This window comes from Cryptomeria japonica, chromosome 11, assembly GCF_030272615.1.
Source record: "Cryptomeria japonica chromosome 11, Sugi_1.0, whole genome shotgun sequence".
In the NCBI taxonomy this organism is placed as follows: domain Eukaryota; kingdom Viridiplantae; phylum Streptophyta; class Pinopsida; order Cupressales; family Cupressaceae; genus Cryptomeria; species Cryptomeria japonica.
Window position 1 is genome coordinate 273425946 of NC_081415.1, and position 72089 is coordinate 273498034.

Consider the following 72089-nt stretch of genomic DNA (forward strand, 5'->3'; position numbering starts at 1 on the left):
AATTACCAAGGAGTAGTTGTACGGAGGAGATTTTAATGCCAACAAATCAATAAAAATTCTGAGTTTTTCCTACATTTCTGGAGTTTTCATCCATGGTATGGTTCTGTATGGATTGGTATCTAGTCCAAATTTTGTGAATAAGTTGAAGGGGTGAGTTAAATTTGTTTTTTCTTTTGTTCAAAACCTTGATTGTATATAGTGCTCCAGATATTCAAGTTTTGTTGTAGGTACCCGGACAGGGTTTACCTTAGGTTTTCATCCTTCCATGGCCAAATCTTGTACTTCCCCAGTCTAAGACTCATAGGATTTGGTGGAAGACAAGTATGGTAATTGTATTCTAGGATTCTAAGAGTATTTTGCAAAGAAAGAAAGGAAGAAGTGTGTCTAGGATGATCTTAGGTAGACATCTCTATGTGGCTACCTAGACCTTGAACAGATAGATCACCTTTGTGTGCAAATGGTGATGATTCCAGGTGTGTAACCGATTTATGGTCTCTCACATGCCCAAGGGGTTTTAGTTAACCGGTTCACTCATTTAAGAATAGTTGCTTCACAAAAGAGGCTTAATTAGACCTTTAGGATAGTCAATATCCTACCATCTTAGACCCTTATTTTGTAGATCCCAATCCTTCCTTTTGGGGATTTGTGTAACTTCCAAAAGGGTGTCTGAATCCATAATTTTTTTTCCTATGTGTTTAGAAGAATCTAGACTTAAGTCCCCATTACCCACTAAATAGGGCTACAAGCCACTAGGCCTAATTGAGTGAGTTTACAAAGGAATGAGCATGAAATCTTACAACCGGTGCTTTGTTTGACTTTGAGTGGTCTTGTATGACCCAAAATCAGTACACAAATTATTTGTATCCCTTGAATGCATAAAGGAATGTGTTGTTGCAAGATACCCCTTTTGAGTAGGTATGGGCCTTGAGAATTTTATGAAGTTATACCTAATGTTGTAGAGCCTTGTCTTGAGAGGACCCCATTCTTGGTTTGGGGGGGTCAGTGTCTTACATTGAGGTGTTTGATAGGTAATAAAAAGGGGTCTGCATCAAGTGGTATCAGAGCTAGTAACGACTTTGGTAAATAGATCGAGGATTGAGAGATGTTAGAAAAACAAGAGGAAGAAGTTCCTAGAGGACCAATCACCAACTTGGAATTGGCAAAGATTGTGAGAGAGAAGGTCACTGCTTTCCAGGCAATGCAAAGGTGAATTGAGAGGTTGAGAGGCAGAGTAGATGGGAAGAAAGATGGAGGCACCAGTAGTGGTGATAAAGGGGATGAGGATGAGATCCCTATGCCAGAGGAAGAGGCAATTCCTCCTGATCAGAGGTGCTTCCTTAATGCCCTCAAATCCATGGAGAGGAGAACCATGGAGCAAGAGATTTATTTGCCAACTTTTGCTAGGAAGATGAAACCAGATGTTGTGATGGATTAAATAGACTCCCTATCAAGTTTCTTTGAGTGTGAAGACATTCCAGGACACCAGAAGGTGAAGATTGCTAAGTTCAAGTTGAAAGGAGCAGCCCTAACTTGGTGGAACTTTGTCCAAGAAGAAAGAGACAAGGACAATTAGCCCAAGATTGTTTCTTGGAAGAGGATGGTTGCCTTAATTAAAGAGGCCTATGTACCCAAATACTATGAAATAAAAACCCATAAGAGGAGACATAATCTCAAGCAGAAAGAGATGGATGTGAACTCATATACAGAGGAGTTCCAAAGGCTATGTATGAAGTCTAAAATAAAAGAGGAAGAGAGTGAGAAAGTTGCCCGGTACCTAAATGGACTAAGGTACAACATTCAAGAATAATTGAACCTTCTTAGCCCAAATATAATTGGTAGATGCCATCAAATTTCTATCAAGGTAGAAGTTAAGATCAAAAGGAGACAAGAACAAAATAATAAAGGAAGAGGAAGACAACAGAGGGGTAGAAGAAATTTCTTCAGAAGCAAAAGAAATGGCTTTGGAAATCAAAATGAAACTAGTCAAGAAAGAACTAAAGGAGAGAGTAGTTCTAATAACAATGGAGGATACAATCAGAGAGGTAACTTCAGAGGAAGAAGACCACCATTTAGAGGGAGATCTCAAGGTAGAGGTCCAATTAGATGTTATAACTACAATCAAGAAGGAGACATGGCTAATAGATGCCTGGAGAAGCCTACTAGTTCCATAGGGGAAAAAAGAAGCAATTTAATTTTAGAAGTGGACTGCCAAAGTGTGTCAAGTGCAAACATTTACCAAAGTGTCAATACCCCTAACAGTTATGGATACCCAGAAAGAGGTGAAGCTTTGATGATCAGAAGAGTAGTGACCACTATGAAGATGTTTGATAGAGAACCCCCACAGAGGAAGTCTCTATTCAAGATCACTTGCAAAGCTGGTGGAAAGGTACATAAGCTCTTAATAGACTCTGGTTCAACTGAGAACTTTGTGTCCCTAAAAATGGTATAAAAGAAAAAGTTGAGGAGACTACCTCACCCTTGCCCCTACAAGGTCTCATGGCTCACACAAGGACAACAAGCTATTGTGGAAGAGCAGGATTGGGTAGAGTTCCAGATTGGAACCTATAGAGATAAGTTGATGTTTGATATTGCAAAGATGGATGCTTGTCATCTCCTATTTGGGAGACTATGGTAGTTTGACTTGAAGGCACAACATGATGGTGCTAGGAACACATATTCCATCACCAAGGATGGTAAAGTGATTGAGTTGCTACCTTTAAAGGAGGATGATGAGGAGACCAAAAAAAAGGAGGCCAAGGTGTTGATATTAGGAGGGAAGCAGTTCATGAAGAACATGGTAGATGAAGACATGGTCTGTTATGCCCTTATCCCTATTCCAATAGTAACCAAGGTGGAGAGGTCTGAGGATAAGAAAGAGGACAGATTGAAATTGATTTACCCTACAGTGCAACAACTAGTAGACAAATACAAGGGTGTCATCTCTGATCGCATGCCAAGGTCACTACCTCCCATGAGGGATATAAACCATTGTATAGACCTTATAACTAGATCCACATTGCCTAATAAAGAAGCATACAAGCTCACACTAGATCAGAATGTTGAGATGGCAAGATAGGTTGAAGAATTCTTGGAATCCAGATTGGTTGGAAAAAGTTTGAGCCCATGTGTGGTCCCTGCAGTCTTGGCACCTAAAAGGGAAGTCACTTGGATGCTTTGTACCAACTCAAGAGCTATCAACAAGATTACTATCAGCTATAGGTTTCCACTGCCTATGATTGAGGGTTTGTTATATTGTTTGGGGGGTGCTAAATATTTTACAAAAATTGATTTGAAGAGTGGCTATCATCAAATTAGGATTAAGCTGGGAGATGACTGGAAGATTGCCTTTAAAAAAAATGAGGGGTTATAGGAGTGGAAAGTCATGCCCTTTGGCTTATCCAATTCCCCTAGTACCTTCATGAGGTTAATGAATGAAGTCTTGAGGGATTTTATGGGGAAATTTGTAATAGTCTACCTAGATGACATCCTAGTTTTTCAGTCAAACCAAAGGAGAACATCTAAAACATATAAACATGGTCCTAAGAAGATTGTATGAAGATCAATTGATGATCAGCTTGGAAAAGTATTTCTTTATGTAGGAAGAGATCATTTACTTGGGATTTGTAATCTCATATGGTGAATTGAAAATGGATCAAGAAAAGGTGAGTGCCATACTGTCTTGGCCTACACCTAGTTTAATGAATGATGTTAGAAGTTTCCATGGCTTAGCTACCTTCTATAGGAAGTTTATAAGGGGCTTTAGCCATATTTGTGCTCCTATGCTTGATACCATAAAAGGAGGACAAAAGTGCAGGTTCAATTGGATAGAAGAAGCATATAAATCTTTTGAAATATTGAAGAGGAAAGTTGCAAAACAGTCGGTCCTTGCCCTACTTGATTTCAACAAAATATTTCAAGTAGAATGTGATGATAGTCATATGACGATTGGAGCAGTACTCAGTCAAGAGGGAAGACCTATTGCTTTCTTCAGCGAGAAGTTGAATGAGGCAAAGAGAAGATATTCATCCTATGACCTAGAGATGTATGCTCTAGTCCAATCATTGAAAAAGTACAGACACTACTTGCTACCAAAAGAATTCATATTTTTAACAGGCAATCAGGCCCTTGACTTCATAAATAGTCAAGAAAAGTTGAATCACTGACACATGAAATGGGTAGAGACCCTACAAGATTTCACTTTCATCCTTAAGCACAAGAAAGGAGTCAAGAATAAGGTGGCAGATGCTTTGAGCAGAAGAGTCCTAACTACAAATTAGATTCAGTTGGAGAGTCTTGGGATGGACTCTTTGAAATCTATGTATGAGGGAGATGAAGATTTTGAAGAGGCCTATAAGGTATGTGCTTTATTTGATGAACAATTTCATGTTGAGTATCCTGAATTTCTAATTCAAAATGAATTGTTGTTTAAGGGTGCACAACTATGTATATCCAAATGCTCTATGAGATTGAATATAATTAAGGAAAAACATTGTGGAGCAATGGTAGTCCATTTTGGTCTTGACAATACACTAGATCTGGTGAAGAGACACTATTTTTGGCCCAAACTACAGACATATGTCAGGAGATTTGTTGAAACATGTGTAATCTACCAAAAGGCAAAGGGAAAGTCCACCAATGCAGGCTTATACCAGCCTTTACCCATACCTTCAAGACCATGGGAAAGCATAAGCATGGATTTTGTTTTAGGATTGCCTAGGACAAGGAAAGGATATGATAGTGTTTTTGTAGTAGTGGATAGGTTTAGTAAGATGGCACATTTCTTACCATGCAAAACCACCTGTGATGCTTCTTATGTAGTAGACTTGTTCTTTAAGGAAATTGTCAGGATACATGGTTTACCTCTCACTATAGTCTCTGATAGGGATGTGAAGTTCATTTGTTACTTTTGGAGGACCCTTTGGAAGAAGCTTGGAACAAACTTATCCTTCTCCTTAGCCTATCATCCCCAAATGGATGGCCAAACTGAAGTTGTAAATAGGTAACTAGGAAATCTATTAAGATGTTTGACAAGACAACATGGAGAAAGGTGGGATAGTATATTGTCTCAGGCAGAATTATCCTACAATGACACAGTGAATTGGAGTACCGGTAAGTCACCTTTCCAAATTGTGTATGGTATTCACCCAAGGGGTGTGATGGAGTTGAGAGAGCTATCTCAAGGAGAAACCATTAGTGCAGATGGAGAAACCATTGCTACTGCCATAAAATAAATCCATGACCAAAATAAGACTCATCTTCAACAATCTATAGAGAAATATAAGGCTCATGCTGACAAAAAGAAGAGGGATGTTTAGTTTAATGTAGGAGACTTGGTGTGGGTTCACTTAAAGAAGGAAAGACTTCCAAAAGGTAGATATACAAAACTAATGCAAAGAAAGATTGGCCCCTGCCAAATCTTAAAGAAATGTGGTTCAAATGCCTATGAACTTCAACTACCATTTGACCTTGGTTTATCACCTATTTTTAATGTTTGTGACTTAACTCTTTATAAATATAGTGTTGATGCAGGCAAAGACACAATTTAGGTTGTTGCTGATGATGATGTTCCCAAATATGAACCACCACAGTTGCATTAAATCCTAGAGACTAAGGTTGCAAAAGAAACCAAGAATAAAGCTTATATGGAGTATTTACTAGCTTTGAAAGGGCAACCTAATTCTCAAGCAGTATGGATGACTGAACAACAGATTAATGCTCATGGTGTAGACTTGCAGACTCTCATCTCAAGTGGACTTGATATTTCTTCTTCCGGGGAGTATGGTGTAGGAGCACCCCATCAAAACCTTCATGATGATAAGATAGACTCTTAGAAGGGTGGCTAAGGCATTAAATATGTCTTTAGGATGTTTTATATAGGTCTTCAATCATGCATTATATGTTTGTAATAAGGAACCCCATCTTGTGAGCCAAACTCCTATTTTGGCACTTCTATGAGCCAATTAGGAATTTTGGATAATAGGGGATAAAATGTGTTAATTTCATGTGTTTTAAGATGTTTTAGGAGGGTGTGAACTAGACCCAAGGCTTAGGAGGCAAAAGATGACATTCTGACAACTTTTGCAAAAGTTGTCAAAAGTTGTCATGAGCAACTTTTATGCACTTTTTGCATTTTTGATATTTCAAATTTTCTGAATGGCTCTAACCTCTTGGATTTAGGTTGAGAGAAGTTGTAGAAAATTATTTGAACCTTGTGGATCAAATTCCCAAGTAGTTGTATGGAGGAGAGTTTGATGCCAACAAATCAATAAAAATCCTATGTTTTTACTACATTTCTAGAGTTTTCATCTATGGTACAGTTCTGTAAGGATTGGTATCCAATCCAAATATTGTGAATAACTTGAAGGGGTGAGTTAAATTTTTTTTGGCTTTGGTTTGGAACCTTTATTGTATATAGTTCTCCAGATATTCAAGTTTTGTTGTAGGTACCCAAAAAACTAGGGTTTACCTTAGGTTTTCATCCTTCCATGGCCATATCTTGTACTTCCCCAGTCTAAGACTCATGGGATTTGGTGGAAGACAAGTATGGTCATTTTATTCTAGGATGCTAAGAGGATTTTGTAGGAAAAGTAAGCAAGAAGTATGTTTGGGGCGATCTTAGGTAGACATCTCTATGTGGCTACCTAGACCTTGAACAAATAGATCACCTTTATGTGCAACTGGCGATGATTCCAGGTGTGTAACCCTAGAATCTCTCATTATTTGAGGCCCCTCACATTCCCAAGGGGTTTTAGTTAATTGGTTCATTCATCTAAGCATAGTTGCTTCACAAAAGAGGCCTAATTAGCCCTTTAGGACAATCAATATCCTACCAGCTTAGACCCTTATTTTGTATACCCCAATCCTTCCTTTTGGGGATTTGTGTAACTTCCAAAAGGGTGTCTGAATCCATAATTTTTTTTCCTATGTGTTTTGAAAAATCTAGACTTAAGTCCCCATTACCCGCTAAATAGGGCTATAAGCCACTAGGTCTAATTGAGTGAGTTTACAAAGGAATGAGCATGAAATATTACAACCGGTGCTTTTTATGACTTTGAGTAGTCTTGTATGACCCAAAACTAGTACACAAATTATTTTTAGCCCTTGAATTCATCAAGGAATGTGTTTTTATAAGATACCCCTTTTGAGTAGGTATGGGTCTTGAGGATTGTATGAAGTTCTACCTAATGTTGTAGAGCCTTGTCTTGAGAGGATCCCATTCTTGGTTTGGGGGGGTCAGTGTCTTACATTGAGATGTTTGATAGGTAACAAGAAGGGCTCTGCATCATGACCTTAGCAATTTTTTATTGCATTAGGGTCCTCACACACGCGAGATTGAATCCTCTATCCTGAATAGAGATCGGAGACTGCTCAACCCTCAGAATCAGCTTCTTTCTTTGCTTCCACACCACACTATCCACACTCTACCCTGGAGAAAGGAGTAGGATAGGGGTGCCCCTTTCTCCACTAGGATAGGGGCATGATGGTTCTCTTTTCCTCCTAGGAGAGGGGTGTGGCACCCCTATCCATGCCCTATTTTGGGGAAGGACCTTCCTAGAGCATGCATTGTGGGTTGTGCATTGGGCGGGAAACTCCCTTGATGTCGGCCTGTGACAAAAATCAAATCCACTAACATGTATTTAAGAGGATTTCATCCTCTTATTTGCATAAGTTGAGGTTGGATAAGATTGGAGTTTTTCAAGTTGCATAAGTGATCGAGCATTCAAGAGCATTCGAGGATTCAAGCATTCCTTTCCACCATTGAGAATTCTCAAGTCTCCCTTACAAGAACTTCTATCACACCCTCCCTTGAGGTGATTTACAATTCAGTCTTTCATTTATAGCTACTTGCAAGTACTTTCTTTCATTACTTGGTTAATTCCAAAACTAGGGTTTGACCTAAAGAAAAACCCCCAATCCCAACCCATTTTCCTCTCTTTTCTGTGTGTAGCTGTAATTTCGGATTTGGGATCCATTAGGAGAGGCAGAAATACCCTTTTCATTTCACAGATTTTTCAAAGGACCGTGTATGTTCCCACCACGGTCCAGGCAAATTTTCCTCAAATTCGTAGGGAGACTTCATCTTGACATATTACTACCAGATCCAGGTGCACAACTTCATCCCATATTCCAATCTTAAGTTATAATCAATTCTTTGTTACTTTTGCACTACATAATTCAATCAATTTCTTTCCATTTCAAATAAGGAAGAGGGGATCAACTTATCATTCCCACTTCATGCAGAATTCAATCTTCATGTTTGAAGGTTGAATCTAGTGAATTCTCATCTCCTCTTCCAATGTAACTAGGTGAAAAATGTTTGAAGGGAAATCCGTAGTGAAACTCTCATCTCTCCTTGGAGGGACAGGGTGATTTTTCTCTTGATCTCTCATTCACATTTCACCACATTACAGTAACCTTAAAGATCAAAGAACATAATACCTCAAGGCCCTTCGAACTTGTGCATACCGATCTATATGGTCCAACCAGAACAAGAGCTTTAGCAGGTGACAAATACTTCATGTTGTTCATTGATGATTTCTCAAGCATGACATGGATCACTTTTCTACATGACAAATCACAAGCTTATGAGAGGTTCAAAATATTTCAGAAGACATTTGAGAGGGAAAGTGGATGTCATTTGAAGTGCCCGAGATCAAACTGGGGTGGTGAGTTCACATCAAATGAGTTTTTAGACTACTGTGAGTGGCATGGAATCAAAAGACAGTATTCAGCCCCAAGAACACCACAACAAAATGGTGTTGTAGAGAGGAAAAACTGGACTATCAAGGAGATGGAAATAACTATGTTGAATGAGGCAAACATACTGGATATGTATTGGAAGGAAGCATTACATATTGTTGTATATACATTGAACCAGGTTCAGTTGAGAACAAATAGCAGAATGAAACCTTATGAATTGTGGTATGACCAGAAGTCATGAGTTAAATATTTCAAAGTGTTTGGAAGTGAATGCTAAATTCAAGAGAGATGAAGATAGTTTAGGTGGTTTTTCTTCTAGGAGTTATGAAGGTATCTTCTTGGGTTACCCTACTCACAACAAAGCCTACACATGCTACAATAAAAGACTGAGAAGAGTCATTGAATGTGTGCATGTAAGAGTTGATGAAGATTTTCATACAGCCAAACAAACACATGTAAATAGGTATGATGATTCATGTGATGAAGATGAAGTTCAGTCAGAAAATGAACTAGGAGAAACACCAAGCAAGACCCCTAATAGATATGTGCAAAAAAAATCACTCAGAAGAGAAGATTATAGGAAATAAAAGTGACATTGTACAGACAAGAAGAAGACTTGCCTGAAATAATGAACAGGTGAATTTATACCTCATGATTGAAACGAAACCCAAAACATTCAATGAGGCTAGCAAAAGTGAGAAATGGATGGATGCAATGGAATAAGAGCTGCAATAGATTAAAAATAAAAAGACTTGGGAATTAGTTCCTATGACATCAAATAAGAATGTCATAGGTACTAAATGGGTCTACCAGAACAAGATGAATGAAGAAGGTAATATTGTCAGGCATAAAGCAAGGTTAGTGTGCAAAGGGATTTCTCAAGTAGAAGGAATTGATTTTGAAGAAACATTTGCACCGATTGCAAGACTTGAGGCTATTGGAATGTTCTTAGCATTCTCTTCCTTCAAAGGATACAAGGTGTATCAAATGGACATCAGGTTTTCTTTCTTGAATGATAATTTGGAAGAAGATGTATACATAGAACAACCGAAAGGTTTTCTATTGCATGGTTATGAAACTTTTGTATGTCGATTGAAGAAAGCATTGTATGGTTTAAAGTAGGCTCCAAGAGCATGGTATTCAAGGTTGGATAAGTATATTAAGGAGAAAGGTTTTAGAAAGGGAAGTCCAGATAGTTATATGTACATAAAAGTAGATGGAAATCACTCGATTATTGTTGTTGTATATGTGGATGATATAATATTTGGAGGCAATAGGGATATCTTGTGTAAAGAGTTTGTTGATCAAATGCAATTAAAGTTTGAGATTCTAATGCTTGGAGAGATATCATATTTTATTGGTTTGCAAATTTCACAAGAAGATAAAAGAATATTTATCTCTCAAACCAGGTATGCCAAAGATATGTTGAAAAAGTTTCAGATGGAAGACAACAAACTGGTAAGTACCCCCATGGTAATCGGATGCAAGTTGAGAAAGGTTGCCGAGTTGCCTGAAGTGGATCAGACCCTCTATAGATCCATGATTGGTAGTCTATTATACTTTACTGCCTCAAGACTGGATATTATGCAGGCAGTATGTATGGTGGCAAGATTTCAAGTTGCACCTAAATAGTCACATGAGAATGCAGTTAGATAAATCTTAAGGTACCTACAAGGAACACTTAATTATGGCTTATGGTATCCAAAGCAAGGAGATTTAACTTTATAGGCCTACACTAATGTTGATTGGGTAGGATTTATTGATGACTGGAAAAGAACAAGTGGTAGTGCATTATTTTTAGGTGATCGACTAGTTTCATGGCACAACAAGAAGCAGGATTCAGTCTCCTTATCTACTATTGAGGCAGAATATATTGTTGCTACTACATGTTGTTCTCAAGTGTTATGGATGAAGAAGACTCTCAAGGACATTCTGATAGAAATATTTGACCATATTTCAATCTGGTGTGATAACTCTAAGTGCAATCAACATTTCAAAGAATTCGGTTATGCACTCAAGGACAAAGTACATTTCTATCAAACACCACTTTCTCAGAGAGAAGGTTGCAGAGAAAGAAGTGAAGGTAGAATATGTTCCTACAAGTGAAAAAGTTGTTGATATCTTTACAAAACCTCTACCAGTAAACACATTTGAATATGTAAGACACAAGTTAGGAGTTTTCTCACTAGCTTTATGTACTTAAATGTGTATGGAGATCTATGGTTCAGGGGGAGTTCATAGCCATACATTTTTACTCTTGGACCATATGTTGTACTCAGGGGGAGAATACGCATACCCAACTTGTTTGTGATTTTCATAGTTGTGTCAGGTGTCTCTTCAATTCATAGGACATGTAGAATTTTTAGTATCAAAAAGGAAATTAGGTTTCTTATGCTGCAATATTGATAGGTTTGGGACTTTGGAAAGTTGTCTATTCAATTTGTCTATCTACCAAAGTTACAATCAACTTGACCGAGAGAGTAACTTCACCGGGGTAGAATGTGCTCATCAGTCCATGTTTGTGGTTGTTTTTAGTGTCTATTCAATTTGTACTTAATAAAAACCACAAATTGCACCGCAGAGTGAAAGGGAAAAGTAGTCTGGCCTACCGAGAGATAAAGTATAGTAGTTCATGAATTACCTACAAAGGGGGAGACCTCAAAAAGTTGTCTTAGCCCTTTGTCATTATTGTCAAAGGGGGAAAAGGTATGCAGTTGGTGAAAGTTTGCAGTTGGAGACAGTGGAAGATAGCCTGGTTTGTGGAGGTTAACCCGATAATATGGGTGTTGTCATCAATGCCAAAGGGGGAGATTGTTGGCATTGTATTGTCATTGATGTCAACCAGTAAGTATGTCAACCGATATGCAAGATATTATTATTGAAATTGAAGATTGTTGGCATGTTGATGTCAACCGGTAAGTCTATCAACCGCTAAGCATGCAAGCCCAGTAAGTGCAGTCTGATATAACATGACCTAACCTGTAGAATAGTGAAGTGCACGATATGAACATTAACAGGTTAGTGTATACTGATAGCATGTTTGGTCTGTGACCAAAGTTGAACTGACACAATCAAGTGAGCTGGATGCTGATAGACATGTCGCATGGACTCCAAGTGGCGAATGTGCAGTGGTAGGTGAATGGTGCATCAGTGAGGTAGTTTTCGACTAAGTTCGTATTACATATCGATTGCAAAAATCATGGATCAGTTGCAGAGGATTGTGGCTCAAAGTAGATCAAAAGGTAGAGATTTTACTCTTTGACATCATGATCAAAGCAGGATATTTGATCATCTAGTTGATACGGAGAAAGAAACTGCTAGATCACTTATTGTGATCGACAAAATCAAGATTGATGAACAAAGTCCAGTTTGCGAAATATACTAAACGTTCATAAGAAGAATAAAATAGGACAAATATTTTTGTTGTACTATTGCAAGTTGTTGATTCAAGAAAGATGAGATCCGATTTAATTTAAAATAAAGGTCAATGAAGAAAACCCTAAGCATGTGAAGTTTGAGTTTTTGTTTTGGTGGGAAAGAATATATATAAATATGTAGATAAAAAAACTGAAGTAGTGTGATAGAGGATGCTTGATGAGAGATTTATGATATAGTGAATCTTTGTGAGGCAAGAGTTGATTAGTCTGAGTGACAGAGAAAATATTAAAGCGATTGAGCATTGGAGAAGAATTAGTAAGGAAGGTTTAACTGACAAGGGTTAAGGTAACTGGTAAACTGTTACAGAGTAACATTTTGTTAAACCAACAGTGTCTGAACCGGTAAGAGAGCAGCAGAGAGTGAAGGAGAGAAAAGTGAGTTTTAGAGAAGATCTGGCAAGGTTGATTCTCACTTGTAGAGGATTTAGAAATTAAGAATAGATGACCGGTAGTAAATAAGAAGTAGTGTGACAGATAAGAGTTTAACCGACAGAGTGAATAGTTTCCAGGTGTTACAAAACTCATTTGTAACCAAGTGTTTATCATTGTAATGATTTTATATCATATTGTATTTCACTGAGTGGGTGCTCGATGCAGGGGTTGGTACTCCTGGAGTTGGTGCTTATAATAGAATAGGGGTTGATGCTCCTTTGGGTAGGTGTCCATAAATTGCTAGGGGTTGGTGCTCCTTGGGTTGGCACCCTAAACATTGTAAAAATTTTATTTCACTATGAGGCTAGATTGGAGCAGTAGATCTCTAGTAACATTTCTCACCAAGGTTTTTTCCACATTTGGTTTTCCTCATATATCTGGTGTTATGTGATGTGCTCTTGTGTGTGATTGCTTGTTAGTGCATAAAGTATCCTACCGATTGCACACATTGTTTGAAATTATTTATAATCACTAATTCACCCCCCCCTCTCAGTGATATGTTGTGTTCTACAAACAACATATCCTAGGAACAACAATGACCAACCATATCCAATAATTTACAAAATTTACCCTTCAAACCACCAAAACTTCATAATTTGCCTCATAGAAACCTGATGGTGCCTTGGGTGCTTGTACACCATACAACCCCCCTAGAAGAAATCTCATGTCCCATTAGTGAGGACTGATATCCACTCCATAATGCCTTCTAAACACATTATCATATGCAGGTTTGCTCCATGGGTCCAAGCCTTTAAGTTGTGGCTGCCTTCTTGGACTCATATCCTTGCTGGTTTGTAAATGGGACTGCAATTTGGTAATCAGATCTGAATATCATCTGTTTGATGTGCTTGGACTGAGACATGGCATTGTGGTTGTCCTCCTACATTCACACAAACTCTTACCTTGATTAGAAACCCATCCATTTGTCATCCTCTCCACTGCAACTTCATGTGCGTGTTATTCTTCACCTCCTTGTCCAAGTTGTCCTTGTATATCAATTATTAAATTCACTGTATTGACAACATCTCGTGCCTCTATACCCACAATTTCACATTGTTAAATGACCTAACCCTTGACCAAGGGGCACACTACCATTCCAATGAAAACATTAGCTTTCCAATAAACCACCCACTCATCCTTTACACTTGATTTTGTTTTCATTTTTCCTCCTACAACACTCTGATCATTTTTGTTAGCTAGTATAAGTTCTTTCTTCCAACACATGGTCACCTTAGTCTTTGTACCTACACCCTTATCATCCTATAGAAGTGGAAACAATGTATATGTTTGTCCTTCCTTACATATGTTATATGTATTTTGTTTCTCATCATACAATGTACATCTATCATACTGCTAGGGTATTCCAAGAAGTAAATGACAATAGTCTATAGGTACAATATCAAAAAGCACCTTATCATTATAATCACAAACTAAAAATCATTAATGGCTTGTTCATTAACCCAAAGAGATTGCTTATCACTCAACCATGACACCCTTTATGGCAACTCATGAGGAATTCTTTGTAAATTTAACTTACTAACCATTTCATTTGAAACCATATTTTCAGTAGAATCTAAATCAACTGCAACCTTACATACCTTATTCCCTCACTTACATGTGGTTTTGAATAAATACTTCATATACAATGGTTCTTTCTCCTTGGGTGTCTGCAATAGTGTTCACTTACATCCTCTTGGAGAATTAACACTTCCTTCATCCTCTTCTTGCACAAGTTGAACCCTTTTATCACCTCTTTTGCCACCTCTTGATGATTAACCTTGTCTTTCTAGACACTTGAATGTTGGATGACCAACTTCATTGCAATTGTAGCACCTTCCTATGAATGCAGTTAAAAATTTTCCTCTTCCAAATCTACCTCTAAAGCCTCTTCTAAAATCAATAACTTGCTCTTTACCTTTGCTTGTATCTCCTTGGTCTTCTTGAGTCTGTCTTGTTCCTCTTCCTCTATTGGTGTTTCCTCTACCTCTTCCTTGTCTCTCTTTCCTTCTTTGCAACTTCTCCTCAACCTTTATATCCAACTTATAATACTCATCTACTATTCTTGGTGTTGTGAGACTAAGTTCATCTTGAATATTGTACTTCAACCCATTAAGATACCTTGCTACCTTCTCTTCATCATCTTCCTCATGTGTTGCTCTTATATCCAATTTATGGAATTCTTCTGTGTAGTCTTGCACATCCATATCTTTTTTCTTCAAATTTGGTAGCCTTTGTATAACTGAACATTATAGTCATTGGGTAAGAACTTTGCTTTCAACTTCTCCACCATCTTGTTCTAGGAAGTGATCTTTTGTTTGTCTTTCTTCCATCTATCATATTGCACACAATCCCACAATAACAAAGTATGACCTTTCAATCTTGATTTGGCCACCTTAACCTTCTTATTTTCTTCCACTTCCTCACACTCAAATTAATTTTCCAGAGCCCCAATCCAATCAAATAGCTCTTTAGCATCTAATTCCACACCATACTTTAGTATATCTGCCTTGGCTTTGTGGTCACCTACCTTCAGGAGCCTAACTTTTCTTGCTTCCTTTGGATTTGACTCTACCTCTTGAGGGACTTCATTTTAACCACCTTCTTCTTTCTTACTCTCAACTTCATTGGTTCTTCTTTTCCTATCTCTAGCTTCTAAGGTTGCAAACTTCTCTTTCAGGGCTTTCAATTCCCTAGAAATTGTTAATCCACTTTTTGGAGGCAACTACTAAAAATCCCTTCTATCAACTTAAAATAACCTACTCCCTTTCTCCAATACCACTTTGATGTATAAAATCTTACAAACTCAATCAATAGAAGATATATTTCTCCCAACTCACCTATACAATAAGATGATAGCCCTTACTTGCTCACTAATTCCCTCACAAGGTCACCAATCCCTCAAACTGCTCCAATACATCAAAAAACACTCAAGCTTCTTAGTCCTCACCCAATCATTGAAACATACTCACATAGCCCTCACCAACATGTTCGAACCCCATTCTCAACTTTCCAACACCTAATTCAGTACTCACTCCCTCTTAGCAATCACTCACCCAACACCAAACATCCATTAGGATTCAACCTCCACCAACAACATGTAATTGACACTCACAAGGAAACAGACCCCTTGACACTCTACAACGACTTCCAAAAACATTAATTCATGGTTCTCTACCCTCCCAACCACTCAAGTCGACATGACAATGTTTATTATAATTTTACTGACTTTAGGATAGTCATATATAGTGTGGAGATAGTCACAATTATATGAACACTTCTCTCATATGACACTTAAAATATTGGCAATGAAGATGGAGGACTCTTCCACTACACCCCTAGCATCAAACCCAACCAACAAACTCATTTGCAAGTCTGCAAAAATAGTGATGTAACTGTTGGAATGCACTAATATCGACAGTAAACTGAGAGGGGGGTGAATCAATTTACTCATAAGTACAACAATTAATTCAATTATAAACCTTATACTAGATCACAACACAATGAAAGATATATCATGAAATCATAACACCAATATTTTAACGTGGAAAACCCAAAAATGGAAAACCCACAATGGGAAACCCTACCCATAATTAGATGAATATTCTGTAGTAGTATTATGAATAATTACAATGGGGTCTACACTTGTAGAAAGGCCAACAACCTAGAGTGCATTGTTCATCACAAAGGGAAGTCTCATTGACTTACATAAACATCGGACTACAATCCGGAAAGAAATGAACTGTGAAAGTATCATCTACTAATGCCTGATACAGTTCTGATTAAGCACTGATGTTTGCTCTACAATATAAAACCTTTCCAACCTTCACTAGAATGATATGACTATTCACACATAATCATTTGTCTGATAATGAAGACATAACCACCCATAACCATTGATTCCCAAATTACATGAACAAGTCACCTATAAATACATATCATCAACCTTATTAACAAGGTCGGCTAAACCCTAAACCCATAAACCCATTATTACCAAAAAATACATCACATGATACCACTGGACCAATATAATGATTTACCTTGCATAGCATGGACCTAAATAAAATATTCAAACAATTATATCCGTCAGAAATGCCGCTAAGACCAAAATCCAACACCCTTCACCAAGTGGTAGAAACCCTCAATGAAATAACAAAAAGTTTAACCGGATCCAAATAAGACCATGATAATAACATGCCATCCAATGCAAAGTCACTAAATGCTCAATAAATGATCAAGAAACACCTTTATCATGAAAGAAACTAATTCCATAAGATGAACCCAAAATCCACTAACCAAGTCAACAACAGTATACCGGTAAAGCTAACTAGGATAACAGAGGCAAGCCGGTAAAGGCAAATACCAAAAGTGATAACAACCAAAGTACCAAATCATGAACCAAAATAATATAGAAAACATGTAACCCACCAGAATAAGTATCCAAAACTGATTCTGAAGATTTGATCATACCAGATTAGAATCACAGCCAAAACCAAGAAGATCACCAAGACTAACCGGGATAGATCCAACTGGGATAGTCTCCAATCAGGATACAGTGTTGACATAAATGATAACACTTAAACCAAATGTAGCATATTTCCAACAATCTCCCCCTTTGGCATCGATGGTAACACTAAATGTGAAAAACATCCAAGTGCCAAGGAATGCCAACAATCTCCAAAAGAGAAAAGACTGATCTAAAATAAACACCATCAAAAGATCTAATAGTTTTTCACATGAATACCCTCAACCCATTTGATATCAATGATAAAGGATGGATACTAAACCAAGAGTACTGAACCAAACAACTAACTACTCCCCCTAAGTAATAGCACCATATTCATCAACCCAAATAAAAAAAGTATGTCTAATAAGCTCACCAGATTGATGCATCTCTGCATCTCTGTATCTCTAAGTTTCTTCTGGAGGGTTGGTAACCCCCAACTGATCTCTGAGATATTAAAAAGTTTCTTTAGGATATTGTTTTGTTATAATATTTGTAATTTGTTCCTTAGTAGGCACATAAACCAATCTGACTTCATTTGCTTCAACCTTTTCCTTCAAGAAATTATACCTTATAGAAATGTGTTTTTATTTGGAATGAAATATCAGATTCTTTGACATATCAATAGTAGTAGTATTATCACAGTAAATAACAATAAGCTCATCATAACTTACCTTTATATCCTTTAATATGTGTTTCATCCATAAAATCTGAGTATAGTTAGTAGCAGCTGCAACATATTCTACTTCAGCAGTAGACAAGGAAGTGCATGATTGTTTCTTACTAAGCCATGAAACCAACTTCATCCCTAGAAAGAATGCATACCATGTCATAAACCCAAGTACTCTGGTGCACAACACAAGGAAACCAAGGGCGTACACCATGCAATAATCCCTAAAGATTTGATCTTTAGAATGATTTAGTTTTACATACCTAGGAGTCTTTGAATTTTCTTGATTTGCTGACTCATTTTGTTGTCCATTTGTCACTATTAAATTTTATGATGCTATCAGTGTCACAGGTTCACTATTCTGAACCGATTCTTGCATTACCAATTCAGGTCTGATAAATTCATCTTCTGGTCCATAATCAAATCATCTGATCTAATTATTGCCATACTCATCCACCTTGACATTTATGCTTTCCATTATCATATTTAATCTTTTGTTAAAAAATCTATATGCTTTTGTCTCAGTAGAATAACCCAAAAATATTCCTTCATCGCCTCTAGGATAAAACTTTCCTAATGCATCATCTCTTCTAATGTAACATTTGCTTCCAAAAATTTTGAAATATCTGACAGTAGGAGTATGACCAAACCATTATTTATAAGGAGTCTTACCGGTATCACCTTTTATGTGTACTTTTTTGAAAGTATATATTGTTGTATTGACAACTTCCCTTCAATAGATATCAGGTAATTTAGCTTTTATCATCAATGTCCTTGTTGCATCCAAAAGTGTTATGTTCTTTCTTTCCACTAATTTGTTCTATTGTGGAGTCCCATGTGCAAAAAGTTGTCTCCTAATACCATTCCTTTCACAAAAGTTGTTGAACTCATTGGATGTAAACTCACCACCATGATCTAATCTTAAACACTTTATCTTTAGTCCTGTCTCAGTCTCAACCATAGCTTTAAAGATTTTGAATTTCTCAAAAGCTTCAGATTTCTCTTTCAAAAATGCTACCCACATCATTCTAGAATAGTAATCAATAAGTAACATAAAATATCTATCACCTTGAAATATTTTAGTCCTTTCCAGTCCATGCAAATTAGTATGAATAAGATCAAGAATTTCATTAGATTTATCATGTATACTTCTAAAAGAAGTTCTAACTTCCTTACCCATTTGACATTCTCTATATATTGGATTATGAGGTTTAACAATCTTGGGAAAATCTTTGATAGCCGGTATTGAACTGATCTTTACCATGCAATCAAAATTTACATGACACATCCTCTTATGGCATAACCAACTCGTCAATCTGAGCAATCAAGCAAGCCTTCTCACTGGAGTTGAAATGAAAGTTATTACCTTTGGTCTGAGTTCTGAAAGCAATCTCCAATATAGATTTATTGATGATCTTACATTTTCCATCCTTGAATTGCAAATAAAATCCTCTATCCACCATCTGACCTACAATTGAAAGATTATGCTTTAAGCCTTCAACATAATAAACATTATCAGTATTAGTCTTACCATCCAATGATATTGTTCCTTTTCCTTTGATCCTACACACCTTGTCATCTCGAAATTTGACCAATCCACCATCAAATTCTTGCAATGATAACAAATTTCTTTTGTCACCAGTCATGTGATGCGAGCAACCACTATCTATAACCCATTCATCCTTCTCTTCAATTTTTGCATCTAAAGCCTTTTCTTCAGTATGTGTTATTTCAAAGATAGATTCTGGAGAATCATCCTTAATATAAATAAAGACCCACTCTTTGTCGGATGAGGCACCACTACCGAATCCACTCACAGGTTCGCCATTATCATCATCATCATTAGCAATACCAAAATAATCATCACCAACATAATAACATGATTTATCCTTATTTATTTTAAATATAGGACTGCTCTGATATTTAGGATTACACTTATAATTCCTCACAAATATTTCATGATTCCTAGCAGCTCTTTTGGGACATCTAGATGCAAAATGACCAATCTTATTGCATGAAAAATATTTTAAAGGGACTTTTCCTTCATACTTACTTTCAGCTGGTCCTTCAGGAATTTTTCTAGCAATCTGGGCTTCCATCTCTTCAACTTCTCTTTCTTCTTTCTCAATTTCCTCTATATCCTTAGCATACATCTCTTTCTAATCTATCTTCTGCTTATTGGAGGTAGATGCTTTAAATGCAGTCTCAATTTTAGCAGCACTCTGATCTCCAAGTTCAAAAGTTCAAAAGTAGTCAATTTTCCAAGTAATGTATCTCTGGTCACAGGGGTACTTGACCTTTTCTAGAGTTCATTGATAGTAGTAGCCTTCATCTTGTAAGTCAAAGGTTGAACTCTCTGAATTTTTGACACTATCTCATCCTCACAAACTGATCCATTGCAACATTTGATACCCATGACAATCTCACTAACTCTATCCATGAAAGAACTTATCTTCTCATCTTCTTCCATCTTTAAAGTTTCATATCTTACTCAGAAACCTTCAAGTTTTGCAATTTTCATAGCCTGGTCACCTTCATAAAAAGTTTCAAGCTGTGTCCAAGATCAACTTAGCATTCTCCAACTCTATGACATTCAATAGATTTTCATCGGATAGGGTGCTTAACAAAGCTTCTTTTCCTCTCACATTATTTTCAGCTCTCTTATGTTCATCAGCAGGTGTTGATGTTCCTGAATTAGGATCATGAGGTACATACCCTTTCTCCACTATCTCCCAAACTTCAGCTCCAAGACATTTGAGATGAATCTTCATTTTATCCTTCCATATTTTGCAATTTGTACCATCAACTTGGGGACTTTCCTTCATGTAAGGATTAAATGTGGAACTTGATGCAGTTCCCATTGGATCTCCTCAAGCAGTTAAGCTTTCACGAAGATGACCTTTCTCTGATACCAATTGTTGGAATGCACTAATACCGGTAGTAAATTGAGAAGGGGGGGTGAATCAGTTTACTCATAATTACAACAATTTATTCAATTATAAATCTTATACCGGAGCACAACACACATAACACCAATATTTTGATGTGGGAAACCCAGAAAGGGAAAAATCACGATGAGAAACCCTACCCACAATCAGATGAATACTCTATAGTAGTATTATGAATAATTACAATGGGGTATACACTTGCAAAAAGGCCAACAACCTTGAGCATAGTTCTCATCACAAAGGGAAGTCTCACTGACTTACATAAACATTGACTACAATCTGGAAAGAAATGAACTGTGAGAGTAGCATCTACTAATGTCTGACACAATTTCAGTTAAGCACTGATGTCTTCTCTGCAATACAAAACCTTTCCAACCTTCAATAGAATGATATGACTTTATTTGCACATAATCCTTTCTTTGATAATGAAAACATAACCACCCATAATTATAGATTCCCAAACTACATGAATAAGTCACCTATAAATACAGATCATCAACATTATTGACAAGGTTGGCTAAACCCTAAACCCTAAACCCATAATTACCAAAAATTACATCACATATTACCACCATACCAATATTATGATTTACGTTGCATAGCATGGACCTAAATCAAATATCCAAAAAATTATATTTGCCAGAAATTCCGCTAAGACCAAAATCCAACGTGCTTTACCAACCGGTAGAAACCCTCAATTGAATAACAAAATTTTTAACCGGATCCAAATAGGACCATCATAATAACATGCCATCCAATGAAAATTCACCAAATGCTTGGGACACGATCAAGAAACACCTTTAGCATGAAAGAAACTAATTCCATAAGTTGGACCCAAAATCCACCGACCAAGTCACCAACATAGCATACCGTTAAAGCTAATCAAGATAGCAGAGGCAAGATGGTAAAGACAAATACCAAATGAGATAACAACCAAAGAACCAAATCATAAACCGACAGAATATAGAAAACATGTAACCCCCCAGAATAAGCATCCAAGACTGATTCCAGAGATTTGATCATATTGGATCAGAATAATAGCCAAACCAAGAAGATCGCTAAGACTAATCAGGATAGATCCAATCAGGATAGTCTCCAACTGGGATACTATAGATCATAATATCTCACTGAGAGGGGGGGTGAATTAGTGATTTCAAAAAAATACAGGTAGTGTGTGTGTGTATGAATGTTAACAAAGAGAACACTAACAATGAATCACACACAAAAGATACAACACATAACATTGGTTATACGAGAAAAACCCAATGTGGGAAAAACCTCAGTGAGAAAAGATGCTAGAGTCTAATTCTCCAATCTAGCCTCACAATAAACAACTATGTTGTAATGATTTATAGAAACAACCCAAGGAGCACCAACCCCTACTAATTTAGGGCAGAAACCCAAGGAGCACCAACCACTAATTGTTTATGGACACCAACCCAAAGGATTAGCAACCCCTACACCGAGGACCAACTCAATGATATACAATGAAATACAAACTTATTATAATGAAAGAACCTTGTTAAAAATGAGTTTTGTAACACCTATTCAACTTCTCTCTACCGGTTCAACTCTCCTTTACTAGTTCAATCCTTCTCTATCGGATTTCAATCCTCTATGTTTGATTTCTCTTCTGCTCTGCTTCTGCCTTGTCTGATCTCCTTTGTCACTCACACTGCACTGCTTCAATCTTTATTGTCTCCTTACTAGTAGAGACACAGCCAGTTCACACCACTATTATACTCAGTAACAATTTACCAGTTTCCTTAACCTTACTAGTTAAACCCCTATTAAACCTCTTACCGGTTATACATTTCCTATTGGTTATCCTTTAGATTCTCATTTACTTCACTCTTGTTAGTCTGATTAACTCTCTATTTGCACAAGCTCACTCTTCTCCTACAACTGGAATCTAACTCTCAATCTCTTATGCATCATCATCTTTTTGATCTTTAGTCATCATTTTTATACATAAGAATTCTTGCCAGAATAAGGCTCAAACTATCTACAGTTAGGGTTTCTTCTACCTATGACGAACTGTATTAGATCACATCGGATCTCCTCTCCACAATTGACAACAAGCAAAAAATCAAGCTTCACTGCCATTTCCATTCCTTCCAAAACACTCTTACCTTTATTTTGCAAACAAGGCTCTTCTTTTTGTCAATCACCATAAATGTTCTAGATATTTTCTTCACCAAATCAGATCTACTACTCAATGTCCTGCATTGATCCTTACATCACCAATATCAATCTTATTATGTCATTCTACTTCAAGCCACAAACCTCTGTCATCATCCCGTGATTTATGCAGAGTGCATTAAATACCTTACCAATCACCGATTACTTTGATGATGCACTTTTCACTTGCCACTTGGAGACCACGTGGCATCTTAGTCAGCATCCAACTTAGCTCAGTCTATTGTGTTGGTTTAGACTCAATCACTGACTAAACATGCAACTAGTGAATCCATTACACTACCAATTATCTTATCCTATCGGTGATTCTTTACCCAGTTAACCTTCATACCTGCACTTCACTATTCTATTGGTTGAGACAAATTAGCCAAGTCACCAAACTCAGACACATGTCCATCTGATAGGAGCTCTTTACTTTGTCCCTTTTTTCTCACTCATACATGCTCATTGATGGCCCTGTTTATCGGTTGATAAAACACCTTCCTACATACCAGTTGACAATACATATATGCTAATCATGCTATATCGGTTGACATAACCATTCTTACCTTTAGTTGTCTCTATGCTTTCTTATGCTTACTCATTGGTGAAAATCCATACTGGTAACATCTTCTACTTGCATCTTGCATACACCTTGCATACCGGTAGCCATCCATACTAGTGAATACATACTGGTTGACATCAATTATAATAAAATTATAATAGATATAGTGCTAACATCAATGACAACACTTAACCAAATCCAACATGTTGCCAACAATAACCCACTGTCAACCTATTACAGTCAATGTTATTTGTGGATAGTCATAAAGCATTAAGGTTATGATAGATATTAGCCTCTTGGAATATGTGTTTTATATGCCTATACACTCAATCAAGCCTTGAATTTCCTTCTCACAACCAAAATTGGCATACTCAAACCCCAATACCTCCTTCATAGTCAGTTTTAACAGTATAAGACTAAATTTTCAGTCTTTTCCTCATGGTTTACAAGTGCCAATGTTAGCATGGAGTCCTAGCAAAACAATATAAACAAGATACAAATATAAATAGGCCACCCACCACATAAAAGTACATTAATGGTCTTGGAATGGCCCAAAACTCATTATTTTTCCCTCTCGGGTTACCCTAGTAAGGGTTTTGACAAATTTTACTAGAATTCTTATATCTCTCTCAAAATTCAATGAAATTAAATGCCACATAAGAGAAATTAAATAAAATTCATCACTAGTCAGTATTTAATAGGTTTTCCAAGTGAATGATTGAGTTTAGATGATAAGAAATGCTCAAAAATAGCCTGCTACATGGGATAAAACTCGGAAAAATGCAAAAACTTCAAGTTATATTGATATTATTCTCAGATACATGGAATTCCAAACTTGTATAGAACAAGGAAAGGCCTTTATAAATGCTTCCTAAGCCTTCCCAATGTCTATAACTACCTTTTGAATTGGTTTTAACAACCAACACCTAATTACCTTCTCAAACACAAAAAGTTGCATTTGACAATTTTTGACAATATGAGAAACTTTTGTATAAAACTCACTTAGATAAGTGTAAATAGATCCAAAAAAACCCTTAAATGCCATTAAACATAAATTTTGACCCATTGAGATCTATTTCTCACAAAATGACTTTTGACAATTTGACAAAAAAAATTAGCAATATTAACAATATGACCCTAATAGGACTTGACCGAACATCTAATGGTCTCAATGAACTTATTACATCACATATGGTCTTAAAAGACCTTATTTACAACATTTATCCTTCAAAACACAAAAACTTCATAATTTTCCTCATAGAGGCATGATGGTGCCATGGGTGCTCGTACACCATACAACCCCTCTAGAAGAAAACTCATGTCCCATGAGTGAGGACTAATATCCACTCCATAATTCCTTCTAAATGCATGATCATATATAGGTATTTTCCATGGGTCCAAGCCTTGAAGTTGTGGTTGCCTTCTTGGAGTCATATCCTTGCTGGTTTGTAAATGGGACTACACTTTTGTAATCAGATCTAAATATGGTCTGTTTGTTGTCCTTGGACTGAGCATGGCATTGGGGTTGTCTTTCTGCATTCACACAAACTCTTACCTTAATGAGAAACCCATCCATTTGTCCTCCTCTCCACTGAAACTTCATGTGCATGGTGTTCTTCACCTCCTTGTCTAAGTTGTCTTTGTATATCAGTCATCAAACTCACTATCTTAACAACATCTTGTACCTCTATACCTACACTTTCACATTATTCAATGCCCTTTCCCTTCACCAAGGGGTACACTACTATTCCAATCAAAAAATTATCTTTCCAATCAACCACGCACTCATCCTTTACACTTGATTTTGTTATCAGAGCACTTTAGGCAGTGTAGGATTGATGAGTTCCATGACCTTCAGTAGAAGGGTCTCTTACTATCCCAGTATGAGAGCAAGTTCTTTGAGCTCTTACCCTACATTGACTACCTGAAGGATGAGAAGTTACTTATCAATAGGACTAGTTAAAATGGCAGCTCGAGGAAGCCTTCAGATTGTTGTGGAAAAGACCTTGATATCAAAGGAGATTCAGGGTAGACCATAGGATACGCGGGATCAACATCAGAACCGATACCCTATACCTTAGTGTTTTGGGTTTGAAAAACCCCACTAGAAGGGTAATCACAGGAACTCATTGGGGTCCTTTAAACCCCCTCCTCCATAGTAGGCACAGTAGAATCAGAGCCAAAGGCCTCCACAAGATCAGCAGGGCTTTAAGCCCAAGCAATGGCATTCACAGAGTCCTAGGCATGACCAATGATCACAGGTTCCATACACACCTCTGACACGAACTCGATAGTCCTTCAAGGGTGGTTTTAGTGGATCAAGCAGGTTAGGAGGACAGGGATACTCTAGGCCATAGGGTGTTCAATTCCAGACATGTGGAGCTTGTTTCACTTGTGGGGCCATGGGACACATGGTGAGAGAGTGTCCACAAGGTTAGATGACAAGCAGTTAGCAGATGGCAGGTTCAGAGCCTACAGTTGAGGACATAGGTAAGTCCCACAGATTCTTTGCAGTGGTTGACAACCGCTAGACAAAGCATCAGGGCACAATCATAGAGGCTATAGGTATGATCAGAGGTAGAAATGTTTCTATTTTGTTTGATTCAGGAGCTACATATTGTTTTATATCTCCATTGGTTGTGGAGTGTTGCGGTCTAGTGGCATCTAGGCAAGGTGTTATTTGGGAAGTGGAGTTGGCTTCAGGAGCTAGAGTGTCTATTGAGTTAGTGGTTAGGGGTTGTTAGCTTCAGATTGGGAATACAACCACTTATTAGACCTTTGAGTCACACCTCTAGGATCTTAGGGCATTGTTCTTGGCATGGATTGGCTATAAGCCCATAGAGCCAAGATGGATTGTCACCAGAAAAAGATCGAGTGTGTGGACGATCAGGGTACCTCCATAGTAATTTTAGGGATTTAGAGACCTGTATCACTTCGTATTATTTTTTCTATATAGCTTAAGCAGAGCATGTGAAAGGGATGCTAGATATTTGCCATCACCATCAATGATAGAGAGGAAGAGAATGAGAAGGAGTCTTCCCTAGATGACCATCCTATCCTTGAGGAATTTGCAGACGTGTTTCCTTCTGAGCTACCTAGTATGCCGCCTTGTAGAGAGATTGAATTTCACATAGATCTTGTACCAGGAGCTGATCTAGTTTCAAGAGAACCATATAGGATGACCACAAATGAGCTTAATGAGCTCAAGATGTAGCTTGAGGAACTCTTAGAGAAGGGTCACATTTGTCCTAGTGTCTCCCCTTGGGGTGCACCAATCATCTTTGTGAAGAAGAAGGATGGATCCCTTCGGTTATGTATGGATTACAGACAGTTGAACAAAGTGACCATCAAGAACTGATATCCCTTGCCTAGGGTTGATGACTTATTTGATCAGCTTCAGGGTGCCAAAGTATTTTCTAAGATAGATCTAAAGTTAGGGTACCATTAGTTGTGGATTGTAGAGAGCAATATACACAAGACCACTTTTCATACCAGGTATGGCCACTATGAGTTTACCGTGGTTCTATTTGGTCTTACGAATGGTCCAGTTGTATTCACTAGTCTCATGAATGGCGTAGTCCACACTTTCCTTGATTGATTTTTTATCATTTTCCTCGATGACATATTGATATATTCTCAAAATGAGGAGCATGAGAGCACTTGAGACAGGTATTATAGTGCTTAAGAGACAATCAGATGTATGGAAGTTTGTCGAAGTGTCCATTCTTAAGATCAAGGGTCTAATATATAGGACATGTTATATCCGGTGATGGGATCTTAGTTGACCCATCGAGGATCAAAGCTATTATTGATTGGTTAGTGCCAACTAGTGTGACAGAAGTCACGAGTTTCATGGGTCTAGTAGGGTACTATAGATGCTTCATTGAGGGGTTCTCTAGGGTTGCACATCCTATTACATCCCTTCAACAAAAGGGAAAGAAATTCGAGTGGACAGAAAGGTGCGAGAGGGATTTTTTAGGATCTCAAAAGGGCACTCACTAGTGCACCTATTCTTGTTGTGCCAGACCCCTCAGCTGATTTCATGGTATGCACAGATGCTTCCTTGGATGGTTTAGGAGAATTCCTTATGTAGGAGGGTTGAGTTATAGCATACGAGTCTAGGAAACTTAAGACTCATGAGATTAACTACCCTACTCATGACCTTGAGCTTGCAACGGCGGTGCACGTACTTGTGAGGTGGAGACATTTTCTTTTGGGTCATCATTTTGAGCTTCATTCAGATCATCAAAGCTTGCAGTACATATTCACTCAGCCTAATCTTAATGCTCGTCAGAGAAGATGGATGGAGTTTTTATGTGAGTATGATTTTGATGTTCACTACATCAAGGGGAAGGAGAACGTAGTTGTAGATGCCTTGAGTAGGAGACATCATGAGATATGCTCCATGTCTATGGACATAGATTTGAGAGGTCGTATATTGTAGAAGTTGCCAGAGGATGAGTAGTATTTAGAGGTATTTCAGGTAGTGCGATCTCAGGAGACCTTGGAAGGGAAGTTTGCAGATTATTTATTAGAGTCTGATGGACTACTATGCCATAGAGGGCACATCTATGTATCTTCTTCTAGAGGATTGTGTGATTTCATTGTGTTGGAGGCTCATAGAGCTCCTTATGCAGTGCATCCTAGAGTTAAGAAGATGCATGCAGATTTGGGATAGTTATATCATTGGCTAGGTATGCGAAAATTCATTGTTGTACTAGTATCCCGATGCCTTGAGTGCTAGAGAGTAAGGGTGGAGAACTGCCATCCAGGTGGGTTGCTCCAGTCTCATGCAATACCAAAGTGGAAGTGGGATACTATATTGATGGACTTTATCATTGGTCTTCCTATGCCATCGCGTCGCCATGATGCCATCATGGTGACAGTTGACAAGTTGACCAAAGTGGCCCACTTCTCATCAATTCAGACTACCTTCATAGCACCAACAGTGGCTCAGGTATTCTTGTGGGATATTGTCATAATTCATGGTGTTCCATGCAAGATTATCTCAGATAGAGACTCCCTCTTTACTTCTTCCTTTTGGAAGGAATTACAGGCAGCAATGGGTACCGAACTCAACTTCAGTACACCCTATCATCCAGAAACGGATGGACAAACAAAGAGGATAAAACGGGTGTTAGAAGACACTCTTCGTATGTATGTCATGGATCATCAAACCAGATGGGAAGAGTACCTTCCTTTGGTAGAGTTTTCCTATAATAATGGGCATCACACTTCTTTGGGGCTGCCACCTTTTTAGGCTTTGTACAACAGACCTTGTAGGACACCTTTGAGTTGGGACCGCAATGAGGATAGAGTAGCCATCGATGCTGAGATAGTTCAAGATATGGAGCAATAGGTAGACTTGATTAGACAGTGCCTTAGAGAGGCACATGATAAAAAGAAGAAGTATGCAGATGTGAAGAGGATAGATTGTAGCTTCATGGTTGGGGATAGAGTCTTCTTGAGAGTGCGACTGCATAAGAGTCCAATCCATTATGGAAAGGGTTCTAAGCTCGCACTTCGCTTTGTCAGACCATTTGAGATCCTTGAGAGGATAGGACTAGTTGCATATCATCTATCTTTTCTACCTAGCCTATCACGCATCCACGATGTGTTTCATGTATCAATTCTGAGGAAGTACATTTATGATGAGTCTCATATTCTGGATTGGGATGCCTTGCAGGTGGAGTCGGACGAGTAGCTAGCTTTGGAGCCCATCCTCATTTTGGCTCACCTGACACTATCTCTTCGAGGTCAAGAGCTGGACTAGGTTAGGGTCCAGTGGGATTTTTATGACGAGGTTACGACATCATGGGAGGATGCAACACAGATGAGATCTAAGTACCCCATATTTTTGATGAACTCTAGGAGGAAGTTCATGCCTAGAGGGGGAGGGTGTGAGGCCCTACCCCGAGCTGACATAGTATTTCAATTATTTTCATGTTGGACCTACTATTGATACTATATTTTGATGCATTATGGACATAGATTTTATATGATTTTGTGTTTGGATAACATTTATATGATTATGTCATTTACTTTGATTTGCAGTAATTTGTTTTGATGATAGAAATTATGGATGCATTCTCTATAAATGATTTAATTCCAGGGTGATTATGATGATGCCATTTAGTAGATTATTTTATGTGGATGTTATTAGACAATTGGAAATTTGATTATTATAATTGAAATTGTATGCAATGTCTAAATTGTATCCTTTTCATATGATGATATTATTTGTGATTTTTGGAATTACTATTCAGAGAATCAAGCCTAAACCTATGCGCGTTTGTGAAGCCAAGGGTTGTCTATTTGGAGAGACAACACCTCGTTTGTAAATTTTTATGCTTGGAAGTGTGTTTAATTTAAAATTTGTTTAAATTATTAATTCCAAAAAAGGGACATTGCCATGTGTATTTTAGTGATGTGTAATTTTTTTGTGGTGTCACTTGACACGTGTTGTAAAGTGAGTTGGCAATGATATGTCCCTTGGAAGGAATTTGTTTTACCAATGTATTTTTCAAATATCCTAGTATGGTCCTAAGAAAGTCTTGGATAGGGGGCCATTAGAAAGGTCAACTCAGGTTTGACCCATAGGTAAACTTTGGGTGAGTTTCTAGACGGTTAAACTAACTCCTAAGGTCAAGTTAGGGGCATTTTTAGTGGGCCATATGATGTACCTATGGATGAAGGCCAAATTTAGCCATGTGTCCACTCCCTAGGGACTATTTAGTCACCCCAAAAGTTGAGTTCTCCAAGTTGGCCGAATTTGAACTTTTGAGGATCCTACCTAGGTTAGACAACCCTCCTCACGTGTGACATTGCTCTTTTCCATTCCTTTTCCCCCTTTTGAGGTGTCTTGGCTAGAGAGTTTGTAAGGTGTTGGGAAGACCAACCTATGAACATCCCTCACCCTTCCCAAGAGGATTGGAAAGAGTGAGGAGTGTCTTCTTAGGGAATGGTTTCGGACGGAGAAGTTTGATCACCCACTCTCCATTTTTGGAGACATAGATTTTCTTGAGAAATTGGTCTTGGATTTGGAAGTTTTTGGCTAATTCTTGGGAAGGAAAAGTTAGTGGATTAGGCAGCTCTCCTACAACTTCTATTCATAATTTTGGAAAATTTATGGTTGGTTGGTTTACTACCTCATGTATGTTTCTTTGTATTTGAAAAGATTGTTTGTTGTAGTTCTTTTTCCATTGTTGATTTCTTAGTATGTTTAGGAAGATGTTGAGTTCTTCCCTATGTCTTGTGTTATTGAGTTTTTATGATATTGTTTTGGGTGTTGAAGGCCAAACTCACCCTTGGGAGGGTAGAGTGGCCTTGGGGTGAAGGGTTGTTTGACAGCCTAAGAGTGTAGAGGCTCTCTTTGGAAGATAGTGATACACAAGGGATTATGGGACCCTTGTTGCATAGTGTTTGTTTATGAAATGGGGGTCATAAGGGGAGTTTGATGGCTTGTATTCCTTGGGGAACATAAGGAATTTTTGGGACAAGTTTGGAACTTGTGGTTGTTCTATTTGGTAGCCTTGCTATGGCATTATGTTATCCTACTTGCAGATTTCTCCTCTAGGTATTTGGTCCACCTTCACCCCTCAAGTTATAGTCACAAAGTGACTTTATTCATCTTTGGGTTGGGAGTGTTTGTATTGTGTTTTCCTTTGCTTATGTGTTTATTCTTGAGTGTCACCCATTTAGCCTTGGTTCTCCTTGCTCGACGGTGGCTTCTTGTAAGCCTAGCTTGGGAGGTGAGCCTCCATGGTCACAACCTACAAGTTTTTATTGCAGGTTTGCTTGGGAAGAGATTCGAAAGGAAGCTTGAAATGATCCTATTTCTTATTATATTTAATTGCAGAAAAGAAAAAGAATATATTTGATAATCCCTCATTTAGTAGAAATGAGAGGCTTGATGTAGTTATTTCCTATTTTTAGTAAAAGAAACTATGGTGTTTTAAATGCAACTATTGGATTAGTTTTACCATGTAATAAAGATGTATTTTTATTTGAAGTATATATTCTTGCAAAGTGAAGAATGCATTGTTGAAGTTAGTTCTTTAATGATATGTTTCTAGAAAAGATTAAGCATGAAATTTAAAGTTTGTTCTTATCGCTATTGAGAAAATAAATGCAAATCTATATGTTAGTAGAGTAGTCACTTGTAAATAAAAAGGATATATTTGCTTAAGTTCAAAACACAAAGGAAAAATAAATAGATATTTAGAGTGAATATTAATATTGCATCACATCTTGTTGTTTATGGATTAAATAGTTAGTTGCAGCTGTTAATAAAATATCACTGTCATATTTTTCCTATTCTAAAAATGCATGTGTAGAGAAAAATTTAGGAAATATTGTAAATCTAGTTATAGTTAACTTAAAGAAAAAAGGAAACTATATGTTATTTAAAGAAAAAAAAAAAAAAAACTATTCTATTCTATTTTTTTTGAAGATATGAAAAGAAACAAATTTTAAAAAAAAATATATATATATATATATATATATATATATATATATATATATATATATATATATATATATATATATATATATATATATATATATATATATATATATATATATATATATGGTTGTTTGGGTCAAAATTCCTTTGGGAATTTTATTAATGGAATTTATCGATAGTATAATGTAAAGTTTTAACCTATAAGGTCAATGTTGGCCAAATATTTAATAGTTGATATTTAAAATATCTAAGGGGAAATAAATTTGACTTTAAAAAGAAATGAATTTTATTAGGCAAATATTATTTCGATTTGGTTAGCTTAATTAGTCTAATTTAAAAGAGTATTCGCGTTTGCTCAATTAATTATTTTTAATATGAGTTAACGTTATTTTATTTATCTCTTGAGTATTTAAATACTATTGAGATAATTAATATCTCTTGATTTATTATTGGAGTATTTTAATTAAGGGAAATTAATTAATTTAGTTAAATTAAGTAATTAAGTTGTGATGACCCTCTTGGGGAATAATTAGTCTACCTTAAATGTTGACGCCATAATGATGGAGTTGAATAACTCAAATTTAGGAAACCATTCTATTTAATCCTGAGTTAACCTTTAGTTAAGACAAAACTTATTTATTCCATTTTAAACGTAGAGTATTTAGTATTTTTATGTTGTGTTAAAAAATAATTTGTTGTTTTGTTTTTGCCCAAAAGTTTGGGCATGACAATAACTTTCTCTTTACCTTTGCTTGTATCTCCTTGGTCTTCTTGAGTCTGTCTTGTTCCTCTTCCTCTGTTGGTGTTTCCTTTACCTCTTCCTTGTCCCTCTTTACTTCTTTGCAACTTCTCCTCAACCTTTATATCCAAATTGTAGCACTCATCTACTATTCTTGGTGTTGTGAGACTAAGTTCATCTTGAATATTATACTTCAACCCATTAAGATACCTTGCTACCTTCTCTTCATCATCTTCCTCATGTGTTTCTATTAGATCCAACTTATGGAATTCTTCTATGTGGTCTTGCACATCCATATCTTTTTGCTTTAGATTTGGTAGACTTTTGTATAACCAAACATTATAGTCATTGGGTAAGAACTTTTCTTTCAACTTCTCCACCATCTTGTTCCAGGAAGTGATCTTTTGTTTGTCTCTCTTCCATCTATCAGCTTGCACACAATCCCACAATAACAAAGCATGACCTTTCAATCTTTATTTGGCCACCTTAACCTTCTTATTTTCTTCCACTTCCTCACACTCAAAGTAATTTTCCAGAGCCCCAATCCAATCAAATAGCTCTTCAGCATCTAATTCCACACCATACTTTAGTATATCTTCCATGGCTTTGTGGTCACCTGCCTTCACTACCTTCAGGATCCTAACTTTTCTTTCTTCCTCTGGATCTGACTCTACCTCTTGAGGGACTTCATTTTCACCACCTTCTTCTTTCTTACTCTCAACTTCATTGGTTCTTCTTTTCCTATCTCTGGCTTTTAAGGTTGCAAACTTCTCTTTCAGGGCTTTCAATTCCCTAGCAATTGTCAATCCACTTTTTGGAGGCATCTTACCTTCTACTACTAAAAATCCCTTCTATCAACTTCAAATAACCTACTCCCTTTCTCCAATACCACTTTGATGTATAGAATCTTACAAACTCAATCAATAGAAGAGATCTTTCTCCCAACTCACCTATACAATAAGATGACAACTCCTACTTTCTCACTAATTCCCTCACAAGGTCACTAGTCCGTCAAATTGCTCCAATACATAAAAACACACTCAATCTTATTAGCCCTCACCCAATCATTTAAACATACTCACATAGCCCTCACCAACATGTTCAAACCCCATTCTCAACTTTCCAACACCTAATTCACTACTCACTCCCTTTTGGCAATCACTCACCCAACACCAAATACCCATTAGGCTTCAACCTCCACAAATAAAATATAATTGATCCTCACAAGGAAACACACCCCTTTACACTCTACAAGAAATTTGAAACACATTCCTTCATGGTTCTCTACCCTCCCAACCACCCAAGTAGACATGACAATGTTTATTGTAATTTTACTGACTTTAGGACAATCATACATAGTGTGGGGACAATCACAATTATATGGACACTTCTCTCTTATGACACTTAAAATATTGGCAATGAAGATGGATCAATCTTCCACTACACCTCTGACATCAAACCCAAACAATAAACTCATTTCCAAGTCTACAAAATAGTGATGCAACCCACTATCAACCAATGATAGTCAATGTGATTTATGGACAGTCATAAGCATTAAGGTTAGAGTCATTTTCATAGATATTAACCTCTTGTAATATGTGTGTTATATTCCTACACACTCAATCAAGCCTTTAATTTCCTTCTCACAGCCAAACTTGGCGTACTCAAACCCTAATGCCTCCATACTCGATTTTAATAGTCTCAAATTGAATTTTTAGTATTTCCCTCATGGTTTGCATGTGCCAATGTTAGCATGGAGTCCTTGCAAAATAATATAAAAAATATACAAATAAAATTAGGCCATCCACCACAGAAAGTACATTAATGGTCGTGGAATGACCCAAATCTCATTATTTTTCCCTCTTGGGTTACTCTAGTAAGGGTTTTGACAGATTTTACTAGAATTCTTATATCTCTCTCAAAATTGAATGAAATAAAATGCCACAAAAGAGAAATTAAATCACATTCATCCCTAATAAATATTAAATATGTTTTCCAAGTGAATTAATCAGTTTATATGATGAGAAATGCTCAAAAATAGTTTGCTACATGGGAGAAAACTCAGAAAAATGCAAAAAACTTCAAGTTGTATTGATATTCTTCTCAAATACATGGAATTAAAAACTTTCATAGAATGAGGAAAGGCCATTATAAATTATTCCTAATCCTTCCCAATTTATATAACTACCTTTTTAATTGGTTTTAACAACCAACACCTAATTACCTTCTCAAACACAAAAAGTTGCTTTTGACAATTTTTGACATTATGAGCAACTTTTGTCTAAAACTTGATCCTAGATGAAACAATGACTCAAAATCACTTAGATAAGTACAAATAGATCCAAATAAACCCTTACATACCATTAAAAATCAATTTTGACCCATTGAGACCTATGTCTCACAAAATGACAACTTTTGACAATTTGATTTTTTTTTTTATCAATATTAACAATATGACCCTAATAGGACTTGACCTAACATCCAATGGTATTAATGACCTTATTACATAACATATGGTCTTAGAAGACCTTATTTACAACCTTTATCCTTCAAAACACAAAAAATTCATAATTTGCCTCATAGAGGCCTAATCGTGCCTTGGGTGCTCCTACACCACCGGATGATAAAAAGGTGACTTAACTCTTTCATTTGTCACTTTGCATTCAAGAGAACAACAATAGAGCACATTTCAAGAATAATTTCTAGAGATCAAGGTGTGCAAGAAGATTTCCCAAACAAAAAGCTTAATCCAGCGACTGAGGTATTTATCAATGAAACTTTTCAAGTGAGATTTTTTTTTAAATGGCTACTTCTGGTATGGTGAATCCACCAGTTGCAGATATTACATCAAGAGAACTAGGCCCAATTTAAAGAAACTCCCATTTATTTATGTCGAAGATGATTTGAAAAGTGAATTTTCATCGGTCTTATATAGTGTTTTACATATCCAGGACATTAGGGTTTACACTCATTGCAACATTGAGGAGTCAGGAAGTTCTCATTTGTTGGATCTTTACAATAAGCAATCGATTGATGAAAATTTTAGGTTGAAACCTGAATTCAAGGTTTTAGAGGAAAAGAGTTTTATGTAGTTTGTTAGATTCTCGTCATTCAATGAACATGAGTGGGTCTGGTATGTACGTAGGAGAATGCATGATGACTTTATGTGATTGGATAAGCCATTCAAAATCACTAAGAATGCCATTAGGGTTGTAATAAAGTTATGTGCAACCGATGACTTGCCTACCTTGAAATTCTTGAAGAACCAAGTTGTTACCGATACAACTAGATCAAAATTTGATAAAAGAGCCATGACAATCAATGACATTCTATAGTATGATGTTAGATTTACTTTCATGGTAATTGGGTATAAGATATACCACTCCAACAAAGATAATTTTGTACTCAACACCACCATATATACAACTTATGAGATGATAAAGAAAAACAAGAAGTATGACCCATGTGAGCTAATCCAGAGTGAGATAATGAAAAATTTGACAAAGATCAAGTAGGACAAGAAGAATAGCTTCAAATATTGTGCACTGATCTTGTGTCTGTTCTTTTTCTTCATGAATGAAGTTTTGGGAGTTGGTCACATTCAATAGGCATATGACAGACCAGTAGCTATCCAAATCAAAGATCTTCTATATAGCATTGGAGATAGAAAAACCTTGAAAGCCACTCTCTAGGGTTATTTCAAAAAAATTCAGAGTGTAATGCATGAGAGGGAGAGGATCCCTAAGTCTATAGTTGAGAAGTATTATGACACAATTTTCTTCATGGTGGATACTGATCAATTCCTAATGGAGGCAGTGGAACCCAGTAAATCTTGGAACATACCCATGGGGTATGAAGTTGAATGGGAAATTCTTGAGTTATATTCTCAACACTTGTTAAGCAAGTTGGTGGACACTTATGAGGAGAGATTTGGGACTTATGTTTAGAAAATCCTGAAACTACATAGTTGGTTCAAGAAACTAGAACTAGTAAGGAAAGTAAGGAAGGAGGTAAAAGCATATATAGAAAGTATTTGGATCTCAAAGGAGGTTGTCTGGGAAGAAAGAAAGATGAATATACTTCCTACAGATGATCTTGTTAAGGAGAAGAAGGCTAAACCTGAAGTCTCTGCTCCCAAGCCAAAGAAAACAAGGAGCTTTGCACCCTCCTCCCATCCTCAAAAGCCTACAAGCTCTTCAAAACCTAGAGCTAAATCATCTGTTGGTGAAGGAAATAAGAAAGGAAAAGGAACAAGAGTCTATGTTGTTGTCCTTGATGATGAGGAGATAGAATCTGATGAAAATGTAAAAGAAATTAAGCAAAAGGGAACCAAAGCTACAAAAGTTACTAAGGACAAGTCTTCCGGTGGAGATAAGCCAAGCAAGAAGCCAAAGACGGATTCCACCAAATCTGAGATGTCAGTTAAAGAGGTGGAGAAAGTTGTCATAGTTCAAGGTAAACTCAAACCACTTTCTGAGTTTTATAACAAGTTTGATGAAGTGAGTCAAAAGACTTTGGAAGAAGCCATTATAGTTTACTTAAACAAATTCAGTAAACCTCTTATATAAATAATGTCAGAAGTCCCGAAGAGTCTTTATGATGTTTTAGAAATGAGAAGGGATAGTGCAAAAATAGAAGAGGAAAGATTGAGAGAATATGTACCAGTTCACCTATGCCCTATTATAGCTATGAAAGTAATTGACATAATTCTTAAGGAAGCCAAAAGTGAGTTTAGGAGCAAAACTAGAGTCAATAAAATAATGGTTGGCAAATCAGATGAATTCATGAAAGACATAGAGAAGATCTTGAGGAAAGTATTGCTCCAAAACCAATATGAGGTTGTCCCTAAGAAATCTCATGGTGATATTGTTGAATCATATATTCTGAAAGCCTAGGGTACTCAATCCCAAGGCGACCAAACTAAGGTAGATATTCCCTCTATTTTGAAAGTGAAATCACCAGATTCAAAAGTTGAACAAGTTGAAGTGAATGCTTCATCTTCTCCAAAAGCACCTAAAGATCAAAAAGTTGAAGTGGATGTCCCTTCCATTCTGAAAGAAGGTAAGAAGAAGATAGATAATGAGTCGGTGCATGTGGATGCAATTAAGGAATCACATAACCCTCATGTTGACACTCTTGAGGCAACTGAGAAGGATGCAGTCCTAGTTAAGGATGATGTAGAAAAGGTTGCAGAAGAGAAAAAGGTTGAGGTTAAGGAAGAAACTGCTTCAGAAACAAGTGATACTATAGGGGCAATGAAAGATAAAAATATTCTTGATGATCTAGAATTTGTCCAAGGTCCCATCAACCTTGCCTCTCTATTTCCTATCCAGAAGCTGCAATTAGCATCATTTACACAAGCCAAGGAAAGTGAAGATCTGCTAAAGTCACACATAGAGGATAGTGAGCTTGTGAGTCTTACATCTGGTGTTCTTGAGAATATAATGCCCTCTTATGTCAAGGACAAATCTGATACCCCCTCTAGCTAGCTAAAAAATTTAATCAATTTGGTGAGTACTCATTTTGAGTCATTAGAGAAGTTAGTTGAGGTCAAGGTCCGCAGTGAATTTAATGCCAAGAGGCTCAGAATATTAAAGAGAATGATTTTTGATGATAGTTCATTGTGCTAGATAATTGTGTCAAAAGCATTCAAGATGGAGTATTTGAAGGTTGTAGTATTTACAAAATCTTCTCTATCATTGTCAAAATTCACTGAGGATACTGAGAAGCAGTCCAAGGAGCATGAAAAACAATTTGCCAATATATCTCAATCACTTGATCCCTTGTCAATCTTTGTGGCCAATCAAAAATACCAAGTAATATCTTTACTTGAAAAAATAAAGAGCTTAAGCCATGACAAGGAGAAGATTATTGGCAGAGTTGGTGAACTTCGAAGTCAAATCACTCCTAACTTGGACACAATGCTCAATACATTGAAGAAAGCTCAGGCTGTCATAGTCACCAGTGACCCCTCTGATCTTAAGTCAGAAGAGATGCAAGCATACCTCTTCACCGGCCTCATATCAATTCTAGAGTGTCTTAAGAAGGGTTGGGACAGTCATTTGAGCTCTTTGAAAAACATTTTTGTAGACATTTTGAAGCTTATGTAAGTTAGTTAGGTTTTTGTGTACATATGCCATTGTATATAGAATTTTGTTGGTAAGAGACACTGCATAGGTCATTTGGTGTTGATATTTATGGAAACCTAAGTCAATTATCCCATCCATAATGTGTGATTTGATCCTACTAGAAGTTAGAGTGAAGATTTGGTTAAGTCCAACAAGTTAGAGCAGTGTATCCGACAAAGTGTAGTAATTTGGCTAGCATTTCATTTCTATTGAATATTTAGTGTTGTGTAGGTAGAGGAAGATAGTTAGATGTCTAGAGTACCTTATACTAGAATCTTAGCCTTAGATGATGATTATCGTATGAGTTAGAAGATTTGGTGTACGGGTTTTTGGGTTGAACAATATGGTATGGCCGAGTTTGATAGTTGATCATTGTGTGGAATTGATGGAGTACTTTTGGTGATTATTTTTTTGATCGAGGATGTTTAGGAAATATTTAGGTAGCATGTGGACAATTATTTTTGGTCGGCATATGCATTGGAGTTCAGATTGAGCCGGCTATGTATGCACGTTTCATTATTTGTATAGTGTTCTTAAAGTTGACATGTAGAAGACCTAATTTCATGTTGCGGATATGTAAGACTAATGGATATGATCATTTTGGATATTGTTGGTTGTGTGGAAAGTGTTTGTGATTGATTATGTGTAGCTTCATGTGTGCAAGTGAAGGATTTGTGCTCCAAAATATTACAAAGTAATAGAATAGAGCAATGTGAGATTAAGTAATTTGTGCTTAATCGGAACTGTACTTTGGCATTTGTAGATGTTGTTTTTCATTTTAGACATTCCAATTATCTTTTGTAAAATATTTTATAAGATAGTGAGTTTTCTCAGGGTTGTATCCCTTGTCATTTTGAGTTGTAAGCTCTAGGTATTGTGCCTGAATGCATGTGAATTCCCTTGTAATCTTTTTATTTGAGTGCACTCATTTTGTGGATCTCATCCCCATTGCGGTTTTTCCCTTGATCGGGTTTTCCACATATAAAACCTTGGTGTTATGGTGTTGTTTATAATTTCTTTGTGCTTCTGCATCTTTGTTTTGTTCATTCTCATGAAGTGGTTGAAAGAACAATTTAATAAAATTAAAAATTGAAAAACACTTATTCACCCCCCTTCTCAGTGTTCCTTGATTCAAACATTAGCCACCTTCTCTTCTCCTTCAAGGTTGAATTTTGTCTTGTACTTGTAAAGATTGCTTTAGGCATATTCCCATTATAATCCAATCATTTTTTGACATGTGTACTATTGGCCTGAAGCTTATTTTTTCTCTATTGTGTTATAAAAGGGAAATTAGGACCAATAATAAAGGATTTTGGAATTTAAATAGTTAGTAGAATGTATGGGGTGTAAACTCTTAGTAATACAAGAAGATTTTGTAGAGTTTTATTGTTTCATTGTGACCACAATGTACATCTTATTCTTTAATTAATGAGAAGAAGCAATTCAAATTGTCTCCAATTTTGTGTATGCATTACACAAATTAGTGTGTTAATGATATGTTGATTTGTCTTCTTTAATGGAGAATGTGTAACTTGGGTAATGTGTCTATTCTAATGAAAGGGTTAAATACTGCATCTCAATTATATTTTATTGTTATTTTCAAGAATAATATGATGTTTGTTTCAGTAGCATTGTATGTGATAGGACCTAAAATTATGTCTTGCAAAATATTGGTCATTCTAGTTTTGTTTTGCCCTATGTCACGTTTTCAACATTTAGGACTTTAGGGGTTGTGTCCTTTCTTGATTAAGTCTTTGTATGAAGGAAAGTCCTCGGTCCTTTTTATATTCTGTCATTACCTTTTTCCTCACTTAAGACCAAGGGTTACACTTCATTGGCGGTGCCATTTTGTTCCCAAAACATTAAGTCATGTTAGACCAATCTATCAAACGATTTCCCTAAGTTGCGAAAATTTTCCTATGACTAGTCTCCCTTTAAATATTTGTGCCCGCACTTATATTTTCCTAAGTCCAAAAGTCCTAAGTATTTCAGTGAGTTGTTAAATACAGAATCAATTTGATGGTTCGTGCTTCCTCGAGATCCAAGATGCAAGGATTATAAAGACCGTGACATTGCGAGATGATGCCACATGTTTTCAACAAAAATCGACAAGGTTGGCAATATAACCGGTTGAAGTATTTTGTTACTGGTTCTTAGGTGGTAAAAGTTGGTTTACTAATAGTCCTATCAATTGGCACATGTTCAAAATGAATGAAGATGTTTTATCCTTAGGTAAAAGGTGCTCGATTTTTAATTCTGGAGGAGTTAACCAACATTGTGCAAAGCAGTAAAGCTTGAACATATTTGACGGCCCATGTATCCCAACGATGGAAGTTGCATGGATGTTACAGACCATGGCATCATGAGATAATGCCATGTGTCCCAGGCTGACCAGGAAGACCTATGGTGGGGTCGCTGATGAAGTCTAGTCGAAAGATGATGTGGTGTTGATTAGTCATGGTTTTGTGGGTTTGTTGATACAGATAGAAAGTCAAGTGCTGAGTCGACAAGAGATGATCATTGGATTTTCCAACTTGGAAGATGATCAAAGACCAGGTTTTAGACTTTTTAAAATGCAAAGTTATGAGTCATTATTTCACTCACACGAGTAGTAATGGTAGACAAGACATTTGCGTTCTTTTCCAGGTAGTAATTGAAGACTCTTAAAAAGGTTGGTCTTCACTCACAAAATATTTCAGAGCAATCCAGAAGGTTTTCTTGTTGCTGAAGAAGGTTGAAATGACTCTCTACAACACAGAATTGTCATCTCTCTGGTGAAAATCAAAGAAGTAAGTTTATCTAAGCCCTTCATTTGTTCTTGAAACAAATTGATGTTATAAATTGTGCATGAAGTTGTAAGAAGATAATTCAATTTGTTCTAGGGTTAGGTTCTAGACAGAGAGTAGTTAAATTTGTTTGAATTACTTTGGTAATTTTAAAAATCTTGGACTAGCCCTAGTCTTTCCTTCCTAAATTTGAAGTTATAGTATAAATCCCTAGTTGCAAAATATGTCTCCCTCACAGAAACATTCAGGGTAAATAGATTATATGAAGAGAAATCTATATGATGATTTCCTGGACCAATTGAAACCCTTGAAAAATGATAAAGAGCAGGGGAAGAGATTTGTGAATGGAAAAACCCTAGGGGAAGGGTTAACTAATAAATTATTTCACTTGGCGAATGCTAATATACTGATGACTAGGTTAGAAATGTTCAAGTCATGGTATGGACAAAGGAATTTGCATTCCCCATTATCCATTCCTTGGCAGTATGATTTGGGTAAGTTGGTAGTGCCGGGTGTTTTCATGGATGTCGACCTACTCAAAGTTGTTGCAAATAGATATGACCCTGTTTCAAGGGTTGTTAGGGGGAATGATGGAGAAATTCTACTAACCATCAAAAGGGAAGAGTTCCAAGAGATTTTTGACCTATATGAACCATCTTCGAGCCTCGTGCAGATAGATTTGAATGAGCAAAAGGAAAAGTGTTACAAGATGAGGGAATTAATTAGAAAGAATTTCCTTCTAATGCATTTAGCTAGAGTAGGGAATACAACATACCATATTGGCCCTAGCTCAGAGGAGCCATTCCCAATCGATGCTTTTGCTCCTTATTTTCAAGCTACTTTCTTCTCTATGTGTCAAATATTGGGTTTTAATCCAATTACAGTGATGTCACTTGATTTTATGTACATGACTATGAAAATATGACATCCAAACTATACAGTTGTCTTCAACTTTTCCCCTTACCTTGAGGAAAAGATTCATGAGGGGTTATAGGACATTAAGAATCAATTAGTTGGTGCTAAATTCTCCCGGTATTCTTTACTCATGTATATGTTCCTTTTTAGGAATGGGAATTACTTTGAGGGTACCATGAAACTCAAAAGGACAATTGATAACAAGGAGATTCTAGTACAGCTCTGGAGCACAGATATTTCTTGGGATAGATAGGAGGCCAACTTTGTAAGGTTTGATAATAGCTTTTCTTCTAGGTTGAGGCAAAAGTTGACAGTAAATCCACCAAGGATTCCTAAGGAACTGCATGATTTTGTGAGCCCCAAGGAGAGGTTACCTCTTGCCAGGATTGAACATAATTAGGGGGATTTTATCCCTTACTCTATAAGTACTATTATCAGGATCTACGATTTCTCCAGACAACCACATGTACTACCCTTCAATGTTCCTTTGAGAATGGGTTTTGCTGAGGTGATGTGGCAAATAGGATGCATTTAGGATAAGGATTTAAAAGGAAAGGGAAAAGGAACATTTTTCCTAGATTACACTATTATCCCTTACTTTGTAATTATAAAGGGAGGATATGAGCAGTTTGACAAATTCTTTTCTCCATATCATTTGGGGGTGAGTATAGCTAGACATAGTGATCCTGAGGGGTTTTACAAAACTTTTAGAACAAGAATAAAGGGAGCTTTGTTGCCCCATGAGCATAATTTTCATGAGGACTTAATCAGAAATGAATTTGATTCCATGACTTAGGAATGGAGAAAAGAGAAGTGGATAATCCTTAGAAAATTATGGGCTGCTATCCAAAAGATGGATCCAAAATATGACCCATTATAGGATTTTTACCCATTCTGTGCCAAGATTGATTTTTTTATGAAAATTTTTGATGAGGTGAAGAATATTTTAAAGGAGAAGATAGATAAAATTGAAGAAGTTCATGGCCAACAACAATCAATCTCACAACCTCCTTTATCTTAGAGAGCAGGTGGCATGGTAGCGGGGAGGCCTATTCAAGAATCTTCTCACAAAAGAGCAAGAGAAGAAATGAGTGATGAAGAGGATAGTAGCAATGACAGTGGAAGATTAATAAGGAGAAAGGGTAAGAAGATGATGAGTGCAGAGCCTTTCCCTAAGATACAAACTAAGCCTCTTCAAGGGATAAGGATCATTGATCTTGAAGATTCGGACATAAGTCCTTCACCATGAGCTGTATCTGTAAAGTCGGGTGAAGAAAAAATGGAGGAAGATATGTTCATTGCAACAAGTGCAGAAATGTAATTCAGTGTTCCTTCTTTGCCTCCTAATTTGGAGTTGGATCTTACTCCCTTGGATATCCAGGTTAAAGCCTTCAAGGATGCAAGAAAGGAGGCATGTGATAAGTTCCTTGACGATGATGCTTTTGTAAGGAGCCCAACCTTTTTACAGTTAGTATGGAAGAGGAAGGTTGAGGAGTACAAAAGAAGAATTACTGAGAAGAAGGCCCAAAGGCCGGACATATCAGATCAAGAAAACTAAGAGGAAGTAAAGAGTGAGATGAGGGAAGAATTTAAGGAAATCACTATTGATGAGGGCAGGAAAATTGTAAGTCAGGCTGGAGTCTTGATCTTTCTAGAATGGGACATAGCAGATGCAGTGACATTTGATACAATTATGAAATCAAAGGGTCGGCCTTCCAATCCAGAGGAAGAAGCAAGGTTAGAATTAAGAGAATCATATTTTGTAGATGATTATGCAACCTTGGCAATATGGGCACTAGAGGAAGGACCTAGGAAGCCTAACATTAGTGATTTAAACCTTAACTTGAGGGGAAGCTTAATAATAGAAAGAGCATCAGACACATCAAGTGTAGAGGCTACAAAGTTAAATGTTGATGTTGCTAAACTGGAACATGAGAGCGCAAAAAAAGAAGCTTCAGAGAAGGCTGAGCTGAAAAGAAAGTTTGACAAGCTTTTTAATGATTATAATGCATCTCAAAAAATTTGTGTGGAGTTGCAAACGAGAGTGCAACTCCTTGAGAAAGGACAAATAAAGGTTTCCTATCATGCACTTATAGAGTCATCTGAGCCATCGACATCCAGGTCACCACCTATGGTTTAGGGAGGAAAAGCAATTCAACTAGATACAAGTGTTGATGTCCCTAGTATGGCATTAGCCCCCTATGATGATGATGATGAGCCTAATGCTACAAGATCAACTGAACCAAATGAGTGTTAGCTTTTAGAAAAGATTCTTGAATTAGAAAATAAGCTGAAAGAATCAGAAAATCAATCAGGTGGACAACAAAAGGACATAGTTAGCTCAGTGCTAACTCATTTGAATGAAAAAGTTGATAGAAGGTTGAGCAGTGTCCATGCCTTATATTCTTTGCTTTTCAATGCTATTCAAAAATTTAATGATGATAAGGAAGTGGCAATTCCCCTGTTTACAAAATGGTTGCAAAGAGGAAATGAGCTCAGAATGATGTCCATGGCCTCTAAATTTCATGTCGAGAGACCAGATGCACTCCAACAAACATATTTGTTGGTAAAATCAATGCAGGAAGCCCAAATTTTGCTAGAGAATATAGAAAGAAAGGTAGGGTAATTGATGAAGAGTTCTAGTGAATTAGAACAAACTCTTTTGCCATATATTGAAGATAGAGAAGGGGCAGTCACACCTTTACAATTTTGGAAGGAAGAGGCAGACAGAGTCATCAACACCCAAGTAGAAATGATATGTGAAGGGCCAAATATGGATATGGTGGAGGATATCATGGATAAAATAATTGCTATAGGATTATTTTTTGAAACTTTTGAAAGAGAGGTAAACCAAGTAGCCATTAAGTATATTCCATACAGGGCAAAAGATGATGAAGTCATGACTTTCAATTGGACATCCGATGAAGACTATAGTGCATGTAGTAGCATGTATATGAATGATGAATAGAGGTTGCAAATAGTTTGTATAACTATTTTTGTCTTCTAATGTCATATATTTTTGAACCTTTATAACAAAAATGGTGGTAATTTTCATCATGAGTTTTAAAGAAGGTGACTGCATACTTTGATCCTATGTAAAGAGAGTTTGAGGATGAATCTTTGTATAACATAATGCAGTTATGTGTAGTCATTCTAAGATGACAACTGTCTCCTCTGTCTTGAAGCTTGTTTTCTCCCTTATTTTTTATAAAAGAGAATTTAGGGCTATGAGACGGGGTTCAAATTTTTGGTCCCTTGAGTGTTCTAAATTTTTGTTTCCAAATAGCAAAGTCTATGTGAAGCAAAAAAGTTGTAAAAGGTTATTTTACAGAGAAAAATAGAAAGAGTCTTGTGTCTATAATTTTGTAGGTTCTTGAAGGAGTTATGTATGAATTGTATTCTTACAAAGATAGTCAAATTATTCAATAAATAAATAATTCAAACCTACTTCTCTCTAGTATATTGTTCTATCATGTTTTGAATGCATATTATCAAGGATTTTATCATTCATTACATTGTTGTGGTGTATGCATTTTTGTTCATGCTTTGGTCTAAGGGGCTAATTAAATTCTTGAATAAAATTATAGAGTGATAGGGATATTTACAGGGATTTTGATAAGTAGTTCTGAGTAGGGATTACAAATATGATGTATTGCAAGGAAATATTATCTTAGGTTATATGTTGTTAGATAAATTGTGTTGAAAATACAATTTAATGTAGAATGAATTCATTTACCCAATGAAATAAGGTACTGATCATAGTTAAGTGAATGCCTTGGTATTGATTTACTGTTAGGAATCACCACTAGTTTGCTATAACCTGTTGAATATCAAAATATTTTCATTTACATGAATGTTGTCATTGTTGGCATATGCACACTCCAATGAGACATTGTATGTGATTGAAGGTTTTTTCATTGATGGCAACCTTGCAATCTTATGGCACCGACAAAAGCATTATACCAGCATCAACAGATCACAGTCTACACTGGCATTCATGACACCAACACCGACACAGAGGCCGACAAGATGTTGTTATATTTTATTTTGTTTATTATTATTAAAATGTGTAAGCTGACTTGGCAAATTTTAAAATGACTCTTATATATAAAAGAGATCATTGTAGACATTTAAAAGGTGATGTAGAAGGAATATAAGAAAAATATAAGGTATACCTATTGTGCGAAACATAGGTTAAGGGGTATATGTAAAGAACAGAGTAGGAACCGGTACTGAATCAGGCATTGAAGATGCTATTGTAAAGAAGTACAAGATATTGGATTTGTATAATCCTTATTGTAAGTTAGTGAGACTTCCCATTGAGTAGTGAGCTCTAGGCAGTTGGCCTTCCTGCATGTGCAGGCCCCTATTGTAAGTAATATTCTCTTATTGGCCAGTGAGTAAATATTGTGGGTCACAAATTCCACTGAGGTTTTTCCCACATTGGGTTTCCTCGTTAAAATCTTGTGTTATGGTGTGCTTTTCATGTGGATGTTCTTGATTCTATATATTGCATTATTTCTTGCATATCGGTACACTATTATATTATGTTCTGCATGTTTTAAGTTAAGAAATTCCATTAACCGGTCAGATACTGATTCACCCCCCCCCCTCTCAGTATCTGTGGGATCCCTAACAATTGGTATCAGAGCCCGGTCCTCTATTTTTAGAAGCCTAATAGCTTGAGGAAGATCTTGACACCAGTAAAGATGGAAAATCTAATGAAGCAACTTGAAGGAGCTCTTACATACTATGATGCAGAGAAATTGAAAAATATCAAATTAGAAGATGATTTAAGGGCAGCTCAGGACATCATTCAGGCACTTCAAGAAAATTTTACTGTTGCAAGAAATAAGAGAAGAGAACTTTGTGAAAAATTGAAAAATGAGAATGATGAAAAGGAATCACTTAATGATATGATCAGCAAGCTGAAACAAGAGATCATGACAACAAAAAATGAAATGCAGGATATGACTATGAGATTTTGCAAAGAGATTGAGGTTAGGAAGAAGAATTAAGAAGAATTAACTAGAAGACTAAGTGATGCAACAAATGAGAACACAAGACTTAGCTATGAAAATGACATGTTGAAGAAAGATCTGATGCACACTCAGAATGACTCAAATGAACTGATGAGACAAAAGGAAGTCTTAGAAAGAGAACTAGAAACTACAAATCAACACAAAGAAAAATTCAAGAAAAGCTCAGAGGAACTTGGCACCTTGCTGAAGAATCAAAAACCTAAAGGTGACACTCCTAGAATTGGCTTTGAAGTTGGTGAAAGCTCCGGTACTGCAAATACTCAGGATCACAGCAAACCAGTAAGACAACCTAATGCTTATAAATTCAATAGAAAATGCTTTAACTGTAATAAGTATGGTCATAGAGAAAATGAATGTAGATCTAGAAATTATCAGGATATCAACACACCCACCGGTCAATGTTCTAAATGCAACAAAGTAGGTCACAATTCTGAAAACTGCAGAATGAATGTGAGATGCTATGTTTGTGGAAGATTTGGACATTTATCTAATCAATGCAGAACACAAACTGACATAGGTTATGGGAAAGCTATTCAGAAGAACAATGTAACTTGTTATGCATGTAACAAGATTGGGCATATTGCTAAATTTTATAGAAGTAAAGGAACACCGGTAGACAACAAAAATTCTAGCTTGAAAGGTAAAGAAAAAGTTGAAGAGGTTAAGCAAGAATTCTCTCAACAATGGATTAGGAAAGCTGATCTAAACATTGGGAATACTTCTCCATCGGTAGAACCAACCAATGCTTCACTGATAGGACAGAGTGATGCTTCACCAGAAGGATAGAGCAGTGCTCCACTGGCAGGAAGTTCTTCATCAAATTGAAGAAAGTTTCTTTGAGGGTTTGGCAATCTAATGACACATGTATTATTATTCCCTTGGTTAGAGATAAGAAGTTGAAAATTACTTATTAGCGGCAAACAATGTTAAGTGAATACTTAACCGACATGCAATTAATGTGGTAGATGGTGAATAAACACTATAAAATTAAGATTTTGGCTCCATTTCATTTCACCGAGATTTCAAATTTACGAAGAGCGCGAAGATTCCAAGCTAAGGCATTTTGAGAAAGAAGCAAGAGCACTCCAAGCAATCATCCATCCAAGGCAGTAAAAGGTATTTAATCATGGCATCCACCTCTGCAATTGAATATATAGCAAACCCTACTATTGTTGAAGTGATAAAAAGACCTAGGCCTGTATTTCAGTTAGTTCCTGAGATAGCAAAGAAAGATGATACCTTAGGTGCTTTTTCTCAAATTCCTAAGGGAGTTGTTTATGTTGAAGACCCTAGAATGTACATCCATTGCAACATTGAGGAATTAGGAGATGAGGGAATTAAAACCATGTATAAAACCGTGATATGTGATAATACCGGCAATATAAAAGATGAACACAAGATCATTGAGACCCTAGGATTTACAGAGATCCTTAGCATTCCTGATTTCCCCAAGAATGTGATTAGAATAGTATTAAGCAGGGTACATGGAGAATTTTTCTAGTTAGATACAGTCCACAAGATCACCAAGGAAGCTGTGAAGGCTATCACAGGATTACCGGCCACCAGTAAAAGACCAGATAAAACCAAGAAGGTTTCCAATGATCTAGTTATAAACCTAACTGGTGCAACATTCGACAAGAGGTCCCTAAGAGTTAATGATGTAACAGATATCAATGTGAGATTCATCAACATGATATTAGGATATAAAGCTACTCATGCAAATAGACTTAATTCAGTCTCAAGCTTATGCATTAAGAGTGGTTATGACATGGTCACAGACAATGCAAAACTTGATATATGTGAATGGTTAAAAGATGAACTAATTGACAACCTTGGAAAGATCAAGAAGGACAAGAAAGGAACTTTCAAGTTTGGAAATCTGTTAGTATGTCTGATGCTACACATAACAAAATAGGTTCCCAGTATAGGTTACAAAGAACTTGGATATGATATACCGGTAGGCAAAAATTTAACATATCTATTCAATAATATGGGTGAGAACAAGGAAAACAATATTCATGACTTTTTCCAAGCATTAAAGACCAAAATGAAGAAAAGAATAAGGTTATCACAAAAGATTGTAGATAAATACAAAGATGAAATATGCTTTGTAATCAAGAAAGATGAAATCTAGATGGAAGCGGTCATCCCAAGGATAGTTTGGGTAACCGAGATGGGCTATGAAACAGATGATCACATAGTTGAAACATATGCTAAAGCACTTCTGAAAGCCCCCAGAGAACCTAAAGAAGAAGCATTTGGTAGTGCTAAAACCATAGAAAGTCAAATACAGTCTAAGAAGAGAGTGAAAAAGGTTGAGGCAGTTGTAAGGAAAGGTTCCAGACAAGCAAAAGCCATCAAAGAAGATGTATTAAAGAAAACCGGTATAACAAAGGATGAGTTAGCAGCTCCACAACCTGAAACTCACCTATCACTGGTAGGTACTTCTTCAGGAAGTGACATGCCTGCAACTTTCAAAAGAGTTGTAAGAAAAAGAGATCCCTCACCGGCAAACACACCCTCATCGAGGAGAACAAGGCAAAAGAAACAAGCAGTGAGATCTCTGGTAAGAAAGGCCATGCCAAAGAAGAAACTGACACCCAAGAAGAAGAAAAGGACAAACAAAGACTTAGCTCCTCTTGATATACTGTTGAATGAAATCATAGAGGAAGGTAAACTGAAGAACATAGAGAAAATATATGACACTCTAAGAGCCGATGAAAAAGAGCAAGTTGAAAATAGTGTTATATTACATATGGATATGTATAGGAAGTTTTTAATGGAAGTAGTCAATGAAGTTCCAGATGAACTATTCAAAAGACTAGAAGCAAGAAGACAAGCAGTGATAGAACTGGATAAGAAAATAAATATTGAAAAACTACTTGTTGTATATCAGGTAAACTCTCCACAAGAAATTGATGACCTAATTGCTCAAGCTAACCGGATAGTATTTTCTACTACACACCAGCACATTGCTTTAAAGGTAGGAAGAGTTAATGATGTAATAGAGGAGATGGAAGATGGATGGGATATATTCTTGGTTGAGAAAGAAAAACAAGAAGAGTACAGGAACCCCAAACCCATAAAAGTTTATCAGAAAGATAGAGATAAGGGGAAAGGAAAAGTTGGTGGACCACCTAGTATCAAGGTTAGAGACAACTTACCCCCACCTCCTTTAAATACTCCACCGGTAAAAACAACAACTACAGATGATCAACTGACATCTAAGAGTATGGATGTAGAGGATAATAATCCTAATCCCAAAGTCCTATATATTGTGAATGTTGATACTCAAAAGATCAACATAGTGGTAGACAAAGATTCAACTAATAAGGTTAATATGGCTAGTGAGCCTCCGATAGCAGGGGAAACTGATAAACCGACAGAAGATAAAGAGAAAAAGGTAGAGAATGAGACACAGACTGAGGCATTGAAACAAACAGAGCAAAAGGCTCTGGAATAGCAACAACAATAGCAACAGGAATAGGTACATAAGGAAACAGTGCCACTGGCAACTAGTGAAAAACTAGTGCTTAAAGAAATGCAGACACAAACAAACCTACCAGAGGTCAATAAAAGCTTGCTTACTTCCATCGGTACTCAGATTGTTGGATCATCATCAGGATACAAATCAACCAATGTGACTGAGGTGCTATTAGATTCAATCAAGAAAATAACTGGCTGCAGCTCACAAGCTTACAAAGCAATTGATGATTCCATACCAATTTTGAAGGTAATTGCTCCCAATTGTAATATAGACAATAAAGACTCTTTAGGACAACTAAATACACTATGTAAATATATCTCAGAAAACATTGAGAAAATTAAAGAAGAGTCGGTGAAGGATAAAGTAGAAGTTGAAAAACAGAAATTCTTTGATGAGCAAATAAAAAAGTGTAATAGAGATTTTGACACAGTTCTACCGGAATTATGTAATTTGTTGAAAGAGTACAAAAATTTGTACAAAGATACCTATAAAACAAACTTTTTGATTGTAGATATAGACAAGAAAATGAGCAAGGTACAGGATGAGATCAATAAACTTGCAAACAGTTTTGTCAACTCACCTGATACACTATCAGTTTTTGAGGAGAAGATAACAAATTTTGAGGAAGAACTACTCAAATTGGAAAGAGAGAAAGAAAGAATAATAAGTAAGGCAAAACATTTGAGATCAAAACTAAGTCCAAGATTGGACTATCTAGCATCTCTGTGGAAGGAAGTATCTGAAGCACTAATATAGGAAAGTAAAACACCGACAGAGCATTTGCAGCATCTCACCGGTATAGTGAAGAGAACAGAGACAACAATAAAGGATAGCAAGAAGTTTATGGATAGTATAAACTTGATTTTGGGAGATCTTTTTCAAATTGTAACCACCCAGTTACAAGGTTGAAACTACAAACTCTACTAACATCTTGACAACCTTTGTCATTGATGCCCAAGGGGGAGTAGTGGGATGAGAAAATTCAAATCACAAGACAGGAACTATATGCTGAGGGGGAGCAGACACATTTTTGGTAACATTTTTTGACTACACATTTTTGGATATCTTTTTTTGAAATTTCTCATGAGTGTTGCCATCAATGCCAAAGGGGGAGATTGTTGGCATATGCACACCCCAATGAGACATTGTATGTGATTGAAGGTTTTTTCATTGATGGCAACCTTGCAATCTTATGGCACCAGCAAAAGCATTATACTAGCATCAACAGATCATAGTCTACACCGGCATTCAGGACACCGGCACTGGCACAGAAGAAAGGAAGTATACCGACATAGAGGCCGATAGGATGTTGTTATATTTTATTTTGTTTATTATTATTAAAATGTGTAAGCCGACTTGGCAAATTGTAAAATGACTCTTATATATAAAAGAGATCATTGTAGACATTTAAAAGGTGATGTAGAAGGAATATAAGAAAAATATAAGGCAGACCTATTGTGCGAAACATAGGTTAAGGGGTATATGTAAAGAATAGAGTAGGAACCAGTACTAAATCAGGCATTGAAGATGCTATTGTAAAGCAATACAAGATATTGGATTTGTATAATCCCTTATTGTAAGTCAATGAGACTTCCCATTGATCAGTGAGCTCTAAGGAGTTGGCCTTCCTGCATGTGCAGGCCCCTATTGTAAGTAATATTCTCTTATTGGCCAGTGAGTGAATATTATGGGTCACAAATCCCATCGAGGTTTTTCCCACACCAGGTTTCCTCGTTAAAATCTTGTGTTACTGTGTGCTTTTCATGTGGATGTTCTTGATTCTATTTATTGCATTATTTCTTGCATATCGATACACTGTTATATTATGTTTTGCATGTTTTAAGTTATGAAATTCCATTAACCAGTCAGATACTGATTCACCCCCCCCTCTCAGTATCTGTGGGATCCTTAATAGTCATGTGTTTTAATCATCTCATGGTCCAAAGTGGTTGAGGATCACTAAGGAATTTTCCATTTCTGAGCATTCTCCCTTATTATTGAGTCTTTATATGAGATTATCTACTTTGTTTCATGCAAAATTTGTGAGTGTGGAGTAAAATCACAAATTGGCATGGGGATTACCCTCCCTGGTTCTGTAGAGCCTAAAGTGCAAAAGGATCTCGCATCCTTGTTATTGTTGGTCCAAGTCTGAAGAATATTAAATAGTCGGAAGTGGTTTTCCATAGATATTTTAGAAGAAAAAAACTTGGTCTCTGCCTTCAGTTAGTGTAAACCCGTTTTTGGGCACCAACAAAAAATGGCAACTCTACTGGGGACATGAATGGTAAAGAGTCTCTGGTTAAAGAGGTTTTGTTTAAAGTACATTAGAGGTTTTCATAGTATCCCTGTGATTTGACAGTTGAGACCGTGGTTCATGTTTTCCTCTGAAAAAGGTGTTCTACATTTTTGTGAGAAAGATATTTTGGTTTGTGAACAAGGTTCACAAATTTGTTTCAAGGATTATCAAGCAGTAAATTATTTGATATCAAAAAGAAATTTGGGTGGTGACTCTGAGGTTTTTATGCTAGTGCATATATTTTTGAATTATTCTAACAAATCTTTGAAGGACTCTGCTACTATGAGTAAAGAAAAGAACACCAGAGTTTACATGAGGCTGCATCTTAAAGAAAAGTTGGAAGAGCTTCAGGGAGCTCCATAGAGAAAAGGAACAAGAAGAAATGCAGATACAAGCACTACTCCCTTATCATGGAAGCCTAAGCACAAGAATGCAAGTGAGTCACATGTTGTTCATCAAAACTAATTAACCCAAGTTCACCTACAATCCTTCTATGAAATGGCCAATTTCACTCTATAGAACACATCAAGACATGGACAACATAACATAGGACCTTAATTGATCCTTCTGCACTTCAGGTTCTACTAGATCTAGGGGGGAACCCTTTTGGTGCATCAAATACAACAGTTACAAACATATGACTGCATCAACAATAACCAGCTAGATCATTCTACAAGCTCAACAAATTAGAAAACACATACAAATTGGCTAGATCTTGTACAAATAATGGATGAAACAGATCTTGGAATGAATAGAACACAAACCCCTAAACATAAAGGGAAATAGATTTGTCTTTAAATTTACAAATCTGAAACAATCCCCAAATCTTTCAAAGACCAGTGCCTTGTTCATTGGGCAATAGAGTCACACACAGAGTTGTAAATGTGTACCCTAGCTACAAATTTGTTTTCCTTAAAAAATGTTCATGCATCAATACCTTATACCAATACATTACTCAATTCATTCACAAAATTATCAGATCTGGGACACATTCCATTATTCATGACTAATTACAGAGTTTAAAACCTTCATTAAAGGATACCTACAAACAATCATACAATCTCCTTGAAATTGATAAATTTCATCCTCCTTAAGGATTCAATTCATAACAATAAAATACATGCCTATAGACAATATTGTGGGAAATTTACTCATGTCTGACACAAGTAAGATCTACAGCTAGAAAGCAATCTGTCATCCTGCATTGTAACCTCTATACCCTAAAAAAAACAAAGAAATTTCACAAATTTGGGTCAAGAAGTTCATAACTGGAGGCCATGAAATCTGAAGCACTTCCTCCAAAATTCTGGAACCCTTACAATTGAGAAGAAATGGGAATAAGAAGAGGAGGGAAAAAATCAAATCTACGTAACACCTGCCAAGTGTCCCCTTTCTCCAATTGAATATTTTCCTTTCTCCTTCCTGTGGAAACTTCTCTCAAAATATCCCGCATTTGTTGAAACAAACTCTATAACTACATTCCTCATTTTGATAGCTTTCTGGTGATATATAATACTTGATATTTTGGGCAAAAATGAGCCTCTGAGCGAATTAATCATTCATGTGCCTCTGTCATTTAAATTTTTGGATATTTCCTCTATAGTTGAAACTATGCAATTAACTTTGATTTTTCACCTGATTTTGGCCTGACGCCCCACCACGTGGCAACTTTTGATTTTCTAATATTTGATGCCACCTCGGATGACACCTCACTTTTCACCACTTGTCCACCTCATCACCACCACTAGACTGCTTGCTTGTCACCACCTGCATGCCATGTCATCGCCACCTCAGTGGCACATCAGCGGGACCCACGAGCTGGACCTCTACCTGGACCTACCACGTCACCTTTCACCATTTCAAGAAGGGTAACGGGTGTGCATCTTTGTCTTATGAAACAACACTGACCGTTAGATCATCTCCAAGATGCATGATCTTTAACCTTCACCTAACCTTCATTTTTCTGCACATGCTTTTCGCCATTTCATGAAGCTTAACTCTCGATCATCTTCCCTTCGTGAATCAATGCGCACCGTAAATCTTTGTGTAACTTGATCACTTGTTAGTCTTTTCGCCATTTCGCAAAGCTTAATCGACGTGCATCTCCACCCCGTGAAACAATGCACATCGTTGGATCTCCTGCAACCTGCTCACCATTTAAGTCACCCTTTCTCTGCAAAACTCATCTCGGGATCTGTTCGTAGGTGGGGTCCACCTGGTCGCCACTTGGCCTCCTTGATTTCCTCAAGAAGCATGCCCATGTGCGTAGGGTCTACCTTGGTGCCCAACCAACACCTTGTGTCAAAAGGCCTTAAGCTTTGACATTATATTTGTGTGTATGTTTGCTTATAAATACCAAATACTCCCATTCCCCAGGGAATGTGGGATAAATGGTTTTGCCTAGAAATGCACTTTCTGAAGAAATTCTGAGTTTTAATGGCTGCTAATAGTGTTTGCTTGAGTTTTGAAACCCTCATCTACAGACTTTAATGCCACACAGGAGGAGGACTTTAGCAATGATTGTGGACTTTGGCTCACACCTACAGATTGTCATTTGCTGGAGTTTAATGAAGTTTGGTTATACACCTGCCAAATACTATTGCTTGAAAACTTTTGCAAATTTCCTTTCAACGCAGAGAGGATGATGGCAAAGTGTTGTGGGTTTTAGCATTAACATCTATCGCCATGCCTTTCCCTTCACTCCAGTCTATGTCGTGTATGCCTCTATGGGTGATGCCTCTCCTACCGGTAGTTCTTCAACTAGCTTTCAAACTGCTAGATCAATAGGTGGATCAATAGGTTTCTGGTCTTCATCTGCTAGAGGTACCTCTACCTTTAGCTCTTCCATAGCTAGCTCTATACATGGATCTTAAACCATATTGAATGTTGATTGCATTTGTTTTAAAGCCTTGAGACTCTCCATCCATCGTAGGGGTTTATGCTTGCCAATTTTAATTTATTTGAAAACTCTAGCCTCTCACATGCCACGCAGGGGGAGAACTACATTTTGCCTTGGCAATGCATCTGCTTTGAGGCTTCAATGCTGCTTTTATGGCCATCCACACAGAGGGCAATTCTTTGGCATCTTACCCTTCCAAATATCATTTGCAGAAAGTTTAAACGTGGCCCATACCATACGTGGGAGGAGGGAGGCCATACAACTACTATTTGCTTGAGGTTTCAATGCCTGAGTCAACCACGTGAGAGGAGGAGTTTGGCTGGAAGCCTGCCAATTACAATTTGCCCAGAGGTTTCCATATTGCCTCTTCAATGCCATCTCCAATACCTTTTCCATCATTTCCAACAGGTCTGCCATGCAAGAGGATAGGATTTTGGCACCATGCCAATTGCATTTGCTAAGAAAGTTTTAACTTCAAATTTTCCTCTTGCCCATTTACAATATGTGCAAAGGAGGGGGTTATTCTTGCCAATGCCATTTGGTGAAGGTTTTGGCATTAACACCTACCAATTGCATTTGTATAAAGTTTTTGCAGTGTCTCCTCCCTTAACACGTCCAATTCAATAAGCTTTTGTTCCAAAACATTTCTCCATTTTTCTTCAAACTTCTCCAATAGAGATTTTGCATACTTATATATATATATATATATATATATATCTATCCCTGGGAGATTGCATGCCATTGCATTCATAAAAAAATCAAGTCTCACATCTTCACATATTTCATGAACATTGTATGCAATTCTTGAACCGACTACTCCAGAGTAGTCTGCAATGAGAAGATTCGTGTAAAATCCAATTGCTCACATTGAAAGAAGTCGAAGCATTTGAATAATGATGATGGTGATGTGAATACCAAGGCATGGTAAGTTGCATTGCCATGAAATGAGAACAATTCACCATAAAATTTAATGCACAGGCATGAGCCAAGCCAGGCCCCAAAGTGGGTTCGACTAAAAAAATTTTTGTTTTCATGCAACTGACCTTCGAACTACCTCACAAACCTTAAACATACCTCTGGAATCAATCGGCACCATTTTTGGATCACCAAACCGAGTTTTGCAACTTTCAGGCGCTTGCACCACATTTTCGCATTTAATCGTGAAGATGTAATTTTCAAACTGGTCAAAACACCTTTCTGGACCTCTCCATCTGACAAGCGTGTACTCTGATATACAAACATGAACTCTACCAAACGGTTTCTCAAGAAGAATCTCATTTGAAGAAATATTAATGGTCATAGATGACCAACTAGCTTTGTCAGCATTGCGGACCTGCTGAAGTCAATGCACAGGCAACTCATGATGCCTTTCTTTAAAATATCAAATGATCTCCGTAGACCCTCAAATCTGAGGCATAGGTACCTTGAAGTACATATCAAATCTTATAATAATCAGTTCAATCGAGAAGTTAACTGGGTGCAAATGGTGCGCTCATGAAAATGGCCACTTTAACTGATATAGCAATGAAAGTACGAAACACTGAAGATGGCTCAAGAAACCCTTTTGAAATCGATCAAATGGATTGGCAAGATCTTGAAACTGGAAACGTAGCTTGTCATTTATACCAAAAATAGCCTGGAACAAAAATTATGACATGAAACTCACTGAGGCAACTTTTACACTTATGCAAAACAGGGCTCTGACTAGCTATCAAAACAAGGACTTGTCAAACCATACAAACTGCAAACAGATTGAGCTTGCTAAACTGAGAAAATGGATTCACAAAGACTTGAAATTTTGTATGAAGGATCACATTTATGTATGGAATTTAGTGCATTTTTAATTTCACTATGATGATCAACAGGGCAAAAGATATAAGCGCTCAGAGTAGGCTACTTGGTAAAATTTGCATTTGCACCTAAAATGCACTTTCAGCTCACCCCTTGAAATGGGTACCTGATAAATCTATCCAAAATGAATTTTGCAAGTTGCAAAACACTTCATTAACCAAATGAAAGGTGTAGGACACATTTTTGAAGCCTTACCCTTTGAAAATCAATTGGCTCCATTTTACCCTCTTTCTAACTAGGCCATTCAAACTGGCTCATTTTATGATCATTTTGAAATGGGCCTCTAAACTTGACTCAAATTTAATGAGTCCCAACATCATAGTTAAATCCCATTCCTAAGGTTCACGCATCATCTTCTAAAAGTTCTGAATCAGATAGTTTAGGATTTTTCAATTCTTTATTTGATACACCTATACAAGAAGAAATGCAACCACAAAGAAAATAATGTACTCAAGTTCAATATTCAGAGAAGACAAGAGGTCAGAGTAGAAGTAGAAGTCATCAAAGAAAAAATACTATTGGTGTACCTCCTCTTCCAGGTCTCACAATAAGTTTTTCTTGTGGTTATGAGTCAGTATGAGAACAATATAATGTGAACTTGATTGATTTAGATGACACTTCCAAATCTGAGATAACTTTGCCAGATCCAGAAGAAGTTTTTAGAGATATAGATACATTGAGAAAATAACTCCAAGAGTAGATAGATCTCAGAAGTAAGAGAGAAAAGGAAAAGGAATCTGAAGTTATTAGAATTGTGATAGAGAGAAATGGTCTAATAAGACAATTAGCAACACTCAAAGCCTTGGCTCAAGAAAATGATAAGCCTAGTATTGAGGGCCCTATTTTAAGAGAAATTTTAGACAAGAAATCTGAAAATGTCATAAAGGAAAAGGCTAAGAGTAATATAGATAACCAAAGGTTAGCAGATCTTAGGCAGCCAAGTATTCAGGAACCTAAATTAGACCTAGATAAAGGAAAACATTAAATATCTGATGTTAAGATAGATGATAGAAAATCTTCGACTATCCCAGATCTAAGTCTAAAGTTATCCCAAATTGACATTGAGCTAGAAACAACTAGAATAGAAAATGAGACTCTTGCAAAAGAGTTGAAGAGAGTTGAAATGGAAGCCTCAAATGCAGAGATGAAAAGGAAAATTGATTTCTTGAAGTTGTCAACATTAAACAGTGCTTCATTCATTGTTGGCCCATCCAAAACTTTGGCTATTTCTGATATAATTCCAAATGTCATTACAAGTGTTCCAACACAAAATGTCCAAGATACTCAGAACATTGGAATCCCAGTTATTGGACAGAAAAGTCAAGTGACTACTCAGAATAGTAGTCAACCCCAATGTCCTAAAGATTTTAACACAGTTGCAGGGGTTAGCACCAAGGCAGATGCTATTGCAGCTAATACCACAACAAGTGTTGCAGGATGAGCTACAACAGGGCAATTTCAAAGAAGACCTATTCACTTAGAGAGGTATAGGCAATTACAATTTGATGGGATCCTAGGATATCCCAATGTTATCCCAAATGACTTAAGGGATAAATTTAGTAAATTCATAGGCAATTATGCTATAATTGGCGAAGAACGACTAAGGGTATTCACTAATAATATGAATGGTTATGAGGTGGAGCATGAGGATGTGGTTATGAAATTATCTATACAATCTCTGACAGAGGATGTCAGGGATTGGTATAGAGGATTGCTAACAGCAAGTATTAGTTCCTGGGAAGAATTTGAGATATTCTTTAAGGAGCAGTATGGTGACAAAACAACTCCAAGTTTCATGTTAAATGAGTTCAATAACATTAAAAAGTCATTGAACGAGGATGTGTTTGATTTCAATATCAGATTTTAGAAAGCTATGCATAAGTTGTTTCAAGTGTTAAGGTTGGATGATAATATTTGTCTGACCACATATATGACTGTATTTGATTCAAAAATGACATATATCCTTAGAGATAAGGATCCTCAAACTCTGAGAGATGCATTTAGGATAGTTATAAATGTTGAAGGTAATAGAAGAGCTTTAGGTAAGCTTGGAAGGAGAGAGGATCCTAGATTTTCTAAAAATGCCAAAGATAAAATTGAAAATTCTTTAGGCACAAAACCTAAAAAAGAAGAAAGATTGGACAAGGTCCTTAATACCTTGAAGGAATTTGTTAGTCCCAACCGGTGTTGAGAAGGGAGGGGTGAATCAACACTTTACCAGTTTTAGCCAATTGAAACTTTTACTTTAAGTTTGAACTAATTTACCATTCATAAATGTAAACATTTATTGCAGAAGATTAAGCATACAAGAAAAGATACACAATGACACAAAGATTTATCTCGTTGAAACCCAATAGGGAGAAAACCACGGTGTGAGTAGAAACTCACAAAATTTGTACTCTTCTGGAGTACACCCGGTTAAGAGCCATCCCTATTAGGAGTACAAAGACACTATTAGGTGCCACCCACTTAAGGGATTTTGATCAAGGTCAGTTAGTGCCTTTACCCTATTAAGAGTAGCCTGGTTAAAGGACTTAACAACATTAATTAAGATGTCACCCGGTTAAGGGATTTTTACAATTGGACCTGTTAAAGTTCACTCGGTTAAGGGATTTATCTTACAGTTGTTAGAAAGCAACAAATGCATGATCTACTAAAATTGCTACTCATTAGCTTGATCAGATCACACTGAAGAATTACACTAGGTCTGCATCGGTTGTGTTTGTTCTACACATCTCTGATTTCCTAAATGCACTTTCAACTCTGCCTTCTTCCAATTTGCTGATCCTTGGATATCACACTATCGGTCCTCTGTCACTTGAGTCACCACTCTCTGAAACTCCACTCTACCGGTCCCCTATCACATGGCTCATCAGTCTCTTAAACTCCCCTTATGTCCACTTTCACATTATCTTCATTCACCTTGATAACAAACATCTCAAGAATGAGATATGTGTATTGATAGACACTTTAGTTTGTTGCCAGCTTTCCATCTAAAACATTCCTTTCAAAATTCCATTATCATGCCTTAAATCACACCTACGAAAATATTGTAGGAATCTCTATCAATACGGTCGAACATGCCGATAAGTCTGTCAGTTGACTGGAGAATACTCCCGATTTAGCTGAATGTTACCAATGTGTTAGTTACAGACTCCTTCGGTGAATCGATCAAAATCTATATAGCTGATTTCCTCCTGAATACCAGTCTATTCTTTTCTTAGTTGATGGACCTCTTTTGTGCCAATCTACTCACTGCTACCCAGTCTACTTATTGCTTGCCAGTCTACTCACTGTTGGCCGGTCTACTCACTGTTTATCCCATTTACTTATTGCTTAGTCAGTTGACCTCAGTATCCTAGTCTACTTACTATGGGTGGATTTTGAAGACTAAGGAGATAATGTTGCCAACAATGACAACCATATCATTTACCGGTCATACAAAACAGTATCAGAATGCCAATAATTGAAATTGACTATGGCAAAAAATGACAAAAGTTTTGTACCAGAAAAGCCACAGTTCAATAAATTTAATAGAGCACCAAGATTGCAAGATTATCTTTGCAATACAAATTGGAAGGATGGAAAGCCTTTCCAGCAGTAAAAGGGTAAATAGAAACAACAAACTCTTGACCCATTGCAGAAACATATAGTGAACATGGTGGATGATACTCCTTTTTGTGTTGCTTGTCAATCACCCCACTCACCTGAATATTGTGTTGTAACACAATTTATTTCTGCTAAGGATGAGACACATGAAGAAGAGGAAGAAACCTTTGAAGGTGACAATATTGATTGTCATGATTTCTTCTTGTCTTGGAGAAGCAGAATATTCTTCTAACAGTGAGAGTTGAGACTTTGATATAGATAATCAAAGGCAAATAAATGAAACATATCATCAATAGGTTTTTTATGATGAGGAATTATCTATTGATGACTGAATGTGTAATGTTGAACAAGGTGAGTGTTGTGTGTCCCTGAGAACCTCAAATCAAGAGATTGACAAAATAACAGCTGCTATGGTAGGCCAAGTGAAAAGAAACTATCGATTGTGAAACAGGATTGTGGGTGAAGACTTGGGAAAGCCTTCAGGTCTATTTGTCAAATAATTAAAAAATAAAGGCAAAGAGGTCAAGGAGGATAAATCAGGGAAAGAGGAAATCAAAGTTAAGGAGGTCAAGAGAAAAGAGTGGGCTAAGAAAGAAGAGGTTGTGAAACCTCTTGAAAAAACTTCTCCACTTAAGATGAAAGCAAAGATGGTTGAAAAGTCTTCTTCGCCCATTGAAGGAGACTTATAGAAGACACAAAACATTGAAGGAAACATACCAAAGAAATATGAAGAACAACGAGGTATGTCACTTGAATTACCAAATTTCATACCTGTGGATATGCTTCAGTTTCTTTCTCAGATTACAGTTAAGGTTCCTTTGCAAGAGATGTTAAGAATTGAAGAGCATAGGGAGAAAGTCATGGCTTGGGTCAAGGGTATTTCCCATTCTGTTGAAATTGAAAATAAGAATGTATCTTATAATATAAAGGAATGAATGATTAAAAATGAAACAAAGGATAAAGAATTAGAGGGAATGGTTTCTCAGATTCCCCAAATTTATCTTGAAGATATAGTAGGTCAGAGCCCTGACAATGTAGACCCTTTTCTTTCTAAGTGTTATTATAAATGGAGGAGTCTTGAAGAATTGTATGATTGATTTTGGAGCCTCAAATAATGGCATGCCTGTAAGGATAATGCAGTCCATGGGATTGAAGGTAGATACTCCTCATAGAAGATGTTTTTCTATTGATTCAAGAAAAGTGCCTATGATAGGAACTATAAAGGAACTACCTTATAAACTTGTTGCTTTCCCTGAGAAAGAATTAATTATGAGTGTCCTAGGTGTAGATATCCCACTGCATTATGGGATGGTATTATCAAGAAAATGGAGTGCCTCTATGGGTGGAAGTTTACAATGTGACCTATCTTATGCTACCTTTTGCATTGATGGTAAAAATGTAAAAGTTAAAAGAGAATCTAGGGTACCATATATGATGGTACATACAGTACAATCTAATGAATATATGACTTGTTTTGTAGACACAGGGATAAATGCATTCAGGGTTGAAGATTATCCACAGAAGAAAAAGGAACAACCTGCATTATTGAATGAAGAAGTAGAAAAATCATCAGGAGATGATAATTTGTGGACCATGCATTTCGATGGAGCTAGTTCTAAGGAGGGCTCAGGAGTAGGTGTGTTATTCATATCACCCCATGGAGAAACTTTTAAGTTTTCTTTTACTCTAACCTTTGCATGTACAAATAATGTAGTAGAATATGAGGCGTTGTTGCTTGGTTTGATACTATCTAAAAAAAATTGGATAACGAATCTCAAGGTTGTTGGAGACTCTGAGTTAGTCATATCCCAAATCAGACCTAAATATGCATAAAAAAAAGGCTAAAGTAGTATAGAAATATTGTATGGGATCAAATTAAAAATTTTGATGCATTTGGTATTGAATGAAAAGAGAGGAGTCATAACAAAATGGTTGATCTCCTAGCAAATATAGCTCTAAGGCCAGAGGACATCACTTTTGCTGGAATCTCAAAGATTAAGATTCAGATGAGGCATCCAGTCCCTAAAACATTGAAAACTAGCAATTTTTTAATGATGATGATGATATTTTGAGGTTTCTACATTGTGTAGGTGAATATGAAAATTAGGAGATTGATTTCAATGTTTTTCTGCAGACGAAGGATGACAAGGAAACAATCTTTGGGAAGGAAGTGATTCAATTGAAGACAAATAAAATTCCCAGAGGTTTGGTTGTTTTAGAGAGGGTGTTTGATAGTCAAGATAAGGCTAAGGTTGTTACTGTTGCCCCACACCCTAAAGATTTAGAGGAAGTTAACCTTGGGACAGAAGGAGCTCCAAGGAAGGTATATATTGGAAAGAAAATGTCACCCAGGGTTAGGAAAATTCTAATTGATTTATTGAGAAAATACAAGCATGTTTTTTCTTGGTCGTATGATGACTTGAAGGTTTACAGGGAAGATTTATTTCAACATGAGATTCCTTTGAAAGAAAATGCCAAGCCTTTTAGACAAAAACAAAGGTCTATTAGTCCAACATTAGCACCTAAAATGCAAGAGGAGCTAGTCAATCTAAGAGATGTTGGGATTATAAGACATATTAGACATTCATCATGGGTGTCTAACTTGGTACCTATGAGAAAAAAGAATGGAGATATCAGACTATGTGTTGATTTAAAAAAATTGAATATATGCTCACTAAAAGACAATTATCCATTGCCAAATATGAAAGCAATGTTACAAAGGGTAACAGGCTGTGATATTTTGTCTATGATAACGGATTTTTCAGGTTACAACCAAGTAATGGTTAAAGAGACAAAATAATACAAAACAACATTTACTACACCTTGGGGAACCTATGTTTATATAAGAATGCCTTTTGGTTTAACAAATGCAGGAGCAACATTTCAAAGAGCTATGGATGTTGCATTTTCTGATATTATAAATGTGTTCTTAGTAGTATTTCAAGATTATCTAACAACTTATTCCAAGAAGGAAAGTGATCACCGCGGTCTTCTTGAAAAAAAATTTGACAGAGCTGTTGAATATGGCATATCTGTAAATCCAAAAAAGTGTGTTTTTGGGGTAACTAAAGGTAAGTTGCTGGGTCACATCATTTCAAAATATGGTGTGACAATTGACCCATAGAGGTTAGTAGAGATTGACAAATTCCCTCAGCCTAGAACAGTGAAAGGTATCCAATCTTTCTTTGGGCAGATTAATTTTTAAAGAAGGTTTGTCACTAATTTTTCTAAAATTATTAGACCTATATCCAAAATGTTAAAGAAAGGTGCAAAGATAGAATGGAATGAGGAGCCATTCAAGGCATTCCAGGAGATCAAACTGGCTATTAAAAATGCACATGTTCTTAAAACACCTGATTACGACAAACCTTTGCAGATATTTTCATTTGCATCTTTTCATACTATTGTTGTTGTATTGTTGCAAAAGAATTTAGAAGGTTTTGAATAGCCTATAGAATTTTTTAGTAAATCTTTGCAAGCTGTAGAGCTGAAATATGATTTGAATGAAAATAAATCTTATGCACTAGTGAAGGTTGTTAAAGCTTTTAGGAGTTACCTGATGGGAGAAACAGTGGTTGCATATGTGTCTAGTGCTGCAATTAAAGATATTTTCACACAAAAGGAAGTATCTCAAAGAAGATGTCGATGGATAAATAGGATACAAGAATTCAATATTGATATCCAAATCACTAAGTTAGTGAGAGGACAAGGATTGGTAAAGTTGATGGGTCAAAGTAATTTGGATGCTAATTGAATAAATATTGTAGAAGAAGAGCACAGATCTTGTATCTGTGATATGGATGGTTGCAAATGGTATGATGATATCATATATTATTTGCAGAGGATGAAATGTCCAAAAGATATGACTGATAATAAGAGAAGGAAATTAAAATTACATGCTATTAAATATGCCATTGTTAATGGGAAGATCTAGTGGAGGAACAACGATGGTGTCATGTTAAAGTGTGTGGACCAGGATCAAGCTTAGAAGTTGTTATTTGAATTGCATAGTGGAGTTTGCAGAGGGAATTATATGGCCAAGACAACTGCACACAAAGTATTAAGAGCTAGGTTCTGGTGGCCAACAATTTTCAAAGATGCACACCAACTAGTCAAGAAATGTGACCCATGTCAGAGATTTTCTAGAAAAATGAAAATTTTTAGGAAACATGCCATTAAGACCTATGAATTTGCAAGCTCCATTCTAGTAGTGGGGTATAGATTTTATTAGAGAAATATCATGCAAATCTAGTAGTGGCCATTCTTGGATTTTAGTGTCCACTGACTATTTCACTAAGTGGGTTGAACCTATACCCACTAGAAAAGCAACAAGTAAGGTGGTAATTGATTTCCTTACAGACAATATATTGACCAAATTTGGATGTCTAGAGAAGATAGTCTCTGATAATGCAATGTGTTTTAGGTCATAATAAGTTTTACTTTTTGTTTTAGGAGTATTTTAGTGTAGAATTTTATCTCAATCTATGGACTAAAGTTGTCAAGCAAAGAATTATAATATTATTTAAGGATACACCATCTTTCCTTGGTATATTTTCATTGAGATGCATCTGTTATACAATATAACTATAGTTAGAATGTTATAAGTCTAAGATATTGCAGGTACAACCACCTAAGTCTTGTAGAACTTGAAAGGCAAGGGGTCATGAGCACTGTGGTTGAGATCTCATTCATTGGTCATTGACCTGGAGGTTTGTTGACTAAGTCTGACAAACTTATAGGAATCCTTCAGAAAATAAATTGGAAGAACCAACAAAATGTAGATAAGCATGCTTTACGAAGGTCATATCCAATATTCTAATTTACATTTTGTGTGAACATTTCAGCCATTTTCTTTTAGAATGTGGAAAGGATAATGACTAGCTAAAATTATCTATCTTTGCAAAAATAACATAAAGGATTCCCCATTTTGATGTTTGGTATTGCATAATGTTGTCATCAAAATCTCACATTCAATGTTGTATGAAAAAATGTTGGATAAATTCTTTTGTCAATGCACCACATGACCTAATTTTAGGTGGTAACTGCAAAAACCACTCCATGAATTGTCCATCTAAACTTTGTGAAAATAAACACATTAAGAGTCATCTTGAGCCAACTCTATGCAAGTCATGAAAAAATCTCTAATATGTGCTTTGGGGTCTCCTTTTCCTTTATATTTGTCAAATTTAGGTACCACAAAATGTGAGGGAAAATGTGGCATAGGTATTATTCTATCAAAAGGATAAGAACAAATGTCCCGAATTGTGTAACTCTTCATGGGTGTTTGCACACTTGCCATTTGTTGTTTCAATTCTTTAATCTATTATTGAAAATCACCAATAGGTGGTACCCTATTTCTTTGAGTTATCCCTATGCCTAATCCACCAAGAGGAGGAGGAATATAATGCATGAAAGGGTAATATTGGTTGTATGTATCTTTAGGTGGTTGAAGAGGACGTCTGTAGTTGTTATATGAGCCACCTAGCATGAAATTTTGATGAGGTGCACTAGGCCTTGGGCAAGTGTAAGTATCACATGACCATGTGTATAATTGGTATTATAAGTGTTCTCTTGAGCATGGTCATCAAATCTAACATGAGGTCTTCTAGCATATGAATTATCATGATTAGGACCTTGAGTAGCATCTTGTTGCTAGGTATATGCATGGGTGTTCCTTTGACCATGGAAAGCATGTGCATGAGGTTGTTCACAAGTCTACCTAGCATAGGTCACACGATTATGTGTTGACATATGCTATATTTGGTTAAGTGTTGTCATTGATGTCAACACTATATCCCAGTTGGACCTATCCTGGTTAGACTTGGTGTTTATCTTAGTTTTGGCTACGATTCTAATTTGGTATGATCAGATCCTTGGATTCAGTTTTGAATGCTTATTCAAGATGGTTATATACTTTCCATATTCTATTGTTTCATGATTTGGTGCTTTGGTAGCTATCGCTTATGTTCTCGGTTGATATTTCTTTCTACCGGTTAGCGATATTTGATGATTTGGTTAGATGATTTTGGTCTGGCTTATGGAAATTGTTTCTATCATGTTGAAGGTGCTCTTGATCATGTGCTAATTGTTTGGTGGCTTTGCATTGGTTGGTGTGTTATTATGATGGTCCTATTTGGATCCGGTTAGACTTTCTGTGTTATTGTACTAAGGGTTTCTACTGGTTGGTGAAACGTGTTGTATTTTGGTCTTAGTGGAATTTCTGGTAGATGTAATTGTTTGAGAATTTGAATTAGGTCCATACTATGTAATGTAAATCATAATATTGGTCTGGTGGTATTATGAGATGTAAGTCTCATAATTATGGGTTTATGGGTTTAGGGTTTAGCCAACCTTATCAATAAGGTTGATGATCTGTATTTATAGGTGACTTATTCATATATCATTGGTATGGTATGGGATCAATGGTTATGTCTACATTATTAGAGGAAAGTTCATGTGCGAACAAGTGATATATCATTCAGCGAAAGTTTTTGGTGTTGTAGGGCAAACATCTATGCTTAACCAGAACTATATCAAGCATTAGGAGATGTTATTTTCACAATTTATTCTTTCTGGATTGTAGTCTAATATTTTTTAAGTTAGTGAGACTTCTCTTTTTGTGATGAGAAGTGATCTCTAGGTTGTTGGCCTGATTGCAAGTGCAATCCCCATTGTAATTATTTCACATACTACTGCAAAAGTATTATCTGATTGTGGGTAGGATTTCCCACCGTGGTTTTTCCCTTTACCGGTTTTTCCATGTCAAAATATTGGTGTTGTGTGTGTTGTGCTTTAATTGTTTATCTATGCTCTAGTATAAAGGTTATAATCCGCAATAGTTTTGATTGTTGTTAAAAAATTGATTCACCCCCCTCTCATTTTTCTCTCGATATCAGATCTGTCTAACATTATGTACATTAGGCATATCAGGTTTTTAAAAAAGGGATGAATGTGAATCAAGCATGGGGATACACACATGTCTATATCCACCAATTTTACCATTAGGGTATTTGGATCTAATTCCAAGATTTTTGCAACATCAAAGTCATGGGGTAATCTTTCTCTATGTTCAATCAACATGTATAAATATTGTAGACGTATAAATCTGACCACTTTCCTAAGTGAATATTTGATATTCATTTTAACCTCATTCCTCTATTTAATTAATTTCTCCGCATTCATCTATTTGATTAAATAAGTTGCTCAATTTATTTAATTAAGTTCACCTAAGCCTTTTCTAACCTTTAATTAAATAAATCACTTTATTTAATTAATTCCCCTTCCTCCCCTTTTAATTAAATTTACATTTAATTAAATTGATCTTTGCAATAAATAAATCTAATTTATTTATTAACATCTCCCACTTGTAGTTATGCAAGTTACATCTATTTGATTGAAATAAAGTAATTTAATTTTAATTAAATTCATTTTCCCTCCACTTGCATTTTCCTACATATCCCACTTGCCTCCTAAACCCCTTCTAGATTCTTCTAATCAATTATAATTTAGCCTAGTCTATCTCCTAAATATTGTCACATCCATAAGCAAAGAAAAGTTACTTCTCAAAGCCTCCAAAGTCTTTTAAAACCATTAAAGGCTTTTTGTCCTCAACAAGTTAACCCTCAAAATCTTCCAAACCATTAAAGGCTCTTACATAACCATTAATGGTTAACTCAACCTTCTTGCATTATTATAAACTTTCTCTCTAACTCAAACCTCATCTAACCCAAGGGTCTCATCAAGAATTCATGGCTTTAACCTTGGTTATCCCTTTAACCCTTGCACAAGAGTTCACCCCTTGGGTAAAAGCTTTATCCATTAGATAACCCTAGTCTAACCTTAACCCTTACCTCCTAAGGTAACCTCCATGTCTTCTCAAGCATTTAAAGCTTCTTTCATCTCCTCTCAAGAAACCTCTTGTTGACAATTGACACCTTTTCATTGGTGAGAATTGTGAACATGGATTGATTAACTTTCAATCTTGGCCCTTGTTAAGATTATCCAATCTTGACCATCCATTGCCCTATTTATCCTATAAATAAAGCTCTCATTCTCTCATTTTAAGATAGAAATATTTCATGCATCTAACTTATAGTCATTTTACTAAGCATTTAGCCTCTCTTTGTTAAAACACATTAAACATTTAGAAGCATTTTTAATATCATAGCATATCCATGTTAGACTAGTATATCTTGTTAGGATAGGATTACTAATCTTTATCATAGCATCATATTCATACTAGTTTAAATCATTCTAGTTTCAATATTATACATGTTGTAGGAATGCATTCACACTTATAAGAAAACATCACTCGTTCTTGGAGTTGTTTTTCCTAAGACACTTTGCTCAGTGACCTGAGAGAAAAGACATTGACTTCAGGGATCCTGTGAGATGGAGAACAATGGAACACCCCTTAGGAAGTTGATCTATTCAATATTAGCTCCTATAACTTTCACCAAGAGTCTCATTGGTGTGTGGACACTTTGAAACTTGACTTTTACATTTCTATCGCCCACATTTCCTACACAAATATATTTTTGGATCTCTGTTCAAAATTATGTCAATCAATTTATTAAACCTCGTGTTGTACATGTGATCTTAATTTTATACAATTGTGAAGGACACATTATAAAATTCTTATGTATTATTATGATTCTCAAAAGGTCATGGATAATAAAATTCTTCCTTGTCATACTCATATGTGTCCATGTTTTGAGATCCTTGAACTTCTTTGGCTTGTTTTTTAGATCGTTGGGATTGGATTTCAACCATGAAAATATTTGACTAAGATGGAATGTAAGGTAAATGATAAGGTTTATTATGAAATATAGAATAAGCATGTAAATGGAAAAGAACCTAGATTTGTCTTGCAATATCCTAAGATGTTGTTCCAAGTTGATATGTTAACCCAAGCAAGGTGTGGCTTCCTAGGAGATGATAAATTCTAATAGGAAAGTTGACCCTAACTCAAGATACTAAAATGGTACCCAAAATGATAAATTTGATGCAGGAACCACCTAGTGATATCTAAGATGTGTTGCAAGATAATGAAAATGACAACCAAAATAACTCTTGGACTCTCTTTGGAAAAATGTTTATGATGTGCAAGTGAAGGTCTAAAAATTTCTAAAAATGGATGGAAAGTTGTAGAAAAATGATGGTTGAATGAAAAAGAATCCTATGGAATCACCCTTAGAAACTCTTTGAATCTCAGTGACCACAAACACAATAAAAATCCATAGACACGTCAAGATGTCTTAAATACGTTATAATAGAGTCCAAAATTGCATTTTCACAATCGCAGTCTTGCTTAAAAAATTTTCCAAATATGTAATTGTGTTTCTTAGATACACATCAAAAAGTTGCATGTACATGGCAAGATGTCTCAGAAACATGTTTTCAAAGTCTCAGATGTTGATCAAATTTATGTATGTATACGCATCAAAATTTTATAGATACTTCATAAGAAATCTCAGAAACACATTGGAAATGAACATAGATACAACCAGAATGATCATATACACATTGGAAAGTGTCACAAATGTGTTTCTACTGAAAATGACTCTCTTGTCCAAACTTTTCAAAGTTGTAATGTGTGACCAGATCTGAATGTTTGATGTTTTATGGAAAGATTACACAACAAGCAAGAAGACAAAATGTCTATAGGTGTTCGTTCAAAATATTAGAGCAACGTGTATGTTCAATAGGTCAAAATCAACCCAATTTTCACAGGTTTAAACATAAGCGAATACACTTCAAGAACTTCATATCCCTAAGGTCACTGTCTCATGGTGATAACTTCAACCCACAACTTGTAATCTTCATCGACTCAAATGTAGGAAAACCTAAAATAGGTGTATACACTCTTGTCTTTGTGAGAGAGGATAGGTAGGGGTCTCTAGGACTGGAAGGATGACCCAATCACCCTCTCCCTAGAAAGCTACAAGTAGTTTATGTTAAGATGGGTTTTTCTATCTCATCTCAAGGGAGCCATATGGTCAGTATCTTGGGGGAAAAACTAGTTATGCCCTTGCCCTAAAATTATTACAATGTTTGGTCAAAAATAGGGTAGGGCACTAAGAAGGTTTCTAGTCATAATTTGGGGGACCAACACATTGCGAGCATCCAACAAGCCACTTAAGACTTTAATCAACCTACTAGGAGTGTATAATACCTTGCATAAATGTATGGTATGGGATCTCCTTTCAATTGATGTTATATGAAAAGTGATAATGCCAGTTAGGACTTGACTCTCATCCCAACCAATTCATATAGCGACCTGAAGAAAAGATCTTCTTAGGGTCATCCCCTCATTTCCAAGGCAAACCCTTCTAAAAATAAAAAGATATGCTTAATGATTTATCTTAAACCCAAGATCCATGAAGGTGAGGGGAGAGGATACTTTCATTAAACACCCTAGGGTTCTACAAAAAACATGTGCA